The sequence below is a fragment of the Phascolarctos cinereus genome, unplaced genomic scaffold (assembly GCF_003287225.1).
Source record: "Phascolarctos cinereus isolate Bilbo 61053 unplaced genomic scaffold, phaCin_HiC Scaffold_1;HRSCAF=81, whole genome shotgun sequence".
Classification (NCBI taxonomy): Eukaryota; Metazoa; Chordata; class Mammalia; order Diprotodontia; family Phascolarctidae; genus Phascolarctos; species Phascolarctos cinereus.
In genome coordinates this window covers 44,013-115,916 of record NW_027555514.1, presented here as the reverse complement: position 1 = coordinate 115,916, position 71,904 = coordinate 44,013, and the positions used below count along the sequence as shown (strand labels likewise).

At 42.4% G+C, this 71,904-nt stretch overlaps 2 protein-coding genes across 2 annotated transcripts in view; both read right to left on the bottom strand.

Annotated features, from left to right (window-relative positions):
* Window positions 1-2,857, bottom strand: part of LOC110217637 (uncharacterized) — a 3,236-nt gene extending 379 nt beyond the window's left edge. The window contains exons 1-8 of the mRNA XM_021000117.2: window positions 2,710-2,857; window positions 2,175-2,410; window positions 2,029-2,092; window positions 1,705-1,850; window positions 1,226-1,344; window positions 974-1,121; window positions 796-892; window positions 1-703 (exon numbers count right to left, since the gene is read on the bottom strand). The exon at window positions 1-703 is cut by the window's left edge and continues 379 nt beyond it. Coding sequence (XP_020855776.1) covers window positions 657-703; window positions 796-892; window positions 974-1,121; window positions 1,226-1,344; window positions 1,705-1,850; window positions 2,029-2,092; window positions 2,175-2,410; window positions 2,710-2,812 — 960 coding nt within the window. The 5' untranslated portion in view covers window positions 2,813-2,857 and the 3' untranslated portion in view covers window positions 1-656. The remainder of the gene's footprint in view (window positions 704-795; window positions 893-973; window positions 1,122-1,225; window positions 1,345-1,704; window positions 1,851-2,028; window positions 2,093-2,174; window positions 2,411-2,709) is intronic.
* Window positions 2,858-24,164: 21,307 nt separating this feature from the next.
* LOC110217615 (uncharacterized) lies at window positions 24,165-48,235 on the bottom strand. Its single transcript, XM_021000080.2, has 5 exons — window positions 47,994-48,235; window positions 46,630-46,785; window positions 31,323-31,449; window positions 29,723-29,818; window positions 24,165-26,669 (listed from the first exon to the last, which is right to left on the bottom strand). The coding sequence occupies exons 2-5, from the start codon at window positions 46,660-46,662 to the stop codon at window positions 24,745-24,747; spliced, it is 2,181 nt and encodes a 726-aa protein (XP_020855739.1). The 5' UTR covers window positions 46,663-46,785; window positions 47,994-48,235; the 3' UTR covers window positions 24,165-24,744.
* Window positions 48,236-71,904: the final 23,669 nt, after the last annotated feature.

Genomic DNA, 71,904 nt, shown 5'->3' with positions numbered 1-71,904 from the left:
TGACCCTTTCATTAACTTGACCCTTTCAGGGTAAAGGCAAAGGGGGAAAGGTTGAAAGAAGGATGTCTGTGACTCTCTTTCTGTACCTGTGGGCTCAAACCCCTCACTTCATCATCTTTTGGAGGCTGTAGTTAAGAAAGTTCCAGTCTCTGCCCTGGGAGAAAAATCACTGCGTCTTGCTGTACCCATGTCCCAAATCTTCCTTTCCTTCCAGGCCTCATCACTGGGGGCCAAAGGCTGCAAGCATCCACCTCCTTCTGTGGATTCCTCTTTTTTTGTTTGTTTGGTGAGGCAATGGGGTAAAGTGACTTGCCCAGGGTCACACAGCTAGTTAAGCATCAAGTGTCTGAGGTCAGATTTGAACTCGGGTCTTCCTGAATCCAGGGCTGGTGCTCTATCCACTGCGCCATCCAGCTGCCCCCCTTCTTTGGATTCCTGTATGTCCAAGGGCAGACACCTGGATCTGGGAGGACCCTTCTGAGCCCAGTTCTGCCTTGACTCTCTCATGCCTTTCATTGGGAAGCTGCCATCCTTGCCTTCTGCAGGAGGGCAGAAGGTTCCTCAACCCCTTTCTGTAAAACCAGAAGAAGCGCCCCACCTCTGGGCTTTCGTCCCTCTTCCCTGCTCCTGCCAACTGCTGGTGTCCTGGCCATGGCTCACAGGGTCTGGTGCATCACTGCCACGAGCTCTGGGTACAAGGGCTCTGGGAAGGGTGAAGCAGCAACAGAAGAGGTCTGGTCAGGGGCCTACAGCCCGGCTCAGGCCAACGTGTGCCCTCCTGTCCTTCCTCCTTACCCTCGTCTGGATGCAGCAGGCCGTGTCTGAGCAGGAAGTCCACCACCACCAGGGCACAATTGGGCTTGAATCTACCAGAATTCACAGCTTCCCTGACCTGGGGGCAAGAAGTGAACAGGCTTGTGAGCCTCGGACTCCTGCCTGCCCACTGCCACCACACCCCAAGGCTGGCTCTGACCTCATCCAGGGGCCAGAGGTAGAATTCCTGCGCTTCCCCATCTCCCACTTGGGGTGTGAAGTCTTCAGGCATTTCTAGGTCAAAGATAAACAGGCATTCTCGAACCACAGCCCCAAACTCTTCCCCATCCATCTCCTCATAGGTATAGCTGAAGCCGGCCGAGAAAGGAGAGAGAGGAGAGAGGCTGTCAGGCAAGGCTGGGGGCTGGCCACAGTGACCCTCTGCCCACAAGCCTGGTGGTACTGCTCTTACCTGAGACAGCCCACAGGCTGGGCCCTGGATGCCAGCTCGGGGGGCATCCGGGCCTCTTCCCAGCTCTCCTTCACCATGGTTTCCTTGATGCCTAGCCCAGCACTTATGCCTCCTGCTGCCTGACGGGGAGACAGGCGAGGCCCTGAGTCAGGGCACCCTGGAGGTCCTGCCTGCTCTACTTAGAGCCAAGCCTCCTGTTACTTGTCATAATCACCATGAAGTCAGAACTTAAATGGCAAAACAACCCTTAGTGGTTGATTCTATTCTTATTCCCGATTCCAGATGAGGAAATTGAGGCCAGAAAAGTCATGTGAGTCCCCAGGGTCACATAGAGCCAAAGTGACTGGGCTCTGAGATTCCTCCTGCCTCCAAGGCCTGGGCTGGAGAGAGAACCTCAGGACAAGGGGCCTACAGGGAACCAGAGAGCCTGAGGGGCATACAGAATGGAGGGAGGGCAGCGGGCCTTGGTGGGGCTATACCAGGTTGTCCAGCAGGCCTGGGTAGGTGGCCTTGTGAGGGGACCGCCTTGCCAGCCACATGAGCATCTCCTGGGACCCTGCTGCATCACCTTGACGTCGCACGAAGGCATTGAGATGCGCCCCGAACTGGAGGACTCCCAGCAAGGCTGTGAAAAGAGAGGAAGGAGAGAGCCAAGGATTCCTAACCCAGGACCCCAGGGCCAGCACCCCCACCAGCTCCAGGGATCCTGGGCCAGCAGCCTGTTCTTTTCCAACCTCTCCCCACTTTCATTGCCTTTTCATGGCCTGAAGGATAGAGGGGACCTGACGGGGGGAGGCACTCACGGGCTGCTGCTCGCTCTACGTTCAGTAAGGCTGGGGCTCCAAAACTGGGCCGCACCTCATATACCTGCCCCAGAAGAGGGATGGGGGATTAGAGTGAGATAGGCCCGACATGGCACCCCAACTGTCCGCACTTTCAGGGCACTCACCTCATCTCGCCACCTCCCCAGCCTTGCCAGGCGACCCTGGGCCCGCAGCTGTGCCAGGACCCCCGCCACAGCCTCGGTGCGCTCCTCGGGGCAATGACCCCCTCGAAGCTCCAGGCCCCCTGCCACCTCCACGAACACATCAGGAAAGGCTCGCAATTCTCGGGCAACAGCTGGCACCACCAGTCCCACCTGCTGGCCTTCTATCACCAGTGGGAGGCACTGAAACCCCGAGGACCCTGTGGGTGGGCAGGTGGGCCAGTGAGAGGAGGCAGGAGAAAGAGGAGAGGTGGGGGGAGGAGGAGGAAGAGGAGGAGAGGTGGAGGAGGGGGGGAGGAGGAAGAAGGCAAAAGGCTGCTTAAGGGCAGCTAGGGCCCAGGGACCCCCGAACTCAGAGCCAGCGCCAGGCTCGCAGTTGGGAGCCCTGGTCTCTGACCCCAAAGGGCAGCAGACAGTCGCCTGGGACCCACCGACCTCAGCCCAGGTAGCCCTGGGGTCCCCCGGAGTCCCCCCAGTCCCGTCCGGCCCGGCCCCAGACCTGGCCTCTGGGAGGAGCTGAACTGTCGCAGCAGCCGCCGGATCGCGGCCGTCCAGCCCAAGCCAGAGCCCGGGCCCAGGCCGCCCGCCGCCGCCGCCGCCATCCCGCCCCGGCCGGCTCAGGTTCCGGTTCTTGTGCGGTTTGTGTTCACCCTCGATCACGCCTCCTTTTGAACTCGTGACCCGGGACCTGCCCTCGCCTCGCCGGCTCAGCCAATTAGAGCTGCGATCACTCTCCGCGCCACGTCCCGTATTCCTTTGGGGCGGGAATTCGCTTCCATTCTGACCAATGGGAGAGCGAGTGTGGGAGCTCCTAGGAGACTCCGCCCCTCTGTCATTTCAACTTTAAGCGGAGGCATTGGAAGGGCGGGTGGCAGAAAGCCCCGCCTCCCTTTTGGAAAAGGACCAATCAATGTCTGCGGGGAGCTCCCAGGCCTTGGTGAACAAAGATTGGGCACTGGGAGAGGCCGCTGTGGTCAATGGACCCTCACCTACTATGCATTTTTTGGGGGGGAGGCAATTGGGGTCAAGTGACTTGCCCAGAGTCACATAGCTAGTGTTATGTGTCTGAGGCCGAATTTGAACTCTGGTCCTGACTCCAGAGCCAGTGCACTCTCCACTGCGCCGTTTAGCTGTCCCATACTATGCATTTCTTAAGCACGAATCCAATTGCATAAACAATTAGGAAGAGCCTTCTGAGTACCAGGCACTGTGCTGAGTTTTGGGGATACAACTAATAAAAGGGTTTTGGGTTTTTTTTTTTAGGAGGGGAGGGGGGGTATTCGGCTCGGGGCGCCTTGTTCTGAGGTGAAGCGTTTGGAGCTGCACCCTCCAGCCCTCCAATCCGAGGGGGGAGGTGGTGTCAATTAAAGCTTGGTGAGAAGATGAGCTTCACCTGGGAGGTGCATCTTGTTCCGTGGGGAGGAGCAGCTGAGGGTTAGGGTTAGGGTTAGCCTAACTAACATCGGCCCCCCACCCCCACCCCGGAACAGCTAGTGTGAGGTAGCCAGACATTACAAGGGCACCCTTGGGCACCCTTCACTTTGGGAAGACAAAGACAAATGAAAGAGACAGACAGCCCCTGACCTCCAAGGAGCTCCTGTTCTCTCTGAGGAGGGTACTAACAACAGAGAACTGGACCTGGAATCGGGAAGACCTGAGTTCGAATCCAGCCTCAAATACTTCCTAGCTAGCCTTGTGAACTTGGGCAAGTCACTTCACCACTGCCTGCCTCAGTTTCTTCATCTGTAAAATGAGGATAATAATAGCACATACCTCCCAGGCTGGCTGTGCCTGTAGAAGGAGATAACATCATAACGTACTTTGCTAATGTGGCTTTTGTTACTGTTTCTCCTGCTGCTGTTGCTACTGCTACTGTTTCTGCTACTGCTACTGGGCTGCGGCCACCACCACCACCATCAGCGAAAAGAAAGCAGATAAGTGGGTCAGAGAAGGGGAGGACGGTCACTTGGTTTTTATTTCCTTACCTGCCTACCCCTTTGACCTTTGGATTGGAAGAAAAGTGAATATATTTGGGAGGCTTGCATGTCTGTTCGAAAGGAGTGGGGAGGGAAAACCGCCTGTATCTGTCTGTCTACTAAGCTAGAAAACAGAGCAGGTAGAGACACCTCAAAGTTCCCAAATTTTGGAGAAAATTCAAAAAAGGAGTCAGTACTAACAACTCTGTCCTCAGATGTCTGAACAAATGCCCAAATTATGGGCAACAAGCTTGGGGAATGAGAAAGCCTACCACAAGGAGGTCAATCTGACCTCAGCCCTTGGTGCAATGGGCCCAAAGACTGGAATATGGTTCCAGGAGGGAGCTCAATGTGCTGGCACTATGGCTTTGATTTGACCATTGAGACATTTGGCCTAGACGATTTCTGATATGTTCTCAGCTTCAGTGTCCTTTCAAATGAGGGAGAGTATATGAAAGACTTTGCAAGCTGTCAGTCACCCCACTCCAGAACAGTGAGGAAAACAACATACCCACAGTTACTGGCTGTCAGTTTCTTTGTCTCTGGCAATGGTTTCTAGCTTCCTTCAGATATCATTCTATTTGGAGAACCTGCTCTTCAACTATGTAGAAACCTGAGAATGAACTGTACTCAGAGACTTCTCAGGGCAAACTTTGTGAGGGACATAATGAGATAAAGAGAGAATGATAACCATCCTCATCCAATACCCTGCCCCCTCCCCCACACCCAGGAAAAGATCATATCAGCTTTGGGACTCTCACTCAGCTGCTTCTGCCCCTTGGATTGAAGGGCTGAACAGCTGAGCAACAACAACAAACAATAACTAAAAACAAAAACCAGTCACCAAAACCCCCTCCTGCCAGCAGCTGGCGTGGTGCAGGACAGAAGGGTGAGGAAACGGGGAAGGGAAATGGAGAAAGAAAAGTCCGGCTAGCTGAGTCTTAGAGGTTAATGCTCAACACTAGTTTATTTCAGGAGTTTTCTGATTATATACCCATAGAAAAACAGCTTTGTACCATGAGAAATGATCCACAAGCACTAATTAATAACATACACAAACTAAGCTAAAGATCCTCATTTTCTCACGAGAAAGTAGTTTTAATGCCAAAATTCATATCTATTGTTTCCCTGCCCAGTTCTTAGCATTACCTGCCTGAGTCATCCACCTGGCCTCAAGGCTGATCAGGAGTGAGAACTTAGAATGAAGAAACTATAACAAATGGAATTGGGGCAAGAGTCAAGGGAGTGTTTATCCCGAGGCAAGCCTCTATAATACTGACCCCTTAAGTCTATAAGGACTTAGAGATTTTCCATGAGGACTTGGCTTCCAACATCTCCCCCTTTTTTGTTTGTTGATTTAAGTTCGAGTAACAGACTTATGATTGGTTTAATGGCTGCTGATATGAATCTAAAAAGAAATGGGAAACAAAAATAAAAACAAATTAGGCCAATTCCATAGGGGAGCATATGCAAAAGCAAGGATATACTTGAAAAGGGTGAAAGTTGGTGTGACGCAGACAGGATAATATAAGCTATTTTATTGGGGTAAATCCCAAGACAGGGACACTTTTCAAATGTTGGAAGTAATACCATGAAGGGTATTAATATTGAGGGTAATATTAGAATCGTGCCAGGCCCCCAATAGGTGGGCACATATCTTTTCTCATGAGATATTAGGATCTGAAGCATTATAGGATAGCGGGGTAACATAAATATATGAATATCTATAATCACATTGCAATAGCAACCTTGTTTTCAAGGTTTCTAACTCATCTCCTGAATACAATACTGATTGCTCTAATAAATTGACTTCATACAATGTATCTCTATCAATAGCTTCTTGTGCTTTAAGTGCTAAACATATTTTTTGCTAAGTCACTTACAAATCATGCAGTTTGAATTTCAGATTGTAGCACGATAGAGAAACAGTAGTGGATACACTTAGAGAAACAACAGTGGTTAGTCCTGTAATAAGGGGATCAATAAATTGTTTTGAACGGGCTAAAGGGGAAGGAATAATTTGAAGACCATGTTCTCCAGAGTTTTGAAACCATTCATGTGAAATATTAGTAGGGAAAATAGCAAATGATGGTTGTTCTACCAAGAGTACAATATAGTCATTATTATCAATACGTTGTCTGAGAGTACAATTGGCACAAGTAACATTCTATTCAAAAGTAGTGTTAGATTGAGTAAAATTTACATATCCATTAGATGAACTGCTGTTAAAAGATGATGCAGCAAGAGAAAGACAGAGCTCAGTATTGTTGCTAAATTTTGAAAAAATGTATAGGCGTCCTGGATGCTAGAGATCTGAGGGTAGTTGTAACGTTGGTTCTGTCCTGGAGGAAGGGGTATTCTTGGCCTCTGAATATGCGGGTGTTATTAGTATATGTAGTCCCCAATTTGTCCCTATATGTGAGGGGTTGCAACCAGGGTGGAAAAGGAATATAAGTCCAGTGCTGAGCACTCTGTACATTACACACTTGAACAGAAAGTAAAGCTACCCTTGGTTTTCCCTGTTCCTTTACTAAGTCCATGGCTCGATGAGAGAGCTTTCACTTGACCCCATGTGGGAAGGCGACTCGTCCCTGGAGATTGGCTCCTTCTGTGCTTTCCCGAATCCTCATACTCTGCATTCGAGCTGTGAGTTGTGCTACACGCTCAGACAGTTGGATATTTCCTGGCACATAGTAGGCACTTAAATATTTACTGAATAACTCAATACTCCCATTCCCTCCATGTCAAAATCCCTTCATGTCATCTTCTAGTAGCTTCTTTCCTCCAGGCTCTCACAAAGAGGTAGCCCTTGTCTTTGTCAAGCCCAACCATCTACATGGGCATTTGATCCCATTGTTTCCATGACACCATCTATCCATATCATCCTCTGGCATCCCCTTGTCCTTTTACCTTCGATCTTTCCCAACATCAAAGTGTTTTCCAATGAATCCTGTCTTCTCATTATGTGGCCAAAATGTCTTTTCCAACAGTTTGTACCCTCAGTCATCTCCCCATTCTCTCAAATTTTCAACCTTTATCAGATGATTCATTTCCTGCTGCCTTCAAATACATCTGTCTCCTCCATCCATAACGGACCCTCACCAGCCCTTGAACTATCACTCTCTCTCGCCTCCTTTTCTTAGCCAAATTCCTTGAAAAATCTGTCTGAACTCACTGCACTCTCCCTCACTCAGAAATCCCTCACGAGCTACCTCTTCTGTTCTGGGATGGACCTGATTCAAGGTGGTATCTGGGAGTTTAGGTTCTGGCTTGGAAATGCCCTCCCAGGGCATTCAACCATTAAGAGCAGATTTGCTTCAGCAGAAGAAGAGAAAAATATTCTATAAGAATCAACACTGAGGACTCTGATAATTGATTCAGCTCAGGCAACTCCATTAGGCTCCATCACTTCAACCAAGTATCTGGGCACATGTGGAGCTCCTCATGGCTACTGGTGCTCATGAGAACAGGTAATTAATATCCTGAGCCTTTAGACCCCTGAGACAACTAGAGGATGGCCTCAATACCTTTTCAAGGGAAAACTACCCTATTCCTGGTATTAGATGTTAAGATAGAGGCAGCTAGGTGGCCAAGTGAATAGAGCCACACTGGGGCTGGAGCGAGTTCAAATCCAGCCTCAGAAATTCACTAGCTATATGCCATCTGTAAGTCACTAAACTCTGTTTGCCTGAGTTTCCTTGTAAAATGGGGATAATAACCATGTCTACATCCCCGGGTTGTTGGGAAGATCAAATGAGCAATATAAATGCTTGTCCTCCTCTCTTCTCTCCCTTTCCTACTCCACGTTCCTAATTGGTTGCCTGTCTCAGGTCTCTCGCCTCTCCAGGCCATCCTCCATGCTACTGCCAAACTCATTTTTCTCAAGCATAGCTTTGACCATGTGACTACTACTCTACTCAACCAATCTCAATGGCTCTTTCTTGCCTCCAGGATCAAATGCCAACTCCTCTCCTAAGATTTCAAAGCCCAATTCTACCTGGCCCCAGTGTTTCCAGCCATATGGGACACTACTTAACTTCCAATTCTTTGAGATACAGCCACATGGGCCTTCTGTTTCTCCCATAGGGGATTCTACCTCCCATTTCTGTTGCTGTGCACTGCTTGACCCCCTTGCCTGGAACTCCATCCCTCTCTTCCTGTAAGACACAGTTCCTTCTTTATCTTTGCCTTGAAATCATACCTGCAACCCCATCTTCTGGTGACAGGATGTGAGACCTGAACCTCTAACAAGGGTCTTTAAACTTTCCCACAAATTTCAGTAGTCCAGATCCCTGGCATTTGCCTGAGGCATCGCTTATCCCACTATAGTCCTTTCAACTGTCCTTTCATTGTGCCCCTCTCTCCACCAGCCCAGCCCTTCATTCTCTGTTACCTCTGGACCACCCCAGGCTACTTGTCACTCTTAGATCACATCTAGATCTTCCCATTGTCTTTTTCCCTATAAAGGGATCAGTCTTGTCCTTATCAAATGCATAGACTTACCAGAAATCTTGCCCACCCCAACTGGTGTCTTAATAAACTTGCTACTTAGACTAAAAGAAGGCTTGCATTGTCAAATTCTTTCAAGGTAGACCCCCACCCTGTACCCTTGCATTTTGGGGTTCCTAGCACCCATAGATTGAAACACATTTTAGTTTCCTGACTGGGAATAGAATTCAGGCCACAGTGGTGAAAGCACAAAATCCTAACCACAACACTGGTGCGTGACTCCTAAGTCACCCTGTAATATGCCCCTTTGTATTATTTTAATTAATTCACTCATATTTATGTGGTTTCTATATTTACCTGCACTTGTTTCTCCTACATTAGTATGTAAACTTGTTTGAATAGAGATTACTTCATTCTTTGTAGCCTTGTTCCTCAGACTATGTAGAGGGCCTAGTGCATAGTAGACCCTTCAAAAACACTTGTTGATTGATTGGGTCTTTCCCTCATTTTTCATTCTTTATTATTTTCACAAGTTGAGGGTATCTTGACCTCTGGGCCTAGATTTATTTGTAGCCATTTTCTCTTAGCCATTCTTAGCTTTTGCTCCTTCTATCTTTTATTTTAGATAGTGGGGTAATCAGTACCCAACCCCAATTTCTTCTACCCCACTACCTCCTATTTCCTCCTGTCCTGAACAAAAAGGATTGGTGGTTTTGCTGATATCTTCATATGATGGGGGAAGGGGTTTCATTGGGACCCCTATAGCATACAAACCTAAAAGAGGAGGGAGCCAGATAAGGGTGTGCCAGTAAACCTTTAACAATGTGCTTTCTGAAAAGAAAAATGTCAGCACAACCCACATTTATGTTTTCTGTCCATTCTTATGTTTGGACAATCAATAAAACCATCAAGCCCTGACTTGTAGCTTTTGCAGATTTCCTTGAACCAGATGTTTGAACGAAACCAGCCCTCCCCAGCTGGTCAAACTGATTCCAGCACACACCAGGAGTGTTGAAATAAAGAACAGGAGTGACTCCATTTTGTTGTGGATGACCCTGCATAAACCACAGCTGGTTCACTTCAGTGTCTACTCTCTTCTAATTAGTGAGAAAAGGACTTCAACAGTCTTTGGAATGTCCTTTCTCTCTTATCTAAGATGACAAGTAGTTCCCTTGGATTTAGGCATGGTGGATACTGGGTCTGGAGTCAGGAAGATTCATCTCCTGAGTTCAAATCCAGCCTCAGACACTTACTAGAGGTGTGACTCTGGGCAAGTCACTTAACCCAGTCTGCCTCAGTTTCCTCATCTGTAAAATGAATTGGAGAAAGGAATGGCAAACCACTTCAGTATCTTTACCAAGAAAACCCCAAATGGAGTCATGAAGAGTCAGACATGGCTGAACAGCAACAGGATTGCAAAGGGGAACCTGGCAGTCACTTGTCTCAAAGATACAAAGAGCACGATTTATACATTGTATCCTATATTAACCAAAATTCACACTCTAGCTGCAATATGTGAGAAGCTCACCCTAATTGTGGCTTGTCTGGGTTCAGATTGAGCAATATGTCAGTTCCAGATCCCATCCAGACCTGCCCAGCTTCAGAGCAGCAGGACAACCAGAGGGGCTCATCACCTGGGGATGATTTGACTGTGTCCATGAACTAGCCCCAAGAGGGCTGCCGCCCCCCCCAAAAAAGAAAAAACTATAGCAGACCTCAAATTCCTCCCCACCCCCAGACCTCTACCCCTTACCCCTAATGAGGTCCAACTGCCTAGTGCTTCCAGCTGTATCTCCTGGGGATGGGGTGATGCCCTCTCCCTCCTCTTATCCTCTCCCTTCACCACCCCATCCCTGTTAGAGAATCACACCCTCTGCCTCCATACCCCTCCCCTTTTGCAGTTTGTCTCAGGACATTGTTAAAGAGTGATTGGCTTCCTGTTTCCCTCTGCCAGTTGGGGTCTTCCCCAGTGAGGAACCAAAGAAGCAGGCACACTTGATCCCTTTCCATTATTTCATGAATTAATTATTCATTCACTAGGTTTTGTGAACAGGATACTCAGTTGTAGAGGGCCGATCTTAAGAGTCTGATATGGGTTTAAGATCCAGGACAGAGTTTGACCTTTGCCCAGGCTTTCACCCAAACGGCTCAATAATTAAGAAGCATGGCTCTCCAATCTCTCCCTGTTAGGAGGTTCCTGAGACATTCCTTCTCACTCTTTGAACCTTAGATTTACAACTCTATCTAGGAACTCTGATAAGGAGGAAATGTATGTTATCACATCCTTAGCAGATGTTTCAGGAGTGTCTCACAGGGAGGACTCTTTGAAGTTAGGGTGGATTTTCTTTACATATCCTGTACCCTCAGAAAAATAAACGGAGTCAGTTTTTCTGCTCTGCCTGGCCCACTTCACGTCTTATTTCACGCCTTTCGGTTCAGTGTACTATCTGGTTGCGGGCAACACTCAGTGGGAAACAGCATCAGCCGGCTGATGAGCTACGCCAATCTGTGGGAAGGGGGCAGAGTTGGGGGGAGCTGACTCTCCATCCTCTCAGCCCCACCCCTCCTGTCTCCCTTCCTAGTCTTTCTAGGAAGTGGGAACTTCCCACTTCCCAGACTGAGCATGACCCCAGCCTGGCTCATAACCTTTCTTCTTCTCCCTCCCCTCCTCCTTGGGAGGTTAAAAGGAAATACTAGTTGAAGGTGAGCAGTGTCTGTGCTCTCCTAGTCGAGGTGGGGGGCTCCTATCTTATGGTTTTGAGATGAAATAAAAGTCTGGGAGGACTCATATGTCCCAAGTTCTAAGCTGTTTTTTTTGGCTATAAAACAGTTTTGTGGAAGGAAAAATATTCTCTTCTGCTCTCTCTCCCCCAGAAACTGCAGAAATGGTGTGGGGGAAAAATAATCTGGGCCAGGCTCTGGCAGGGTCTCAAAAGCTGGACCCAAGTAGTGACCCAGTTAGGGTAGGGAAAAAAGCTACAGGCAGAAGGAAGAAGAAAGTCCCGTTTCCCGTCCTCCCCGCCTTCAGCTTAGGGTATCTCTAGCCCCACCCCTCTTGCTCAGGTGTCTCTAGCCCCACCTCTCTTGGTCAGATATCTTGAGCTAGTCCCTGGTATTTATGTCTGCCGTAGTTACTACACCAGCAAGAAATAGATTCTAGCCACTGTGGAATCTTTGGAATATCCTAGCCCTAGTTTTGCTCAGAAAATCGAGCAAGGAATGAATCTCTTAGTCCCTTGCCTATTCACAACTCTAGAGAAAGTACTGCAGTTTTAGACACTTGAAAAGTACAAGGGAAATGTGCCAGCATCATCTGGCCTCTGCTTGTCACAGAGATCAGTGTCAGTCAGCACAAGGCCCCCTCTACTAGAGAACAAGGAATCTAGGCATCCCTTACTGGGCAGTCTCAGGCCGTAGTCCCCAAGAAGTTCAGGCCTTTTTAGCTAAAGAGCAAGGGAAAAGGACGGGGCAGTTCTGACACCCATGCCACCAAGGCCCCAGACCTCTTTGTCTGACCTGGCAGTCCTACAGACACTGGGTCCCCTTGGGACAATCTCCCCTTCACAGCACTCACAGTGTTACAAGAGCCAAGAAGCCAGCAGCATTGGGTCTCAGGTCACCCTAATTCCAGTGTTCTGATGTACATCAGGGCCCCACCAACCTCATACAGGGAGTGGGAGATGCAACTGTTAAAGGCACCCAGACCCATGAGGACCTCATTGTGGGAGCAATCAGAGTCCCCTGAGTCCCAATACTTACAGCTCCTGAGTGCTCCATCCCCTTCCTCATAATTGGCAAGGATGTTCTAGGGCATCAAGTGGTTGACCTAAACTGAACCCAAGGTAAGCGAGCTGACCACGACTAAGGCCATGTGGGAGCCAGTGTGATTACCCTTCCCCAGCAGGATTGCTAAGACCCCACAGTATAATTGTAGGCAGGGGACAGAATGCCTGCATCCATCCCATTATAAAAGACTTACTGAAGGTGGGATTATCCCCACAGTCTCCCCATTCAGCTCACCCATCTGGCCTATCCAGAAAGCAGACAAGGATGAATGAAGAGTAACTGTGGACCCTAGGAATCTGAATGAGGTAGTTTCTCCAATTGAGACCCCATGACCCAATACTGTAGAGGTGCCAGAGGGCATTCAATCCCCTGGCTGCTTTTGGTTTGCAGTACTTGATTTGGCTAATATGCTTTGTTCTGTGCCCATACCCTCAGACTCCCAACCCCAATTTGCTTGTACATTTGATGGGGCACAATATACTTCCCAAGGCTACCCATGGGATATGCTCATGGGCTGTGCCACCAGCACAGGACTTCTGGGTACCAGAGGGATTCCCCAGATGGCACTTGGTAGATGACATTATAATTGGAGACTCTGCCCCCCATACCTGTGCAAGCCAGCCCAACAGCTACAGTTGGACATCTGATCCATCATAGTTGGGCAATAGCCACCCCTCCCCCAAAATACAAGCCCCTGCAGTGTGTGAAATTCTTAGGATACACATGGACCCATAAAGCCAGAGGCATCCCTGCCCCAATCCCAGATAAGTTATTCACTCTCAAGTCTCCTGCTGATGTGAAGAGAGCTTGCCATCTAGTGACCATATTTGGGTTTTGGAGACTGCCTATTCCCCACCTCACAGCTCTACTTGCCCCCAACTATGTGGTCACTTAGAAATCCTCCACCAGTACATTTCATGTCTTATCTGAAAACTGCCCTCACACTGATCAGTTATTATTTCCATGTTCCTTTGACTGTTTATAGACACTCTGGGGGGAGGCGGATGTAGCTTTTTCTGATTTCAGGAATTGCACCTGTTTGCTCCCTCTCTCCTAACTTGGAAAATCCCTAATCTTTCTTCCAATTAGAAATTAGATTACTAACGTTGTATCCCGTTTGTTTCCTTTTAATTAATCGGTCTTATTTGATTAACTGAGGCAGCCAGTGGCTCAGTGGATAGAGTACTGGGCCTGAAGCCAAGAAGACTTGAGTTCAAATTTAGCCTTTACTGTTGTGAGAGAACTTCTTGCATCAGCCTTTGTATCTGACCATGTTTCTGGTCAGTATAACTGAGGCTCTTAGTTAAGGGTCTCTAAGCATCAGGGAGCGGTGGTCCAGATTCCCAGCCACGACAAGCTAGGTTCAAACAATGACATAAAGTTTTCTCGTAGTCCCTACAAATGAATCAAGTTTTCTTACAAGACAGACATTGCCTCAGATAGCCTCAGATACCTCTTAGCTATGTGACCCTGGGCAAGTCACTTAACCTTTCATTGCCTGACAAAAATGAATCCACTGGATTTACTGGAGAAGGAAATGGCCAACCACTCCAGTATCATTGCACAGACAACCCAAATGGGGTCATGAAGGGTTCATGACTGAACAACAAATGTGGTTATTTTTAATGTATAAAAATCTGTCTCCCCCTGGATTCTGGGTCCCATGCTAAAGCTGAAGAAGGCTATTAGTCCCAATTTGTTGGGCAATTTACATTGTTATGAATGAAAAACCCTGAAAGACAGAGTCTCTGGGTAATTAATTTATTAGTTAGGCTAGCCAGCAATCAATAAATTGATGGTCAATGGTTTCTTCTGGTAACCAAAGACAAAAACCATGGACAGCGTGAAAGCCTTGAATACTTGTGTAAAAGGGAATGTCCCTAACAAGTGAAAATCAACCCTGATTGGTGGATATTTAAAGAGGTAGGCTAGAAGTCTTCAGAGTGAGACTCAGCTGCCTCCAGCAGTCTGCACAATGGAATCCATCTCCATACAGACCACTCTGAGGTTTCTTCTCTTTCACGAGCTCGATCACCTTAAACTCTAACGGGTTAGAGCACAATTAGGGTTACCAGGTAAGAACTTGCCTGGTCTGGATTCTGTTTACACTCTAAACAGAAGTAAGGTCTCCAGTCTTGGGTCTGGCCCAAGATTGAAGAGCTTGTTCTCTGAGGGCTGAGGGTAATCTCAATTAGTCACATCCTTTAGAGGCTGACCTTCCACTGCAGCTGGGTCTCAATAAAGAAACAGAGGAAAGCCTGGACCCCAATGTAACCATTGGTTACTGTGAAATAATAATTTCCCTCAGCATGCATTGCTTAATAAACCAATATGCTTATAGTCTTGAACCTTTGTTTCCTCAGTCATTTCACCTTTCACCTGCCACAGCTCTCACTGACCAGGTCACCATGGAATGCTAGATATGTTCTGCATTCTGCCCCCAGAAACATGGATTTCAGGGCAGCATCAAGGGGCAGTCCCCTCACACAACACTGAGGTGACAGTCTCGGCTCCAAGTAGGAGCACTGAGCCTGTGTCAGAAGGAAATTTAAGCATGTACACTATCATGGAGAAGGCAAGCACCATGGAGAGCACCTTGGTATCTACTCACCACTCTGGTCCCATTATATCCCTTGCAACACAAGACTTCCTCTCCACCATCCTAGAGTTTACTACCTACCACTGGAGTCATATCAGGAGGGACAATGGCTCCTGATAACGTACCCCTCACACCACTGGCTGTAGACAATAAGGTACTCCCGGTATCTCCTTTGCCTTCTTAGAGGCCCTTGCTACCTCTATACTGGACTCCTCCACAGTGCTCCTGCCCATCACTTCTTTACCTGCCTCCTGGCTTTTAGCACCAGCTGAAGAGGCACCTGGAGTCATACCCAACCTGGGCTACTCCCTGTGACCACCTGTCAGACCTTCACCATGCCTCCTGTAGTGGCATGACCAGCACTCCTAGTGGATGGAGGAAGCTCCTTAAATGAGATCACACTTAAAAAAATTTTTTTTATCTTAAATTCTTTTATTCTGAACTTAAGAAATAAAATAAGCATTTCCATAATGTAGTAGAATAGAAAAAAGATGATTGCACATGAAACTGCAAATCTATTATATATAACTTGTTGTTCACCTTAAATATATAATAAAGTCATCATGTAACTTTCTCCTTTTTTCCTTTTTATTCTTCTCTGTCCCATCCTAGAGATGGTTATCACATAAAAATGAAAAAAATGAAAAATCATTCTTGATTAGAGATGCAAATTAACACAACCTTGAGGTATTATTTTTACATCAGATTGGTTAACATAATTTAAGGGGAAAGTGACAAATGTTGGAGGGGATGTAGAAAATTTGGGACATTAATTCACTGTTGGTGGAATTGTGAACTGATCCAACCATTTTGGAGAACAATCTGGAATTATGCCCAAAGAGTTATTAAATGCCTATACCCTTTGACCCAGAAATACCACTACTAGGTCTGTTTCCAAAGATAATTAGGCAAAAAGGAAAAGAATTTATGTGTTCTAGAATGTTTATAGCAGCTCTCCTTTTGGTGGCAAAGAACTCAAAAGTAGAAACCATCTAGGTGCTGCTTGTCAAACAACTGATTTCCTCCCTTCACCAAACATTCTTCCCCAGTTGACATAATACTGACACAAGTCATTTGCCTTATTTTGAAGACATTCTATTTTCAAGAACATTCAGATGGCTCCTTTTATGCAATCCTGCCATTTAGGAGCAACTCATCATCTCCTTTTACTCTTTTGCAACCTAGAGGGGCAGCATAAATTATTTTCCCTTATTTTACCATTCAGACAGTCATACAGTCAGACACAACATTTACCTTTCACCAGTGATCTCCATCTTCCAGAGAAAGGCATGTTCCCACTGAACACATTCTTAAGACTTCTTTCTAGTGTGAATCCTTTGATGAGAGGATGAGATGATTTCTGGCTGAAGGCCTTTCCAAAAGGAGTCCATAATATGGTTTGTACCCAGAGTGAATTCTCTGTTGTCCAACAGCTTAAGCTCTGTACTCCATTTGAATGACTTTCCTTGTCCATTACAGTGATAAGATTTCTATCTAGTATGATTGTCTGATGGGAAATAAGGCTGACTTTTGCCTGAAGGATTTACCATATTGATTATTCGTAAGTTTTCTCTCCAGTGTGGATTCTCTAATGCATAGTAAGACTGGAGCTATATCTGAAAGTCTTCATGTATAGATTGCATTTGTAAGGTTTCTCTCCAGTGTGGTTTCTCTGAGGTACAATAAAACTGCTCCTCTTGTTAAAATGTTTCCATGTTGATTACATTCACAAACTTTCTCTCCAGTGTGGATTCTCTTACATAAAGCAAGACTGGCCCATAGTGTGAAAGATTTTCACAGTGATTACATTCATAAAGTTTCTTTACAATGTGGAGTCTCTGATACATAGTAAGACCACCTCTCCATGTAAAAGCCTTTTCACATTGATTATATTCATAAGATTTCTTTCTAGTGTGAATTTTCTGGTGTATCATAAGGTATGAGCGTTCACTAAAAGCTTTGCCACAGTCATGACACTCATGTGGTTTCTCTCCAGTCTGAATTTTTTGATGGTAAATAAAAGTTGACTGTTGACTGAAGGCTTTACCACACTGATTACATTCATGAGGTTTCTCCCCAGTATGGATTCTCTGGTGTACAGCACAGATTTCTCATAAAATGAAGTCACAAGGACTGTCACTCCTGAATCTTTGCTCGTGGGTTTCATCCATGGAAAGGCTTAGCAGGCATCTCATTTCCAGTCTGATCTCTCTTTCTGAAACAAACAATAAAACCATACATACACAGTCACATATGCACACACACACACACACACACACACACACACACACACACACACATAATTATATCCTCTTCCCTCCATTGGCAGAATGTAAACTGATCTAGATTCTATTTCCCTGTGCAAAGAGAAGTCTTCAAACCTAAATGGGCAGAATCAATCATTTGAAATGCCATTGGCTCACATCTGAAGGCTGGTTTAATTTACAAAGAGCTTCATACTGGATCCTCAAACAAACCTATAACACAGGCAGGGCCAGCATTCTCATCACATGAGCTCAGAATGGCTGAGTGACTTGACTCCAATCCTAGCAGCTGAGAGTAGAACTCAAATCTTGTGACTGGGCATGCTCTGTCCACAGTACTAGAAATATTGTCTCTACTTTCAATCTTGCCTCTTTACTTTCAGTGTCTGTACTATCAATTCTTCCTTCATAAGCATTATACCATTTGGTGTACCTATGCTAAGTATTCATATTATTTCATGATCTATCATGTGTAGTTTTCCTAGTGATCATTTTCACTTTTTATTTTTTTGCTACAGTATCTGGGATCACCTGGTGAATGCCAACACTGTTTTTTTTCTTTTTCTTTCTTTTTTTTTTTTTTGAGGCAATTGGGGGTTAAGTGACTTGCCCAGAGTCACACAGCTAGTGAGGGTTATGTGACTGAGGTCACATTTGAACTCAGGTCCTCCTGACTCCAGGGCCAGTGCTCTATCCACTGCGCCACCTAGCTGCCCCACTAACACTCTTTTTCATATTTACCTGAGGCACAAAAAATTTTGTTCTGGCTCAGTGCTTTTTTGGGATAGGCATTACATGATTTCTTTTGGAAAATTTACCTTTAAATGCCTTTGCTCAGTAAAATAAGAATAAATTCCTTGTACTAAACACAACTTTAAAAATGCATGGCATTTCCCATGTCTGAAAATGTGTGTCTCATACAAGACCTTGAATCATTATCCTTCCGTAAGAAAATACACAGCAGGCTGCCCTCTGAATCTTCTAGTAGCCCTCCCATTTAGTGGCTCACACAGCCCTTGTAGGTTTTGGACGGTGGTCCACTTGATTTGGCACATAAGCAGGAAATCACAGCCCAATTTTGTCTCCACCAGAGTAGTTCTCTCATCCCTAGGTTACCTTCTAAACACATTGCACAGCAAAGCTGTAATCACCAGATCAAGATCTTATTTCGGTTTGCATTCTTAGAGCAGAGATGGTAGACTCTTTGAGAACCATGGTTGCTAAACATGTACAGTAGAGGCCATAATGAAACCATCATGGACCACCATGACCTTTCCACAAAAACAGACCTTAAATTGCCCCTCATTGCAATGCCAAGGCATTTTCTGATTTGAACCTATCCTCCACTTGTGTAGCTATTTGTCTCCCTGACAGCTTCTCTAAAGAATTGGTTGACAACACATTAGTCATTCAGTGGAGTTTGTAGCCAGTTTGCCAGTGATAGAAAAAAGGAAGTTATGTCTGAAGAAATTCTACCTTTGGAAAGTTGGTTTCAAATATGAAACTTGTTAAAAAAAAACAAACCAAACCAACAAAATAATGCACCAATTGACCTTCAAGTACATTTATCATTTAATATACTCCTTGTCACAAGCCAATAAAAAATCATTTATATTGTTAACCAGCAATTCATTTTATTGACTGGTTAGGGAGCTCAATACAAAAAATGAATTTCCATCCCTGAACAGGAGGGTGCGTCCAATTCTCCTCCCATTTTCTACCTCACACATGTGTGAGCCTTTTCACACACATATATCATATATATTATTCTGTTTAAAAATAAGAAAATAACTGGTGGTACAGTGGATAGAATACTGGGCCTCAAGTCATGGAGACCTGACTTTTAATCCCACCTCAGAAATTTGCTAGTACTATGATCCCAGCCAAGTCACAGGACCTCTGTTTACCTCAGTTTCTACATTTGTAAAATGGGCATAGTAATGGCACCTAACTTGTAGAGTTCTTATGAGGATCAAATGAGATATTTAGAAAGTGTATGGCATGATTGTTGTCCTTTCCTCTTGAAGAGGACCAAAATGACATCACTTTGTTGAAGTTAAAGTAGAGGGTGCCTGACTGTGGTTGATTAGACCAATGTGAGGTTGGAAGGCTCTCCCACAGCTCAGGCACAAATAGTCCATGTAAACATTGGGGGTGGAGATGTCTCTGAATTTGTGGATCTCTGGTTTCTTTTCAGTTACTGAAATTCCATTTCACTCACAAAGCACAGTGCATGGCACATAGAAGGTGCTATGTAAATGTCAGCTATTATTTTGATTTTTATTATTTCCTGCTCCTGCCAATTCTGCTCTATTTCTTAAACTGTTATTATTATCCTCACTACTTGTATTCCCTTATTTCTCTGCTGAACTAACTATATTTCCATTCTAAAACAGTCTTTTTTTTAGTAGATCAGCTAATACACAAACATGTGTACACACATCTGCACATGCACACACAAATACACACATGCTGATACACATTTACACATCTGCTTTTGAAGTTGCCGTTTGTTTGTCCTTCATCCTTGAAGAGAACCATGACATCAGGGAGAAGGTTTTGGAAAGAGGTTTATTAAGTCCTCTGGCAGAGGTGAGAGCCAAAATAGGGGGTTGCTCCCTGACCCTCCATAAGTTTTACATTCTATAGAGTTCAGACCCAGAAACAAGCATAGGACAGCTAAGCGGCCAGCTCCAAGGCAGCTTCCAAGTATGGCATACAGTTTAAAAGTTAAGCTTAAAAGTTCTTAAAAGTTAAAAGTTCTACCGCAGAAAATCCCTTGGCTCCATCTCAGGACCCCCTGAAAGGTTTCTGGGCTCAGCACGACCTGCACATCCCCATTAGGCAGCAAATCTGGTCTCAAAGCCACAAACAAGTCCAGTCTCTGAGCTACACAGGCAAGGTTCAAACGCTGCAATCAAGTGCACCCACAGGTTGTAAACATTCATCCAGGGGAGAATGTCCACCAAGGCGTCTACCACACTGAGAGCCTCCTTCTAGAGGTGGGCTGGCTTGGTCACCCTCTCCCAATTTCACAGGTGGTGTTTTCCTCCAACATTCCAGAAATGAGGCAGATCTAGAGTGGGGGCTTCCTAGGTGCCAGAAAGGGCTCAAGCCTAAAGCCTTCCTGCAGTGATCACATTCACAAGGCCCTTCTCTACCCAGACTTGTCTGATGGTGAAAACAAAACTAAAGGTTGGTTAAACCCTTTCCCACATCAATTAAAGTTATTGGGAATACCATCAACTATAAATTGCCTCACATAAAGCAATGTTTTAACTCTGAGCCTCCTCATCTTCCTTCCCTTTGATACTTTATTGATGTATTTTGTCTTTATACCAGAGGGGAGAGAAACTTTCTCCTTCCAGATGAATTCTCTCCGGTGACAAAGAAAAATAACTGAGACAGAGAATTCAATCCCACAGGCACATTTGCTAGTGGAGAAAACTTCTACCCTGGTAGTGAGTCCCCTGGGCCTCTTGATGGGGCCCATCTTTTGCTCTCAGAGACATCCATTATTTGATACAGTTACTCAGAGGTCTACTAGACTTAGTCTTTCCATTTACATTACTGCATCATTGGGTTTGTATAATATACACTGTATATGGTTATCATAGTTCTACTGATTAGTCTCTGCATCAGTTCTTACAAGATGAAAGGGTACAAACTAGGTAAAAAAAAAAACCAAAGCAATTGAATGCAGTGGCCTGGCATTTGACAAATTTAAGAACATAAATGGGCCGGGAAAGGATTCCCCTTTTTCACAAGCTCTGTGTAGAAAACTGGAAAGCAGTTTGGTAGAAATCAGGTTTGAACTCCCAGCTTCTATGCATTACCTTGAACTCAAAACAGAGACTTGACCTGACCATAAAAGTCACCACTTAAAACTTTTAAGAAGGAAGATGGAGAAGGAAACAGAACAAGTCCAGCATTCCCACAACTCCTGAAAAGAGATGGAGAACATGGTCCTGCCTGAATCCTGAGTGGGAAATCCAAGAACCCCAATGAAGCACTGTTCCTGACCAAGGGGGAGTGAGAGAGAGAGAGAGAGAGAGAGATAGAGAGAGAGAGAGAAGAAGAGAGAGAGAGAGAGAGAGAGAGAGAGAGAGAGAGAGAGAGAGAGAGAGAGAGAGAAGAGAAAGGGGCCCAGCCAGGAGGGGCATTGTTGAGCATTGCAGCTCAGGAAAAGCTGTTCATCAGGCCAAGAAGGGGTCCCAGATCCAGCATAAGGGTCTTCACCTTGTGCAAGTGCAGGAACAGATGCACCTGAAAGCCCTGTCACTTACTGCCCAGTTCTAGGTGAGACATCCAGGGTAGACTGAGGGGACCTGCTATTTTACTTTTGAACAATTAAGTAATTTATTGGTCATTTCCACTTTTTAAGATTCCCAACAATTTATCAATCTTTCCTTTCCATTGGCATCGAGTCACAATTCTTCATTGCATACCACTGATTCATAGTGTGGGCTCTCATTATAGGAATATAGTCTTTTTAGTGATTGATAATGGATCTCTAATTGCTTCCCTTACTCACTCCCAACAGAAACTATTCCAGTTCTCTTTCCCTCTTAACCCTCCCACATCCATCCTTAATCACCATGAGCTCCAGTCCTCTGCTGAGGTCTCAGACATCTCATTCTTCCCCAGGCTTCATTCTTTGGGATTTCTCTGACTCATCTCTCTACTGTGCCCCTGAATCGGGCACCTTCTCTTCAGCTACCTCCCTTTCCAGCTTCCTTTTTAGTACTGTCTTCCTCTATTAGATTGTCTGTAGCTGCAGGCTAGGCACTGTTGATGGTTTTTATATGTGTATCTGTGAAGACCGAAAGGAACATTACCTTTGATTTCCACTGTATTGATTTTACAATGTAATTGATCTTAAGCTGTATTGATTTTGTAATTTGCCTGAACTAAAAAAAAATGCAGTCAGCTCTACTTTGAATTGGTTGAAAAGTATAATTAAAAGGGAAAGATGTAATCACTTATATCCCCTGGGACATTTCCTTACTAACCAATTTAACCTGAGAACCTTTAACCAATGAACCTTGTTCATTGTCTGTCAACAATTGACCAGCTCAAGCTGGATCCCTGGATCCCTACCTCCCAAAGACAATTAGGGATGGCTTGATCTCCCCCAAGGCCCTGGTGCCTCCTAGGTGCAGTGGGTGACACAGGAATAACAAAGTATCAAACTTATCTGGGGGGGGTTTGTTGACTTTGCTAAAAAGTGAGTTTGCTGCACTATGGAAGTAATGAGAGGACAAAGCATAGAGATACTTCAACCAAAGGAAGGGGGAAGGCTCCAGGCAAAAGGGAATTTGGAGAGGAAGTTGCAAGAGCTCCTGAGTCGCCAGGATACCCTCCCCTGAATGGCTCCGGAAATCAGGGAGTCTGTGAAGTCTCTGAAGAGTTTTACCCAGGGCATTCTTGTGAAGGGGTCATTGGGGTGGGGAGTGTGGTAAGGAGGTCCTTTAATTGGTGAGCTAATACAAGATGGAAGGAGTTGTGCTCAGTTTGTGATCCACAATGCTTAATAAAAGTTTATTGACTTCCCCCCAATCACTCTCCTCCAGGTTTTTGTTGTTCAGACATTTAAGTCCTGTCTGACTCTTCGTGACCCCATTTGGGGGTTTTCTTGGCAAGGATTTGCCATTTCCTTCTCCAGCTCATTTTACAAATGAGGAAACTGAAACAAACAGGATTAAGTGACTTCTCCAAGATCACACAGGGTCCCAGGAAATGTCTGAGGACACACTTGAACTCAGGAAGATGAGGCTTCCTAACTCCAGGCCTAGCACTCCGTGCACTATGGTGACGACTGGCTGCCCTCTTCTTCAGGTACCTTGTCTCTTCTTTCATTTTAAAACTCCCAAACTTTGTTTCAGATACCTTGAATTGGATGTCCTGGTGGGTTGCTCTGCCTTGAAACTCTCCCCACTCCCACACATCCTCCATTTGGCCAAGAAAATGATTTTCCTAAATTGCAGATCTGACCATGTCACTCCCCTATTCCAGTGGTTCCCTTCCACCTCCAGGATCAAATACAAAATCCTCTTTCATTTGAAGCCCTTCACAATCTAGACATAACCTACTTTTCCAGTCTTCTTACACCTTCCTTCCTGCCCTCCATCCACTGATCTGATGACACTGACCTCCTTGCTCTTCAAGGAAGACACTCATCTCTCAGCTCAGAGCATTCTCTGGCTGTCCTCTATGGTTGGAATTCTCTCTCTCCTCTGTCCACTGCTTTCCTCCAAGTCCCAACTAAAATGCCACCTGCTACAAGAAGCCTTTTCCAGTTCTACTTAATTCAGGTGCCTCTACCACTGCGCTTCCCCCCCCCCCCCTTAATCATATCTTATGTATTCCACCTATAGTTTGTTCACACACATTTATTTGCTTGTTGTCCACTGCTTCCCCCCCCCCCCCACTGGGAGCTCCCAGAGGGCAGAGATTGTTGTTTGCCTCTTTTTGTACTAGCCTAAGCACAATGCCCAGCATATTATAGGCACTTATTAAATGTTAACTGTTCGCCTTCTATTCATCTCAAAAACAATTCCTGTTTCCTTTATTCTCTCACAAATACCCTCCCTTCTGCCCATTCCACATTTGGTACCATCAACCATCCCACCCCACCCCCCTAAATGTTCAACCTTTCCCCACTAACAGATTCCTTTCCAACATGACAGTCTCCCCCATCCCTGAAGACTTTTTTACTAGACCCTAAATGCTACCCTCAAGTTATCACTCATTCTCAACAACACTGAACAATTGTGAATGACTTAGCTCTTCACAGCCATACCATGATCCAAGACAGTTCCAAGGGACTCATGATGGAACGTGATGTCCACCTCCAGAGAAAGAACTCATGGATTCTGAATGCAGACGGAAGCAGACTGTTTTCACTTTATTTTTTTCATGGTTTTCTCCTTTGGTCTGTTTCTTCTTTCACAGCATGACTAATATGGAAATATATTTCACATGACTGCACATATACAACCTTTCTCAAACTGCTTACCATTTTATGAAGAGGGGAGGGAGAAAAATTTGGAATTCAAAATTTTGTAAAAATGAATGTTGAAAGTTGTCTTTACATATAATTGGAAAAAATAAAATACTATTTAAAAAGAGATTTCTATCACTTATGAATTCTCTGATGGGAAATAAGGGCTGACTTTTTCCTGAAGCCTTGACCACATTGATTACATTCCCAAAATTCTCTCCAGTGTGGATTATCTGATGTATAATAAGACCAGCCCACTGTGTGAAAGCCATTCTACATGGATTACATTCATAAGATTTCTCTCCATTGTGAAATCTCTGATGTACAGGAACACTGGAACTACATCTGAAAGTTTTTCCACATTGACTACATTCCTAAAGTTGTTGTCCAGTGTGGATTCTCTGATGTTCAGCAAGGTTCTTTCTTTCGGATGGTTTTTTCCACATTGATTACATTCCTAAGGTTTTTCTCTAGTGTGGATTCTCTGATGTACAGTAAGACCAGCCCTCTGTGTAAAAGTCTTTCTACATTGATTACATTCATAAGGTTTCTCTCCATTGTGGATTCTCTGATGTACAGGAAGACTGGAACTACATCTAAAAGTTTTTCCACATTGATTACACTTATAAGGTTTCTCTCCAGTGTGGATTCTCTGGTGTACAGTAAGACTGGAGCGGCATGTGAAAGTCTTTCCACATTGATTACATTCATAAGGTTTCTCTCCAGTGTGGATTCTCTGATGATGATCAAGACTGGCCCTCTGAGGGTAAGCCTTTCCACACTGATCACATTTATAAGGTTTTTCCCCAGTGTGGTTTCTCTGATGTACAGCAAGGCCAGATCTGGTTCTGAATGTCTTTCCACATTGAATACATTCAAAAGGTTTCTCTCCAGTGTGGGTTCTCTGATGTACAGTAAAACTGCTCCTCTCTGTAAAAGTCTTTCCACATTGACTGCATTCATAACGTTTCTCTCCAGTGTGGATTCTCTGGTGTACAGTAAGACTGGAGCTGTATCTGAAAGTCTTTTCACATTGATTGCATTCATATGGTTTCTCTCCAGTGTGGATTCTCTGATGATGATCAAGACTGGCCCTCTGCGTGAAAGCCTTTCCACATTGATTACATTTATAAGGTTTCTCTTTAGTGTGGGTTCTCTGATGTACAGTATAACTGCTCCTTTCGGTAAAAGTCTTTCCACAATGATTACATTGATAAGGTTTCTCTCCAGTGTGGATTCTATGGTGTACAGCAAGATTGGTGCTGGATCTGAAACCCTTTCCACATTGATAACATTTATAAGGTTTCTCCCCTGTATGGATTCTCTCATGTAAAGCAAGACTGGCCCTCTGTGTAAAAGCCTTTCCACACTGATTACATTCATAAGGCTTCTCTCCAGTGTGGATTCTCTCATGTAGAGCAAGCCTGGTACTGCATCCAAAAGTCTTGCCGCATTGATTGCATTCATAAGGTTTCTCCCCAGTGTGGATTCTGCAATGCAAAGTAAGACTGGCCCTCTTTATGAAAGTCTTTCCACACTGATTACATTCATATGGTTTCTCTCCAGTGTGGATTCTCCAATGCTGAGTAAGACTGGAGCTGGATCTGAAACCCTTTCCACATTGATTACATTCATAAGGTTTCTCTCCAGTGTGGACTCTCTGATGTACAGGAAGACTAGAGCTGTATCTGAAAGTCTTTCCACATTGATTGCATTCATAACGTTTCTCTCCAGTGTGAGTTCTCTGATGTACAGTAAGACCACCTTTCTGTGTAAAAGTCTTTCCACATAGATTACATTCATAAAGTTTCTCTCCAGTGTGGGTTCTCTGATGTACAGGAAGACTGGAGCTACATCTGAAAGTCTTTCCACATTGATTACATTCATAACGTTTCTCTCCCGTGTGGGTTCTCTGATGTACAGTAAGACCGCCTCTTTGTGTAAAAGCCTTTCCACATTGATTACATTCATAAGGTTTCTCTCCAGTGTGGATTCTCTCATGTACAGCAATATTGTTCCTAAATCTGAAAGTCTTTCCACATTGATTACATTCATAAGATTTCTTTCTGGTGCGAATTCTCTGCTGTATTATAAGGGATGAGTGTTCACTAAAAGCTTGGTCACATTCATGACACTCATGTGGTTTCTCTCCAGTCTGAATTTTTTGATGGTAAATAAGGAATGACTGCTGACTGAAGGCTTTATCACACTGAATACATTCATAAGGTTTCTCCCCAGTATAGATTCTCTGATGTACAGCACAGATTTCTCTCCAAGTGAAGTCACAGGGACCATCACTCCTGAATCTTTGCTTGTGAGTTCCTTCCACAGAAAGGCTTAACTTTGCAGGCATCTCTTTCATTTCAAGTCTGATCTCTCTTTCTGAAAGAAACAATAAAAACATATATACACAGTCACATATACAATAATATCCCCTTCCCTCCATTGGCAGAATGTAAACTGACTTACATTCTAATTTCCCTGGGCAAAGAGAAGTCTTCAAACCTAAATGGGCAGAATCAATCATTTGAAATGCCATTGGCTCACATCTGAAGGCTGGTTTAATTTACAAAGAGCTTCATACACAACAACACTGGATCCTCAAACAACCCTGTTACACAGGCAGGGCAAGCATTCTCATCACATTCATAACTCAGGCCACGAGCTCAGAATGGCTGAGTGACTTGACGCCAATCCTAGCAGCTGAGAGTAGAACTCAAACCTTATGACTGGGCATGTTCTGTTCATAGTTCTAGAAAGATTGTCTTCACTTTCGATCTTGCTTCTTCACTTTCACTGTCTGCACTGTCTAATTCTTCCTTCATAAGTATTATGCCATTTGGTGTACATATGCTAAATCTTCATATTATTTCATCATCTATCATGTCTGTAAGCATAATGGAGTTTTCCTGATGATTGCTTTCATTTTCTTTCTTTCTTTCTTTTTTTTGCTACAGTATCTGGGATCACCTGATGAATGCCAACACTGGTTTTTGTATTTACCTGAGGCACAAGAGATCTTGTTTTGGCTCAGTTTTTTTTGGGATAGGCATTAAATTATTTCTTTTGACAAATTCATCTTTAAATGCCTTTGCTCAGTAAAATAAGAATAAATTTTTTGTACTAAACACAACTTTAAAAATGCATGGCATTTCCCATGTCTGAGAATGTGTGTCTCATACAGGACCTTGTGTCATTGTCCTTCTGTAAGAAAGTACACAGCAGGCTGCCCTCTGAATCTTCTAGTAGCCCTCCCATTTAGTGGCTCACACAGCCCTTGGAGGTTCTGGACGGCGGTCCACGGGATTTGGCACATAAGCAGGAAATCACAGCCCAATTGTGTTACAAAGACAGTTTCCTCTGGGACAACAAGCAGGTGCATGTTTCAACCACAACAGGCTTCTTTCTGCAGTGATTCTGAACTGGCATGATCAGGCATATGATGCTTCTGGGGATCAAGCAGTAATTATATTAAACTCTGACTGCTTCTAAGTGCGACACACACTTTCAGTTCCTTCCCTTGACGTCAAATTCTCTCCAGAAGGATTGAACATTCATGTGCAAATGGTCACAGGCATGCAAATACTCTGAGTGTCTGTCTCTCCACCAGAGTAGTTCTCTCATCCCTAGGTTACCTTCTAAACACATTGCACAGCAAAGCTGTAATCGCCAGATCAAGATCTTATTTGGGTTTGCATTCTTAGAGCAGAGATGGCAGACTCTTTGAGAACCATGGTTGCTGAACACGCACAGTAGAGGCCATAAGGAAACCATCATGGACCACCACGACCTTTCTACAAAAACAGACCTTAAATTGCCCCTCATTGCAATGCCAAGGCATTTTCCGATTTGAACCTATCCTCCACTTGTGTAGCTATTTGTCTCCCCTGGCAGCTTCTCTAAGGAATTGGTTGATAACACATTAGTCATTCAGTGGAGTTTGTAGCCAGTTTGCCAGTGATAGAAAAGAGGAAGTTATGTCTGAAGAAATTCTACCTTTACAAAGTTGGTTTTCAATATGAAATTTGTTCAAAAAAAATATACAAAACAAAGTAATAGGTGGAATTGTCCTTTCAGCATTTATCATTTAATTTATTACTTGTCATAAGCCAGTAGAAGAATAAATCTTTTATATAATAACCAGTTCTTCATTTTATTGACTGCTTAGGGAGCTAAAAACAACAAAAAAATGAATTTCTGTCCCAGAGCAGGAGACCCTGTCCAATTCCCCTCCCATTTTCCACTTCATACATGTGTGAGCCTTTTCAGTTTTCTGTTTAAATCATCTATGAGTGAGGTTCATGCTTCTTCTCAAAACATCTCCATGTACACAAACATATCCAAAGTGAGCCCATTCTCCTTTGAATAACCTTCCCTTCCTCTTATGTTCCTAATACTATCTGAGGCATCCTTCCAATAGGCCAGGCTCATAAATGAAGTGTCTTGCATTCCTCATGACTCTCACAGATTCATACTCCCTACATCCATATTCAATCTGTTGCAAAGTTACACACATCTCTTACATGTACGCTTTTCTGTCTCAACACTGTCACTGTCTTGGTTCTGACCCCAGTCACCTCATACCTGGGGTATTTCAGAGCCTGCTGGTTGGTCCAGCTGCCTCATCTCCCCCGAGTCCAATCACTCCTCCACCCAGCTGTGAAGTTCATCTTCCTGAAGCTCTCACCTGACCATGTCCACCCACTCAACAACCTCCTATAGCTCCCCAGTAAAAGGACCCAATATAGAATCCTCCCTAGGCTGCTAGAACACTTTATCATCTCCCCTCTCCCACTCTGCCAGTCTTCTTTCACCCTGTTTCCCCTCCTATATGCTATAATCCAGTAGTGTGGACCTCCTTTCTGTTCTGTGAACAGGACACTCCACCTCCTGACTCCATGGTTTTTTTTCTCACCATCCCTTTTGCCAATTTAGCCTGTCTATAGTGGGTTTCTACATAGTTGTTGGAGTGTCATCTGCCCCACCAAACTGTGAGCTGCATGAGAGCCAGGGATGTCCCTTGTGTCTCTTTATGTCCCTGGTGTTTAGGACAGGGCTTGGTATGCAGGTTACACTTAATAAATGTTTGTTGACTTGAAGAAAGTCTAAGAAAGAGCTCATATTGGAGAGTCTAGCCGCTTTAGCATTTCCAGGAAAATTCCATGCCCCCAAATTCCAAATAATGACTTCTTTACACAATCAGAGATTTATCCCTAGAAGGTAGCTGAAAGGCCATGGAGTCCAACCCCCTCATTTTACAGATGGGGAAACTGAGGTGCCATGGTTCAGTAACTGGCCAAAGAAGCCACTGCTAAAAAACATCTGAAAAAGAATTGCAAGGCAGGTTTTCCAGCACCCAAATCTAGCATTTTATCACAATACCTAGAAGTCTCTTGTAATCACAGCTCTCATATACCTGCCTTCACTGCACTCACCTGGACAGCAGCTCTTCAGGCCTTCTTGCTCCAGCATCCACGGTGCTTCCCTTTGCTCAAAATAAGAGACCACATCTTCTCTGGGAACTGGAAGCCCTGGGCATGGGGAATAAGAACAAGCATGGAGAGAAACTTCTAATTTAGTTCTCCTTAGGGAAAGAGTGTGGATACAGAGCTGCTCCCTTTTGAGAATCACTTTAATATACTCACACATAGGACTCTGTACTCACTCATCAGTGCTTGTGATACAAGTAACCCAAAATAGGATGCGTTGTACAGCAGTGTTTCCCTGAGAAACAGCCAAACCCTCTGCCCCTCATCATGTTATGCCTCATTCTGGCAGAAATTCCTAACCCCTAAAACTGGGTGAAAACATTATTATGCCAGACCAGCCTCTAGTCCCAGCAACAGGGAACTTAATAAATCATATTTTATCCTGCCCCCCTACCTGGCTCCTCACTCCCTGAAACCTATGTAAACCTTGTGTACTGTTCATTTGGGGAGTCTTTGCCTTTTCAGGTGACATTCTCCTGCTGGTGAACTCCAGAAACTCTATTGGCCCTAATTTTTTTTTCTCCTCCAGTCTGTTAGTCCTGCCAATGACGGACATGCCAGCAAAGAGCCCAGGATGATTCCCAGGACTCCTGCAGGATAGTTTCCATAGCATTTATTTTGGTGAGTGTTGGGGAGAAGATCATGGGGCCAATTTGGAGTCAGAGAATTTGGTCTTGGTGCACCTTCTTCATAGAAGGATGGACTCATTGAATAGTTTCCATTGTCTAGAAATCAGAGGCAGCTGATGGTGCAATGGAGAGAGCCCTGGGTCTGCAGTCAGGAATTCCTGAATTCAAATCTGGCCTCAGACAGTTACCAGCTATGTGCTCCTGGACAAGTCACTTAACCTCTGTTTACCTCAGTTTTTTCCACTCTCAAAAGAGGACAATAATATCACCCAACATAGAAGGTTATGGTAAGGACAAAGTGACACAATATTGTAAAGAAAGCACTTGGCCCAGCTCCTGGCAAATAGTAGGTACATATAAATGCTTATTCCCTTCCCTTCCCTTCCCACCATCTGCACTGGAATTTTAGGGCAACATGAAGGAAGACTAAGGTTGAGCCTACTATGCTGGGCATATCTAGGAGTTGGGAGCTACAAATTGATACTCATTAAAAAGAAGAATATCTACAAAACTGGATCCACCCCTGGGAGGAAGAGGCTGCAAGGAAAAGTTGATTCAGTTTTCAGAGATTTGGCAGCAAAATTCATGTCCAGGTAGAGGTTGGACTAAATGACCTCTGAGATCAGTTTCATGTCTAAGATGCTTCCACAATGAACTGGACCTTTGACCTGAAGCTACCTAGAAGTGGTAATAAGAGACAGCATCAGAAGCAACAAAGGAAACCCTCAGGTTCCTACCACGCAATTCAAAGCCCTTTTATAGGAAAACCAGACAGGAGGAGGACCCTGTATCTTGGACACAGGAGACTAGCACTTTTCCTTTCCAGTAACTGATAAATGCTCCAAATCCTTCATAGTAGGAAATGAAGATATTCCATTTGATTGCTGACTCAGAGTTACCATGGCAAGTGTCCTTACCCAGGGAGAGCAGGTTCTGGGCATTCTCCAGCATGACCTCCTTGTACAGCAACTTCTGAGGATGGTCCAAGAGGCGCCACTCCTCCTGGGTGAAGTCCACAGCTACATCCTTGAATGTCACCGACTCCTAAATCATCAAAAATCACAGGACAAAGACCTGAATGACACTTCAGAATAAACAGCCCAACCTTCATCAATTTACAGCAGGAAACTGAAGCACAGAGAAGGGAATTGGCCAAAGGTCATTCCCTTTATGAGTTCCAGAGTCAACTCTTGAAACCACAGTCACTAAGAGCCTGATGGAATTTTAAGAAAAGCATTTTATATCATCTTCTTACTACAAAATGTGTCTCCCTGTGGAATCGAGGAAAGTTTGTGTGTGGATCTGCAGAGGAGCAAGAGAGAGGACGATGGGAAATTCCTGCCTTCTCTGAACTGATCTAAGTGATATATTCTTTTTTTTTTGAGTTTTATAATTCTATGCATTTTATTTGAAACACTTAAAAATATTATTCTGAGAAGGGGTCCATAGGCTTCCCAAGACTGATAAATGTGTCCAGGATAGAATAAAGTTTAAGAATCCCTGTCATACAGGGAATTTTTTTCAGATCAGGCTTCATGGACTTTGTTAGTCTGAGGTCGCTCCTATTTCCAAATATACAATTTAGAAACCCAAATATGTAATTCCAAATCCAAATATATAATTTAGAAATAAGCTGGAAAGCATTTGGAAGAGGGCAACTAGGAAGGAAAAGAACTACAGATCCTGCCACATAAGGATCAGTTCATTTCATCTCGACAAAAAAGAATTATGGTGGATAGAACAGTTGTCTTCATGTACTGAATCACGTGAACCAGGAATTAGACTTTTTCTTCTTGGACTCATGGGCAGAACTGGGGGCCACAGGTCTAAGTTGTAGAGAGGCAGGGGTTATCAATATGTGAAGAACAATATCATAATTCAACCAAAATTTTTTTTTAGGTTATACATGTGTAGTTATGCAAAACAATCCCATAGTAGACATGTTGTGAAAAACTAACTCTATTTCCCTTAATCCTATCCTGCCCCCCCATTTATTCTATTCTTTCTTTTGACCCTGTTCTCCTCAGAAGTATTTGCTTCTGATTAGCCCCTTTCCCAATCTGCCCTCTTCTCTATCATCCCCTTGCTCTCTTGTCCCCTTCTCCCCCTATTTTCCTGTAAGGTAAGACAGATTTCCATACCCAACTGAATGTGTATGTTATTTCCTCCTTAAGCCAAATCCTATAAGAATAAGATTCACTCATTCCCTCTCACCTTCCCCAGTTTCCCCTCCACTGTAAGAGCCTTTTCTTTTCTCTGTTGGTTTTTTTGTGAGATAATTTACCCCATTCTACCTCTCCCTTTCTTCTTCTCCTAGTATAATCCTCTCTCATCCCTTAATTTTATCTCCAGATATGACCCCTTTATCTTCAACTCACCCTGTGCCCTCTATCTATCTTATCTATTTATCCATCTATCTACATACATATATATAATCCCCCCCCCAATCTAATACTGACAAAGGTCTCATGACTTAAAAATATCATCTTTCCATGCAGGAATGTAAACAGTTCAACCTTAATAAGTCTCTTATGATTTCTCTTTCCTGTTTACCTCTTCATGTTCCACTTGAGTCTTGTATTTGAAAGTCAAATTTTCTCTTTAGCTCTGGTCTTTTCATCAAGAATGCTTGAAAATCCTCTATTTCACTGAATGACCATTTTTTCCCCTGAAGGATTATACTCAGTTTTGCTGGGTAGGTGATTCTTGGTTGTAATCCTATCTCCTTTGCTCTCTGGAATATTATATTCCATGCCCTGCAGTCCTTTAATGTAGAAGCTGCTAAATCTTGTGTTATCCTGATTGTATTTCCACATTACTTGAATTATTTCTTTCTGGCAGCTTGTAATATTTTCTCCTTAACCTGGGAACTCTGGAATTTGGCTACAATATTCCTAGGAGTTTTCCTTTGGGGATCTCTTTCAGGAGGAGATAGGTGGATTCTTTTAATTTCTATTTTGCCTACTGGTTCTAAAATATGAGGGCAGTTTTCCTTGATAATTTCTTGAAAGATGATGTCTAGGCTCTTTTTTTGATCATGGCTTTCAGATAGTCCAATAGTTTTAAAATTCTCTCTCCTGGATCTATTTTCCAGGTCAATGTTTTTCCAATGAGATATTTCACATTGTTTTCTAATTTTTCATTCTTCTGAATTTGTTTTTTTACAGTGTCTTGATTTCTCATAAAGTCACTAGCTTCCAATTGCTCTATTCTAATTTTTAAGGAAGTATTTTCTTCAGTAGTCTTTTGGACTTCCTTTTCCATTTGACCAATTTTGCTTTTTAGGGTATTCTTCTCCTCATTGGCTTTTTTGGACCTCTTTTGCCATTTGGGTTAGGCTATTTTTTAAGGTGTTATTTTCTTCAGTAATTTTTTGGGTCTCCTTTAGCAAACTGTTGACTTGTTTTTCATGATTTTCTTGCATCACTCTCATTTCTCTTCCCAGTTTTTCCTCTACTTCTCTTACTTGCTTCTCAAAATCCCTTTTGAGCTCTTCATAGGCCTGGGACTGATTCATATTTTTTTGGAGGCTTTGGATGTAGGAGCTTTGACTTTGTTGTTTTCTTCTGGTTGTATGTTTTGATCTTCTTTGTTACCAAAGTAAGATAATATAGTCTGACTCTTTTTGAGCTGCTTGCTCATGATCCTGGCCAATTACTTGAGTTTTAAACTCTATGTTAAGGTGAGAATCTGCTTCCAATGTGGAGAATGTACTGTCCCAAGCTTTGGGGGTTTATACAGCTGTTTTCAGAGATACTTGTACGGACCTGTAAATTTTCAGTTCTTACAAGGTAATATGATAAGGGACGAGGTGTTTACTCCTTTCCTGGCTTGTGTTCTGGTCTACAAGTGATCACAAGCACTCCTTTCTGTCCTGGAACTGTGAGGAAGGTTTCCTCTCCACAGCCACTACAAGCTCCACTGCACCAGGGCTCCTTCTCACCCCAGGACCGCCCCCTCAGAACTGTGACCCAAATCTAAGCACAGGCAAAGCAAGAGATTCCTGCCTCAGCACTGGCAAAGAGATCCCTGCAATCCCCCTCTGATCAGCCACCTGATTCCCCCTCAGTCTGTGGGCTGGAAGCTCAGGATGTAGCCACTGCCCTGGTGCCTGTGCTTTGGAACTGGCTCGGAGACCAAGCTCCTCTCTCACTGCAAAAACAGACTTTTCCCACTGACCTTCTAAGCTGTCTTTGGCGTTCCTGGGTTGAGAAGTCTGGCAGGCGCCACAGCTGCCTGTGATTCAGTCCTCTGAGGCCTTCTCTAGGCCCCATGCTGCCTGCGTGCCCATGTTGCACTGCACTCCGCTCCCAGCCTGGCGTGATATATACCTTTCTGATCAACCATCCACGTTGTCTTGGGCTAGAGATTTGTTTCACTCTTTTTGTGGGTTCTGCTGCTTTAGAATTTGTTTAGAGTCATTTTTTATAGGTATTTGGAGGGGTTTGGGGGAGAGCTCAAGCAAGTCACTGCTTTCACTCCGCCATCTCGGCTCCACCCCCCTAAGTGATATATTCTAAAGAAAACTCTGTAAAGAGTTTGTGAGAAGCTGGTGAGCACAGAGTACACTGGGCAAAAAAAGTTTTATGTGACCACTTAAAAGAATTAAGTTAAACAAAAGATCTAGTTTGTTTCCTGAGAGGCTGGAATAAAGTGTTATCTGGATGAAAACATGAGGAGGAATCTAATGCGACCTTCATCAGAGTCTGGACTGCACTGAGTGGTATGAGATGGTTTCCATGGAAGTGAAGAAAAGTTATCTGTTGTTACACTGAGGGCTTGGAGGTCTCTGGGGATGATGTGTGATAGCCAAAACAGCTTCTGCCTTTGTCTATAGCATATATTCCTTAGTTAAAACATTTGATTACAGTAAACAAGAGTAAGTGATGAAGAAAAAAAACTTCCTTCATTGATTAAAAAAGCAATATTTCATTAACTTGCATTTTGTTTGAGCTAAGTCATCTTGATGAGAAATAAATGCTCTAAACACACTCCTAGAACTGTAGAAACTTGGGATAACAAGAACTAAGAGAATGAGTACATATACATGGCAGGCTGGCCAGATCCGAGAAGAACCTGATGAGAAGGTCATCTCTGCTTGAGAAGGGTCATCTAGATTTCCAACTTGCTACAGGCACAACATGGGCTTGCATTTTGGTGGTCTTCTATTTCATCTTCTTGCATTTTCATCACATGCAGATGATTCACTTTATCAGAGATTATGATATTTTTAAAAAAAATTTATTCATTGTAAACAAATACAAAATGAGAAAGTGAAAAAAAAAACCATTTACACAGCAGAACATGAGGATTCAATATAAAACAATAAAACAAAAAAAATACAAAATAATAAAACAATAAATTTCCATTTTCCCCAAACCTATGTAATAAATCCTGCACTAGGGGTGGGGAACCTGTAGCCTTGTAGGTCCTAGGTTCAAATTTTACAGAAAAAATCCTTTGTGGATTCAGTCAAAAGGAAACAGCTTCCCCACCCTTGTCCTATACATTGTTTTCAAAGCAACCCAGGTTTTCTGTGCTTCCTTCTAGGTTTTCTTTCATTCTCTGCTATGTACTTTTTATTTTTTTCTCCCTCCTTCTTCCCGCCTCCAGCCCTAGAATGGTTACAATTAAACATGAATATATACACACATACATTTATATATGACCCTACTATACATATTTCTTTTTATCGGTTCTTTCTCTGGAGGTAGATAGCATCCACCTTCATACGTCCAAGTCTTTCCATGTTTTTTTAAATCAACCAGCTCATCATTTCCTATACCACAGCTGTATTCCATCACAATCATATCCTATCTGAGAGACTGTCTATGAAAGTTTTTCCCCCAATTTTCTGCTTTTTTAATAAATCTTGGCTACATTGATTTTATTCATATGAAGTTTTTAATGTAAAATACATTCATCCTTTCCACATTACGACTTTCCCCATCGCAGTTCCAATATACCGTGGGTTGGCATGAGAAATTAAATGCAATTTTTGGGTGTTTCATAGAAACCAAAGATGATATATGAAGGCCAGCAGATGACACAGAAAAAGTTTAGAAACTCAGAAATACATAAAATATGTGTATAGCATTGTGTAACATCCACATAGTTTATCTTTTAATGCCATAATAATTCAGACTTCTTTTCTGGTCCAAAGGGAGGGCCAAAAAATTTTATGCGGATTTTCAAGATTGAAAGGGCACTGTGTGATGTGGAAATGGTCACTGGAATAGAAGTTATTGATTTTACACTTCAACAAAGCTCTTGCCTCATAAAATAATTTACTGTCTGGTACTGCTGAATTTTCTTCTTTTACATTTTCCTCCTTAGTTTCTTTCAAATTCTTCGTCTTTTCCTTTTCCAAATGACTTTTGCTATTATTTTTCTAACTCAGTAAAACAATATATTTTTTTAGTAATTTAAATGGAATGGCATTGAATAAGTGAATTAGTTAAGTAAATTGACATTTTTTTTTATTATATTGGCTTTATCTACCCATGAACAATGAAGAGTTCTCCAATTATTTAAATCTGTCTTTATTTGTATAAAGAGTGTTTTATGTTTATGTTCATGTTGTTCCTATGTCTGTTTTGGCAGGTATATGGTCAGGTATTTTATATTCTCTAGATATTTTAAATGGTCTAAGATGATATTGAATAATATTGGTGACATATAGTGTAGTTTCCCTATTTTTCTCTTTTAATCAAATCTATTTTAGCTTTAACTGATTTAGATCAGGATTACTACCCCTGCTTTTTTTATATAATGAATTCTACTCCAGCCCTTTACTGCATCTCTGTATCTCTCATTCTTATTGTGTTTCCTGAAAGCAACATATTGTTGAATTCAGATTTTTAATCCATTTCCATTTTAATGGTAAATTCTTACCATTCACATTCAAAATTATAATTACTTGTTGTGTATTTCTCTCCATCCTATTTTTCTTCACTATCTTCTCAGCGTATTTACTCTATCCCTCCTCACTGGTCTAATTTACTCATACCCAATACCTTGCCCTCCTATTCCTTAATCTACTCACCCCTCTAAGAGTCCCTCCCTTATCTTCTCCCTCACCTTCCCCCTTACTCTACCACTCTTTCTAAGAGTTTCTCCCTTATGCTTATAATGCTCATAATTCTTAATCTACACACCCTTCTAAAAGTCCCTCCCTTATCCCTTCCCTTCGCCCTCTTATTTCTTTCTGAATCTAGAAGTATTTTATACCCTTCTAGATATATATGTTGCTCCCTCTTTAACCGATTCCAGATGACAGTAAGATTTCAGCACTACTCACCCACCTCCTCTTGCTTCTTCTGTGTAAATTCTTTCTTTCATGCCTCATATATGAGAAGTATGTACATGTATGTACTCCTTTCTATCTCTCCCTACAGTTTTATTTTTCAGAATCATCCCATCATCCACAGCTCAGCCTAAGCCTTTCTTTCAAACTACGCAAACAATGATGACCGCTTATAAGAGTATCGACAACATTTTCACATATAAGAAGTAAACAACTTGACCTTCTTCAGTCTATTATAATTGGTCTTTAATGTTTACCTTATATTTCTCTTGGATCTTATATGTTAAATCTTCCATTTAGTTCAGCTCTTTTTGTCACAAATTCCTGAAAGTCTTTCAATTCATCAAATATCTTTTTTTTTCATTCATGATTATACTTAACTTTATTGGGTAAGTTACCCTTGGCCAAAGCCCCAAGTCTTTTGCTATAAGAAATACAGTGTTCCAAGATGTATGGTCCTTCAACTTAGAAGCTGCTAGGTCTTGAGTAATCCTGATTATAGCTCTAAGATTTTGAAATTTTTTTTTCTGTTGCTTGTGACATTTTTTCCTTAATCTGGGAGCTTTGAAACTTGGCTATGTTATTACTGGAAGTTTTCCTTCTGGGATCTCTTTCAGGTAGTGATCAGTGGATTTCCCCCCTCTATTTCTTCTTTACCTTCTCGTTCTAGAAGTTCAGGGCAATTTTCCTCAATAATTTCTTGTTACATTTTATCGAGATTCTTTTTTAATTGTAATTTTCAAGTAATCTGTCTATTTTCATATTGTGTTTCTTCAACCTGTTCTCCAAGTCAGTTGTTATTCTGATGTTTCAAATTCTCTGTTTGTTCATACTTTTGATGTTGAGAGAACTTAAAAGGATGTTAAAAAACAAATAAGACAGACTGAGGAAAAATTAGGGAAGAAATAAGAGCAATAAAAAAGAAATCAAGCACATCTTATGAAAAGAAAATCAACCCACTGGAAATAGAGAATCAGTGGCAGAAAGCACCTAGAGGGCAGAGGTTAGAATGGATACCTTGGAGGCTTTGACTACATGAAGTATACAGAGAAAAAAAAAAGGGGACCAGATGATTAGAGGGGCCATGAATCAGAGAATGAGGGTCTAGGCAAAACAGAAAACAGCAAGAGAAGATGGACAATGAAGAAAGTGAGATAAATCCTTGTTGGAAAGGGGCAGACAAATTGATAAAATTAAAAAAAAAACTAATGAAAAGGGCTAGTTGAAGGGGAAAAGAGGAAGGGGAATCTACGTGAGTAACTGAGAGGAAAAAGGAGGGGTAAGAAATGTAGAATTTCTGAAGAAACTAGAATTAAAAGACATAACATCTTCTAAATGGGACAATCAAGGAATATGCATATTTCTTTGCAACAGGTGAAACTTCTACAAAAATTAACCACTAGGACACTGCAAACTACTGTGAAAAGGCAGAAATAATCAATACATCCTTTCACCCCATAATGAAATAAGAATAGGAATTGGTTCAGGGGACCACAAACAAAAGATACAAACCCAAATGGAGTCTTAACAATGACATATTAAATAATGACTGAGTCAAAGAACAAATCACAGAAAGGATAACTTTGTAAAAGAAAATGATAGTGATGTAACAATACACCAAAATTTCTGGGATTCAGCTAAAGCAGTCCTCAGGGAGAGAACATATCCTTACAATCATACATTAAGAATACGGAAGAGGGGTTAGAGACTGGCTCAGTAAAATCTTATTAACAAACCTTTTTCAACATCATAAAAACATCTACCTAAAACCAACACCAAGTATCACAAGAAATAGAAATATATTAGAACCTTTATATAATTTATATATAATATATATAATAATGACAAAATATAAGAAGGAATAATTGAAAGAAAAATCCCATTCCAAATAAGTAAGATGTTTATACACTATTTGGGAATCAACCTCCCAAAGCACACAAAAGAGTTTCATTGATTCAATTACAAAGCAGTCCTTAAAAAAACGAAGGATGACAACCTGAATAGCTGGGAGAATATTCAGTGCTCATGGCTAGGTTATGCCAATATAATACAAATGACAATACTATCCAAAACATTTACTTTTAAATACTGTACTAATGTCAGGGGTGAAATTTTACAAAAGGGTCAACTGAGGCAGTTCTCCAAGAAAGTTATCATTTATTAACAGGGGTAGGCAGCCTGATAATAAAGGATGGGTCAAATGACCCTACCTCTGGCCAAAAGACTCCTAATTGAAGAAGCAACTCTTTTTATAAGCATAAAAGAAAGAACAAAAATTCTATCATTGGTTAGCATCACAGGGATAAAGGATAACTGTTGGTTACACCAAAGAAAGTAGACATAGCCCCCACATCCCATGAGGACCAACTCCCTCTATCTCTAAGGAATGCTTTGGTTAATTTATGGGTCCTAGCTGCACTCTAAGGTAGCTGATGAGTACCCCAGGTGTGGGAAACTTACTGGCTATGGGGGAAGGGGGATTAGATATCTAAATTGTTAAAGATGGGACAAGGTCTTCTCAAGGATCCACACCTTGCAGGAAATGCTGAGATAATGTTTTCTGAGAGTATTGGGAAGAGATTTTCTTTGACTAATGAATTTAAGCCTTGAGAATGTGAGAAAGGATTCATTTAAAGATCCCTACTCCATTCTAATCAGTATTAATAGGTTCAATATGATGCCTAAGAGGTGATAATAGTTGTTATTAAGTGATATACTAATTTAACATTTAGATTGAGTCACTTCCTAACCAAGAATAAACATGTACTAATACATATTTTATGTAAAATCACATAGAGATAACTTGATATGATAAATTCTTATAGTAAGCCTCATAAACTTTCATCTAAAATTCACCACTTGGTTACCAGTTATGAAGCTCACTTGCTCAACCACAAGAATGCTGAGAAAGATATCTCTATCCTGTTTTGCTCAGATTCCATGTCCAAGCCTAGCCTGGGTGGCTGTGTGATATGGAAAGTCCCCCACTTTGCCTGGTATCTTTGTAATACCCGTCTCATCTCTTCTTGCCCAACATGAGAGGAACCTATTTATGATCAGTTAGCCATTGGAGATAGCCCATGCTTCACCCAACTTGTGACTCCCTGCTCGTATGTCTTTTATTTTTTGGAAGGGGAGGGAGAGTGCAGCATCATTTTTGGTGCTTAAAAACAAGGTCTACTGACTGATGGGATTTTGTATTTTACTTTGCCTCTCTAGAAGTTTCTGATATCAAACCTTATAAAAACTAGGTTCAGGGGACCAGAGGCATCTTAGATCATGAATAATATCTGACGTCTAATTCATAACCCTTTAATAAAGTGCTATTGGCAGAAAGCTCTGCCTCAGTCTCTTTTATCGTAGGCTGGGCAATTTTGAACCCCACAAGAGAGACAGAGACTGAACTTTTGCCCACATGAACTTCTCTCAGAGACAAAGAGAAAGCTTTTTGGTTTGTCACAGAGAATATAGAACATGGTTCTTGAATAAAATCAAATATAAAATACAGGATTGAGAATGAATTCCCTAGCTAATCAAATTATGAAGGGATATTTTAAAGAGCTAAGTAAAATCATAACAATATTCATTTGGAAAAACCCAAGATCTACAACATCAAGGGAAATGATGAAAAGAAGTGAGAACATGGGGGAAGCAGCTCTAGCAGACCTCAAACTACATTATTAAGCAGCAGTCACCAAAACCATCTGGTATTGGTAAATAGATAAATCAATGGGAAAGGAAATAGATAAATTGGAAACCAAAAAATCATAGAAATGACAAAATTAAGAGCTTGTTCTTTGAGAAGACTACCGTCAGCTAATCCCATTACAAAGAAGAGAGCAGAAAATCAATCAAAATACCAAATGAGAAAGGTAAAAATCACAGAAAAGTCAGAAGAACTAAAAAGGATAATCAGAATGCTCTGCACAATTTTATGCTAAAGAAACTGAGAACACAAAAGAAATACAGGAATTTCTCCAAAAACACGACATGCTCCAACTATCAGAAGATCAGAGAGATGCTGAGTAAGCTTATCTCAGAAAAGGAAATAGACTGGGATGTAAAAGAAGCAAAGGGGAAAATCTCCAGGTCCTGAGAGATTCCCAGAAGAATTTAATCAGATTTGGAAAGAACAGTTATTTCAAATAATTTCAAATTTTTCATATTTCAAATAATTGTCCCAAATAAGAAAACATCCCACTAAGACAAACACAGACCTAAGATCTAAACCTGGGAAAGTCAAAACACAGAAAGAAAACTCCAAGCCAACCTCATCAATGAACACCACCCCCAATTTTTAAACTAGATCCTATCAAAATCTGTGGAGACTTTCTAGGGCCAAGATGGTGGAGCAAGGAAGGAACCAGAAGCCCTCCAAATTCCCCTCCAAACAACTAGAAAACTGCCTCTGACTTGGTCTAGGTGCAGGGAAGCTTACCAGCCCAGCAAGAGCGAAAGGTCCAGGAGGAGGAGCAGCAGCAGCCACCAGCCTCACAGCAGGGGGCCTGCCGCAAGGCACCCCCAGGGTAAATGAGCAGTCAGTGCACCACAGTGACCCCATCCCCAGCACAAGGCCCATTGCTGACCAGGAGCAAAGCCTGGTCCAGTGGCTGGTCCACATCAAGATCCCACCCCTGGGACCTACCAGCCAAGGGACCCTGTTTCCACAGCAACCCAGTAGTTGGGCCCCACCCCTCCTGGCAGATCAGCAACAAAATTACTCCTTCAGGCCAGGCTAGAAGAGAGGCCCTGTTTCCATAGTAGCAACCCAGCAGCAAGGCCCCAGCCCTCAGGCAGATCAGCAAGAACATCCCTCTTCCTGGGCATGATAGCAGAGAGTCACTGTTTCCACAGCAACGCAGCAGCAGGGCCCCACTTCTGGGGCAGACAGGCAACAAGATTCTTCCTCCAGGGCCAGCCACTAGAAAGGCTGTTATCATAGTAACCGAACAGTAAGGCCCTCCTCTGGGGCAGCTAAACTCCACACTCATGGGAAGCCAACAGAGAGGCTCCCACCTCCCAGTACAGTGAAAACAGGCTGCTAAGCCCTGAAGCCCAGCGAAAGCCAACAATAAGACCCAAAGACCTAGCACAAAAAGCATGGGACAATACAGGACCAGAGCCCAATTCTCACATAAAAATATCAAGTCACAAAAAAAGGAGAAAAAAACGAGCAAAAAAACAAACAAAAGAATAGACTACATAAAGTTACTATGGTCTTGGAGGATCAGGGCATAAACTCAGAAGAGGATAATAATGTAAAAATGGCTACATGTGAAGCCTCAAAGAAAAACGTAATTTGGTTTCAGGCCCAAAAGGAATTCCAGGAAGAGCTTAAAAAGGACTTTAAAAAGCAAATTAGAGAAGTAGGAAAAAAATTAGGAAAAGAAACGAGAGTAGTGTAAGAGAATCATGGGAAAAAAGTCAATAGCATGGGAAAAGATACAAAAATTTACAAAGAAGCTAACTCTCTAAAAAATAGAATTGGCCAAATGGAAAAGTACAAAAGGTCACTGAAGAAAATAATTCCTTAATAATAAGAATTGAGCAAATGGAAGCTAATGACTCTATGAGGCATCAAGATACAATAAAGCAAAGGTGAAATTTCTCATTGGAAAAACTGATATAGGAAACAAATCCAGGAGAAACAATATAAGAGTTACTGGACTACCTGAAAGTCATGATCAAAAGAAAGGGGAAAAAAAAAGCCTGGACAACATCTTTCAAGAAATTATCTAAGAAAAATGCATTCATGTATTAGAACCAGAGAGCAAAACAGAAATTGAAAGAATCCATTGATCACCACCTGAAAGACATCCCCAAATGAAAACTCCTAGGAACATCATAGCCAAATTTCAGAACTCACAGATCAAGGAGAAAGTATTATAAGCAGCTGAAAAGAAAATTCAAATATCCTGGAACTACAGTCAAGATTACACAGATTTGGCAGCTTCCATGTTAAAGAACCAGAAGGCCTACAATGTGATAAACCAGAAGAAAAAGGAGTTAGGATTACAACCAAGAATCACCAATCCAGCAAAACTGAATTTAATCTTTCAGGGGAAAAAAACGGACATTTAACAAAATGGGGGGGGTGCACTAGGTGGTGCAGTGGATAGAGCACTGGCCCTGAAGTCAGAAGGACCTGAGTTCAAATCCAGCCTCTGGCCAAACACTTGACACTTACTAGCTGTGTGACCCTGGGCAAGGCACTTAACCCCAATTGCCTTAAAAAAAAATAGAAGACTTTCAAGCATTCCTAATTAAAAGACTACAGCTGAAAAAAAATTTGACTTCCAAGCAAGGTAAACATAAAAAGGTAAAAAGGAAACAAGAAAGAGAAAACATAAGAAATTCAATAAGGTTAAACTGTTTATATTTTTTGTACGGCATGATAATATTTGTAACTCTTAAGAACTCTATTACTATAAGAGCAATTAGAAGGAGTACATGTACACAGATGGTGTGGATATAGGTGACTTTGCTGGGATAATATCTCAAAAAAACCCCAAAATACAGGGGTGACAGAAAATTGCACTGGAAGAAAAAAGAAGGGGGAGATTGAATGGGGGTAAATTATCCCACAGAAAAGAGGCATGAAAGAGCTATTGTAATGGAGGGGAAAATGAGAGGATGGCAAGCAAAGCGTAAACTTTGGCTTCAACACTGGCTCAAAGAAAGAATAACGTATACACTCAGTTGGATACAGAAATCTATTTTACCTTATAAGGAAGTAAAAAGGGTTGGGGATAACAGAGAGGGAAGAGTAAACTAGGGAAGGAGGTGATAGAGAAGGAAAACATTTGTGAGGAGGGCAAGGATTGGGGAGCTAAGAAGGAAGGGAACAAGTGAAAAATTGCATGGAGGGAAATACACAGTTAGCATAACTATAAATGTGAATGGGATGAACTCACCCATAAAATGGAAGCAGAGTGGATTAAAAACAAGAATCCTACAACATGTTGTTTATAAGAAATACATTTGAGCAAAGAGATACACACAAGGTAAAGGTATGGAACTGGAGCAGAATCTATTATGCTTCAGCTGAATCGAAGAAAGCAGGGGTAGCAATCATGATCTCAAACAAAGCCAAAGCAAAAATGGATATGATTAAAAGATATAAGGAAGGAAACTGTATCTTGCTGAAAGGTACCATAGACAATGAAGTCATATCAATACTAAACATACATACACCAAATGGTATAGCATCTAAATTTCTGAAGGAGAATTTCAATGAGTTACAGGAGGAAATAGATAATAAAACTATATTGGGGGGACCTCAACTTTCCCCTCTCAGAACTAGATAAATCTAACAAAAAAATAAACAAGAAAGGAGTTAAGGAGGTGAATACAATTCTGGAAAAGCTAGATATGATAGATCTCCGGAGAAAACTGAATGAGAATAGAAGGGAATATACCTTTTTCTCAGCAGTACATGGCACATACACAAAAACTGACTGTGTATTAGGACATAAAAACCTCACAATCAAATGCAGAAAAGCAGAAATAGTAAACACATCCTTTTCAGATCATCACGCAAGAAAAATCACATTCAATAATGGACAACGGAAAAAGAGATTAAAAATTAATTGGAAAATAACCCCAAAAAACAAGTGGGTCAAAGAACAAACCATAGAAACAATCCATGATTTTACTGAAGAAAATGACGAATACTACGACATTTGTGGAACAGAATGTGTGTTGCCCTTTGAGTGAATACAAGAGTGGCAGTGAACCTGCCTGGCTGCATCCTTCAGCATGTCACCAGCAAGGACCTTGACAATTCTTATAACAGGATTAAATGAGTCACAACATCTAAGGTACATAAGATGGCAAATAGTAGGCACATATAACCAGCCTCAACCCCCTTTCCAGTCTTCCAACATTTCACTCCCCCTCCTCCTCTGACCCAGGGATACTAGCCTCTTGACTAAGCCTTGACCAGAACCCCCCCCCCATCTCCTGACTCTGTAGGTTTTCCAAGGGCTGTCTCCCATGTTTGGAAAGTTGTACTTCCTCATCCTGGCCTCTGGACTTCCTTCAAGTCTCAGCTAAAATCTCACCTTCTGAAAAAGTGATTTTTTTCCTTGTTCCTGTAACTGTTAGAGCCTTCCATATGAGATCACATCCCACCTACCCTGTACAGAACTTGTTTGGACTCAGGGGCTTACAGGTTGCCTCCCCTGTTAGACTAGGAGACCCCTGAGGGCAGGAACTGGTTTTTCCTTCCTTTATATCCAGGAAAGTTTTGAACAGTGCCTGGCACAGAGTTGGGCCTTTCTACATGCTTATTGACTGGACTTAACTGGTAAAGGAGAGGGATTTGGAGAGACCTGGGAAGGCCTGTGTGAGCTGAGGCAGGAGGACGTGAGCAGCATCAGGAGCACAATTTCTGCTCTGATGACAGCACAGCAAAGAGTAGAAGCTGGGGGGCCTTCAGGCCTCTGCTCCAGACCTGTCCAGACAAGACTCGGGGTGAAAGGTTTCCTGGACCTTGAGTGGCTACAAGACAGAGCTTGGCCACAAGAAACCGAGAGGAAGGGGAGAAGCTGTGTGCAGGGGGTGGGGTGCTAGGCAAGCACAAAGAGAGCAAAGACATGGTCCCCATGGAAAAGAGAGTAAGGAGTGAAGTGGTCATCCCTGTGAGTCAGGTGTGATGAGGAGAACTTAAAAACAAACAGAGGAGGGCAGCAATTGGGGGGAGGGGGCTAGTGCTCCAGACCCCAAGATGCCAATGAATCAGTCTGAACACAGAAGTAGAGAGCAGGGCAGGGTGGTCACTGCTGTATTGATTTCATACCTATTTTTTTTTATAAAGAAATGATCCACAAGGAAGGCATTGGCAGCTTAAAGGACAATCCTATGGAAATGGCTTGCATTGCTGATGTTGGTCAAGTCTGTGGATGGACTGCACTCACCTGGGGTGAGGGGCTGTGGCTCCCAGGGGCCATTCCCTCTGGCTCCAGGTTCCCTGCTTTGGCCAGTCCTGGGTCCTCTGCAGACTGAGCTGGGGAGGGAGAAGGGTCCTGGATGGGGTGAGGTCTTTGCCTTCTCTTCCTAGGCAGGAGGCTGACCTACAGAGGGTAAGGTCCCACGGCGGTTACAAAGGCCCTGGCTTTTCACAGGAATGACTCTAACCTACAGAGGGAAGGAAGGAGCAGATAGGGGTCAGGCTTGGAAATGAAGATGGTCTGAAGAGGAAGATTACTTCCCTCCCTGTCTTCTGCCCCCTCCCCATTCTCCCACAGAGGCACATGTGGCTTTGGGATCCCAGATGAGATGAGACCAATCAGAGCCTCAATGACCCCTGAGTCAGAGCTCTTCCTCCAACTGGTTCGCTGCCCTCCCTGCATCCCCTCTGCCCAACTAACATACTCGTATTTCCTAGACAACAAACTGACTGCTTGATCTAGGAGGCAGGGAAGCCAAGGAAGACTGAGGATGGGGTGGGGAATGGGAGGACTCTGGAATAGAACCTCCAAGGAATGACCAGGGGAAGCCAAAGACTGGGAGACAAAACCTAGTCTTCTGGGATTCAGCCCTGAGGGCTCCAAAAGAAGTGGGGGCAGGGAAGCAGGAGAAACTCCCCCTAGTAAGAGGAACCGAGATAAGGTCTGGGAGGGAAGACATTCTAATCTAGCTCATGAAAGGGAGGTCAGGGGCACCAGCGACAGAAATGTTGCAGGTGGACAGCTGAGCCTGGGAAAGCAGGAAGACTGTATCCTGAGGTCTAAGTAGGAGCCAGGGAAGACTCCTGGGGACCTTCTTGGAATCTCTATAGACAAAGTGGAGACAGGGAGCCACATGCTGATAGGGAAGCAGCCCAAGAGCTGCAGGTCCAGCTAAGGGGGGGAGGGCAGGCAAGAGCTTTGGTTCTTGCACCAAAGGTGGGGTGCTTGGGACAGGAAGGCAGGACTCATGGATCCTAAGCGGGGGGCAGGGAGAGCGGACACATGGATCCTGATAGGAAGGCTGAAAGCAGGACTTCTGGGTCCCTATGGGTAAAGTCTGAAGTTTGTGACCCAATGGTAAACCTGGGGAGTGGGACCCTGGACGTTTGGGAAGTGACTGGGAGTCTGGAAAAGAGACAGGGGGCAGGGAGCTCTTCCAGTGGTCAGGGAGGGAGGCAGGCATGCTCCGGGCAGACCTACAGGACACTCCCATGAGGTCAGAGGAGGAGGATGAGACCTAAAGACACAGGCAGCCATTAGAAGGCAGGAGGTGTACGGGGGGAGGGGGAAAAAGGGGGGGGAAGAGGGAGGGGGCGCTGGTTCAGACTTACCTAGGACTTGCAGCCACAGAGCGATCTCAGCTCCAGGGAAGGCAGAGTGAGCTTAAGCTACAAGGCAAAAAGGCAAAGAGATCTCAGCTCCCAGAGTTCCTGCTTTGAGCCAGCCCACTCTGGGAGGATCCTCCCAGTCTCAAGAGCCCCTCCATGCCCAGCCCCTGAGGCCCCTAGGATGGGCCTTTTGCTCCAATCACTCTTTGGGCCAGGCTCTCAGGACCCTGCCTACCTCTCCTCCCCAAGCCCTGCCCTTCTTCACGTGGAATGCCTTGGCCACTGGAATAACGCCCTCTTCCGCCCTAGACTCCTCCCAGGCTTTCAAACTCCACCCCAGGGCTCGAATTCCATCCACCTGGCCCACCCCCTACCAGGCTGGTCATCTCTGAGGGCTGCTCCTCCCCCATGCTTCCCTCAGCCAGCTCTGGGACTTGTACCCTCCTCCTTCCGAGCAGAACGATCGGCCAAGATGAAATGTGGGCACCAGGACTAACTGAAAGTAGCGGGGCCTGTACTCTGAGGTGCTGGTAGCAAATGGCCCTCGGGAAAATTGGGATTCTATGTGCTATTTGCAACTGTGAATGCAGATGGGCTGGACTAAGTTTCTCCTAATCTAAATTAGAATGTGGTCTCACTGAAAGTCAGCTGTGTTCATCACTGGGATCTTTGACCTTTAGATCAGACCTCCATGCAAAATAGTCTTAAAATCGGGAATTTAGGTGATAGGCTTAGGAATTGTAAGAATAAAAATTAAATGTAATTGGATCAGAATTACTGTGTTCTACTCTGAATGCAATCTAGTGTCAAATGGATAGATGAATGAAGTGGTTTTTCTACGTAAGCTGATTCAGAAATGCCTTCAACTGAATTGATGTCATTTGACTGGCAATTTTGTTTCATGTTTTAAGTCTAACATTATTTATGTTACTGTTATGCTTTTACTGTTTCTCATATTGGGATTTTGAGGAAACCATTCTCCAGAAGAAAAGTTGTGTTTATCTGATGGATTGTCCAACCAGTGATTATGAAAATTATAAAATCACACCTGGAATAGTACGTATTGAAGTGATAGCTTTGAGGTACCTTAGTCTCCACAGATGCCAGCCTTGATTCAGAATGGGACTCCTTCCTTGATTAGAGTTGATATTATCATATCTTGGAACTCAGAAAGTAAGAAAATCCCTCAAATTCTCTTGAACTGAAGACTCAATCAAGTTAATTCAAGGAGCATTTATTAAGCTACTAATAAGCATTCATTAAGCACCTATTATGTGCCAAGCCTTAGGCTAAGTGCTAAGGATAATAAGATTAAATAGCAGGAAGGACTACTTGGAATTGTGGATGGAGCAGTGGGCTTGGAAACAGGAAGACTCATTGTTATTAGTTCAAATGTGGCCACAGACACTTAGTAGCTGTGTGACCCTGGGCAAGTCATTTACCCTGGTTTGTGTCAGTTTCTTCATTGGTAAAATGAGCCAGAGAAGAAAATGGCTAAAATCATTCCAGTGTCTTTGCCAAGAAAGCCCTAAATGGGGTTAAGGAGAGTCAGGCACAACTGAAAAATTATTTAACCCCTCAAGATGCCCACATTCTAATGGATCAAGTCAACAAGGACTTATGAAGCATCTTGTACTCCAGGAAACATATAGGTGTGATCTGGAAATACCAGGAATGGAGAAAGGAAACGAGACAACTTGCAAACCACTAAATACACAAACACCTGCTTGCTGACTTAGGAAGCTCATTTACGACCTATTTAATTTCGTTTTCTAAAATTGGTCTATTCAGATATTCTATTTCCTCTTCTGATAATCTAGGCAATTTATATTTTTGCAAACATTCTTCCATTTCACTTAAATTATTAAATTTATTGGCATATAATTGGGTAAAATAATTGTTAATGGTATAGTCACCCTTTTCATTTCTGATACTAGTGATTTGGTTTTGTTCTCTTTTTAAAAAATCAAATTAAGCAATGTTTATTTTATTTGTTTTTTCACAAAACCAACTCCTAGTTTTATTTATTAATTCAATGGTTTTTTACTCTCAGTTTTATTAATCTCACCTTTAAGTTTTAGGATTTCCAATTTAGTGTTTCATTCCTTCCATCTTATTTTTTACTCACTATTTTTTCTTCTCAGTCTCTCTTTTTGCCCTATCCCAGTCACCTTATTCATTTATTTATTTATTGCTTTTTGGTGAGGCAATTGGGGTTAAGTGACTTGCCCAGGGTCACACAGCTAGTAAATGTCAAGTGCCTGAGGCCAAATTTGAACTCAGGTCCTCCTGACTCCAAGGCCAGAGCTCTATCTACTGCACCACTTAGCTGCTCCTACATTATCTTTTCCCCTTACTCTTTTATTCTTTATTTTACCCATGCCTCTAAAATTCCCTCCCTTATCTTCTCCCCCCACCCTTTTAATCTTATTCTATATACTCTTTTTACAATCCCTCTTTCAACTTATCCCCAAGTTTTCTCACCTCTCTAGAAAGTTCAGTCTATTTGAGAACTTCTTCAGAAGCATACGTTTCTTCTTCAATCCAGATGACAGTAAGGTTCCAACACTACCAGGCCTTCACCCCTACCTGTTTCCTCTGTATTAGTTCTTCCTTTTATACTCTCTTTTTAAAAAATAAGATAATTGCTACTTTATACCTTTTTCCACCCAATTCTTTTTAGAATCATCCCATCATACACAATTCATCCTCAACCTTTCTTTCAAACTACCTTGGAAATGATAACAATTTTAAGAATACTAATATTTTCATATATCATAAGTAAACAGTATAAATTTTATCAGTGCCATATAATTGGTCTTTAATGGTTTCTTTATATATCTTCTGGATCTTTTATATTGAATTTTCAATTGAGTTCTAGTCTTTCTGTTACAAATACCTGAAAGTCTTTCAGTTCATCAAATATCCATTTTTTTTCATTCAGGATTATACTCTGTTTTGCTCAATGAGTTATTTATGTATGAAACCCCAAGTCCTTTGATCTTCAAAATATAATGTTCCAAGAGCTACAGTCTTTTTGTGTAGACACTGCTAGGTCTTTCGAAACCTGACTGATTTTCTGCAGCATTAAAATTTTTTTTCCTTGTTGCTTGCAATATTTTCTTTGTAGCCTAGGAATTTTGAAACTTGGCTATGACATTCCTATAAGTTTTCTTCCTAGGATCTCTTTCAAACAGTGATCAGTGGATTCTATCTATTTCTACTTTACCCACTTGTTCTAGAAATTCTGGGCATTTTCCTTAGTAATTTCTTATAATATTGCATCCAGATTTTTTTTTTATCATAACTTTCAGGCACTCTGAAAGTTCTTATATTGTCTCTCCTTGATCTATTCTCCAGATCAGTTATTTTTCTAATGTTTCAGATTCTCTTCTATTTTTTCTAATTTTATTATATCTTGGTGTCTCACAATGTCATTTGATTTCATGTGTCCAATTCTATTTTTCAAGGAGTAGTTTTCTTCCTTAAGATTTTTATCTCCTTTTCTAACTGGTTAACTTTCTTTTTATAATTTTCTTGGATTGCTTTTATTTTTTCTTCTATTTTTTCTTTGTTCTCTCTTTTTTTCTTCTAATTTTTCCTCTTTCTCTTTTGTTTGATTTTTGAATTCCTTTTTAAGTTCTTCCAAGATTTCTTTTTGGGCTTGTGACCATTTGATGTTACTCTTTAGACTAAGAGTACCCCCCCCTTTTTTTTAACCTCACTATCTTCCTTTGAATATGAATTCAGATCTTCTTTTACACCAACGTAGCTATGCTGAGGTTCTTTTTCCTTTGCTCACTCACTTTTGTTTTTAATTTGTCTTACTTCATTTTAGCAGCCTAATATTATTATTACAAGTTGTAAATAATGGTACCCTAGGCTTTGGGTCCTTCTCACTGTTGTTTTCTGAATTCCTTCCAGGCGCACAACCTCAGGGACTCCTCTCTTTCTCCCCTAAGCCCCAGCCTGCTTGTCTCAAAAACATTCTTGCTCCCTGCAGTACTGCACAAACTGGGCATGTGATTGCTCCTCCCAGCCCACAGTCACAGCCAGGTATCAGGTCTGGTCAGCACCACTTGGCCTGGCTTCTGGAAATAGCAGGGGGTCCTTTGGTCTTGTTCTTCAGATGAAAGTTTGTGAGGTCAAAGTTCCTGAGGTAGAGTTTCTTGAGGCCTTGCCTGCTTCCCTCAGGACCTCTTGTTTGTTGATTCACACACATGTACATATCTACTTTTGAGGTAACAGGTTTTAGAAAGAGGTTTTTTAGATTCTGTTCCAAAGGCCAGAGGGAAGAAGAGAAATAGGGGACCCACTCCCTAAGCCTCTGTAAGTTTCATTCTGTGGAGCCCAAACCCAGGATTGAGGAAATGATGGCCAAGTGGCCAGCTCCGAGGCAGTTTCTAAATACAGCAGATAGGGGTTTAAAAGTTCTACCACAGAAAATCCCTTGGCTCCATCTCAGGACCCCCTGAAAGGTTTCTGGGCTCAGCACGACCTGCACATCCCCATTAGGCAGCAATCTGGTCTCAAAGCCACAAACAAGTCCAGTCTCTGAGCTACACAGGCAAGGTTCAAACGCTGCAATCAAGTGCACCCACAGGTTGTAAACATTCATCCAGGGGAGAATGTCCACCAAGGCGTCTACCACACTGAGAGCCTCCTTCTAGAGGTGGGCTGGCTTGGTCACCCTCTCCCAATTTCACAGGTGGTGTTTTCCTCCAACATCCCAGAAATGAGGCAGATCTAGAGTGGGGGCTTCCTAGGTGCCAGAAAGGGCTCAAGCCTAAAGCCTTCCTGCAGTGATCACATTCACAAGGCCCTTCTCTACCCAGACTTGTCTGATGGTGAAAACAAAACTAAAGGTTGGTTAAACCCTTTCCCACATCAATTAAAGTTATTGGGAATACCATCAACTATAAATTGCCTCACATAAAGCAATATTTTAACTCTGAGCCTCCTCATCTTCCTTCCCTTTGATACTTTATTGATGTATTTTGTCTTTATACCAGAGGGGAGAAAAACTTTCTCCTTCCAGATGAATTCTCTCCGGTGACAAAGAAAAATAACTGAGACAGAGAATTCAGTCCCACAGGCACATTTGCTAGTGGAGAAAACTTCTACCCTGGTAGTGAGTCCCCTGGGCCTCTTGATGGGGCCCATCTTTTGCTCTCAGAGACATCCATTATTTGATACAGTTACTCAGAGGTCTACTAGACTTAGTCTTTCCATTTACATTACCGTATCATTTGGTTTGCATAATACACTCATTGTATGTAGTTTATGGTTTGTGGGGAAGGGGTCCAGCCAGGAGGGGTATTACTGAGCATTGCAGCTCAGGAGAGGCTGTTCATCAGGCCAAGAAGGGGTCCCAGATCCAGCATAATGGGGCTTTACCTTGTGCAGGTGCAGGAACAGGTGTACCTGAAAGCCCTATCACTTACTGCCCAGTTCTGGGTGAAACACCCAGGCAGACTGAGGGTACCTGCTATTTTACTTCTGAACAATTAAGTGATTTTTGGTCATTTCCATTTTTTTGAGATTCCCAACAATTTACAAATCTTTCCCTTTCATTTGGATCTCACAATGCTTCATTGCATAGTATTGATTCATAGTGTGGGCTCATATTACAGGAAGGCAGTCCTTTTATGGATTGATAATTGATCTTTAATTGTTTCCCTCACTCCCAACAGAAACTATTCCAGTCCTCTTTCCCTCTCAATCTTCCCACATCCATCTTTAACCACCATGAATTCCAAACCTTCACTGAGGAGAAAGCTCATCTCAGACATCTCATTTTTCATCTGGCTTCACTTCTTTGGGACTTCTCTGACTCATTTCTAGGGTATTGACTTAACAATGTAATTGATTTTATGCTGTATTGATTTTTATAATGATTTGCACCTGCCTGAACTAAAAAATGCCTGAACTCGCCCACTTTGAACTGGCTGAGAGATGTAGTTGAAAGATCATTCTAGCCCCTGGGACACTTCCATACTAACCAATTTAACCTGGAATTTGTTCATTGTCTGTGAACAACTAACTAGCTTAAGCTGGATCCCCACCTCCCAAAGCTAATTGGGGTGGTTTGATCTCCCTCAGGCACATGGTAGGTGCTGTGGGTGACACAAGAATGACAAAATGTCAGACTTGTCTTGGGGTTTGTTGAGTTTACCAGCAAGGAAGTTTGCTGCACTGATGAAAACTCAGAAGGATTGAGAGGACAAAGCATAGAGATGCTTAAACCAAAGGGAGGGGGAAGGCTTCAGGCAAATGGGGATTTGGAGAAGATGTTGCAAGAGCTGCTGAGTCACTAGGATATTGTTGTTTGTCTTTCATTCTCAAAGAGGACCCTGGTATCAGGGAGGGGATGCCATGGCATGTAAGTGAATTGGATTTAAGTGAGGCAGGGCTGTGCAAAGCCACCAGCCTCACTTTGTCCTCCAGAGCTAGTGGGCTCCAGTGGCCAGATATAGATCAGTACGACTGGAGGAGGCCCTGGATGCAGTGGCCTTTTCTAAGGTAAGCTCTTTAACAGGTCTCACTTTCACTGAAGCAACACCCAGTCTGTGGCATAAATTCATTGGAAGTGATTAGATTGCTAAATGAAATAGTATATAGAGAGAAGAGAATTGGGCCCAGGATGGAGCCCTGTGGGACACTAATGGCGAGATGGCATGGCCCTGATAAAGATCCAGCAAAGAAAAGGAGAACTGGGACAGAATAGTATCACGATAACCTAAAGAGAAGAATCAAGGAAAAGAAAGTGATTGATGGTGTCCAAGACTGCCGAGAGGTCAAGAAGGAGGAAGATTGACAGAAACATTAGATCTGGAAATGAACAGATCATTAGCCATTTTGGAGAGAGCACTTTCAGTTTAATGATGAGAGTAGAAGCCAGCCTGTAGAAAGTCAAAAGAGTCCTAGGAAATGAAATGGAAGTGCCTATGATAGAGAACACTCTCAAGGATTCAGAAAAAGGAGAAGTGATAGGGGCACTACAGGAGATGGATGGATCAAGGGAGAAATTTTTGAGGAAAGGAGAGTAGGAAGTTTTGTAGGAAGTAGGGAAGCAATCAGTAAACAGGGAGAGACTGAAAATAAGTAAGTGAGAGGGTGATGATAAAGGGAGAAATCTGCTGAAAACTACAGAATGGAATAGGACCACTTGTTTATGCAGAGAGGCTTTCCTTAGTAGAAGGTTCACCTCATCATATGAAATGGGGTAAAGGAGGAAACAGTGGCAGAAAGCACCTGTGTGATATGAGATGAGGAGGGGAGAAGAAGAGAACAGGGAGCTCTTGGTGAATGGTCTTGATTTTTTTAGTAAAATATGAGGCAAAGTTCTGAGCTGAGATGGGAGAGAGGGTTACTTTCTAGTCTTGTGCCCATGAGTAAGTCATTAAACTTCTCTGAGTTTCAACATCAGTAAACTGGAGAAACTATTATCTCAGCTATATAAAGGCAGAGTCTAGCCAACATAATCTTTCAAGAGTTCTCCAAACTTAAAGAGAGTGGACCTTCCATCCATCTTCCACATCTTTCAAGCATATTTCTTGGAAAGGTTTACTTAGTAACTATTCCTGTACATAGCAAACTCTTAAGGTTGCAGGCTCTAAGGAAAATCACTGAAGCCCATAAAACACTGACTTTACACAAACCATCATCTAGTTTAGCTAACTTCATTCAATTTCTAGGACTGAGAATCTTCTGCACAGTTTTCTAGCTGTTGCCAGTTAAATAAGGAATAGCAATGTTAGATAGAAAGGTGGTTCAACATCAGGGAAACGACAAAAACATAACTAATCATATATAGCTATATTTTAAATTCAGAACTGCATAATTATTTCAATAGATGCAGAAAAAGCCTTTGACAAAGTACAACTTCTATTTATGCTAAAAACCAGATACAATGGAGGAACTTTTCTTAGTATCAGAAGTGTCCTATCTAAAAACCAAGCACAATTAGAAAATGAGAATATACTAGAAGTGTTGCAATAATATTCATTTAGGAAAATAAAAGACCTAGATTTTCAAGAGGAATAATGAAAAGTTACAACAAGGGGGAAATAACACTTCTATAATTAGTTTAAATATAGAGGAGTTGAGGGCAGCCAGGTGGCACAGAGCTCCAGCCTTGAAGTCAGGAGTACCTGAGTTCAATTCTGGCCTCAGACACTTAACAGTTACTAGCTATGTGGTCCTGGGCAAGTTACTTAATCCTAATTGCCTCATCAAAAAGCAAAAAATAAAAAAAAAATAGAGGAGTTGAATGAAACAGACTAGACAGGGAAGAATCAGAAACAATGAAACTCAATAACCTTGTATTCAATAAACCAGAAAATAAAAATTACTTAGGAAAGAATCCAATATTTGATAACACATTGTTGGAAAAACTATAAAGAAGTTGATAACTATAAAGAAATTACTTAGACTAACAACTTAGCAGCATGATAAAGTGCCAAATGCTGGAAATACAAAAAAAGGCCAAAAAAAAAAGATTCTCTTTTCACAGAGTTTACATACTGATGGGATGACTGGGTGTAAATAACTAGGTATATAGAAAATATACACCATTTAGAGGGAAAACATTTTCATAAGGGAAATAAGGCATTAACAGCAATGCGACCAGGAAAGGTCTCCTGCAAAAAGTGGTTTTTGAGCCAAGTCTTAAAGGTGGCCAGGGGAAGCTGGGAGGTAGAGGTGAAGAGAAAGATTTCCAGGCAGCCAATAAAATGGCACTGACCAAGATGGTGGCCTGAAGGGGATGTTGACTGTCTAGCACTCACATATTTAATCTAGAAAAAACCCTGGAGTTTTTTAACCAGATGGGGTTATAAAACCATAGTAAGTGACTTTTTTCCATTCCAGAACTGCAAAAGAGTCAGTGAAAGCCTGAGTGTGATATGAAAGAGAACTGTCAGATAAGGCAATGGGAACAGAGAATGGCCAAGGACATATGCTATCCTGAAAGGTTCTGTAATCCAGAGTCAGCAATGGTGGAGGGTCCCCTAAGAAAGCTCCACTGTAGTCAGAAAGCTCCAAGGTGAGGGACCTAAGAGGTTAGAAACAGGCAGAGACCAGTGGTACTGAGATAGAGAAACCCCAGGCCCAAGGGGTTTGAGGCCCTAGGACTCTAAATTAAGATGTCAGAGAGGGCCCTGAAAATCCAGCACTCTGAACCTCTCAGCTCTAAAGATCCACAGGGTTGAAACTATACACAAAGACTTGAAGGAAAAAAAAATGGTTTTTCTACAAGGACTATATACCTTGAAGAGATAAAGAAGGAGACAAAAAAATTAAAACAAAAACTCTTAAGAAAATGTATGGGACAGCTAGGTGGCACAATGGATAGAGCACCAGCCCTGGATTCAGGAGGACCTGAGTTTAAATCTGGCCTCAGACACATAATACTTACTAGCTGTGTGACTCTGGGCAAGTCACTTAACCCCATTGCCTAGCCAAAAAAAAGAAAAAAGAAGAAAAAAATGTAAATGTAAAGGAGAATAAGTAAATTGGAGGAAAAAGGGGGGAGGAGGGTGAAACCTTACCCAAGAAATGAATTATGATTCCATTAGATAGCAAGAAATATTAGAAGAAAATTAAATGATCAAAAAAAGGAAGAAAATAAAAGATAACTGATATCAAAAATATAAGAACTGGAACAGGTCCAGGATACAACTTAGGAATCACTGTTATACCAGAAAACCCTGACTTTTCAAAAAGAGGTTGGACACACTATTTCTTCTTCTTCTTCTTCTTCTTCTTCTTCTTCTTCTTCTTCTTCTTCTTCTTCTTCTTCTTCTTCTTCTTCTTCTTCTTCTTCTTCTTCTTCTTCTTTTTTTAATTTTTGGACACACTATTTCAAGAAAGTACAAATGAAAACCAATGAGAGCTATTAGAACCACAGGACAAAGTAAAGAAAGAAAACAATCTACTCATGGTGCTCCTGAAAGGAACTCCAAAAGGAAAAGCTCAAGAAATAGCAAAACTGCAGAGCTTTCATGACAAGAACAGTCTGCATTCATCCAGAAAGAAGGAGGTGGGGGCAGCTAGGTAGCACAGTGGATATAACACCTGTACTGGAGTCAGGAGGAGCTGAGTTCAAATCTGGCCTCAGACACATAGCACTCACTAGCTGTGTGACTCTGGGCAAGTCATTTAACCTCAACTGCTTCAACAAAAAAAAAAGAAAGAAAGAAAAGAAAAAGCAGGTCAAGCACCAAGGAAACACAGTGAGGATCACAGAAGACCTGGCAGGTTTTGTTAAAATCCAAGGAGATCTTGGAACACAAAAGGCAAAAGAGATCAGCTTACAACCAAGCAGAACTCAACCTGAAAAATTGAGTATAATCCTATGGGGGTGGGGGTGGGGGCCCTATGGAAAATGGACATTTAATGGAATAGAGGACTTTCAAGTATTTTTGATAAAAAAGAGTATAACTAACTGAGTAGGGACTTTGAAATACAAACACAAAGATCCAGAGAAGCTGAGAAAGGTAAATTTATTTGAGCATTTGGAAGGAGCTCAGGGTAGCTATATATAGTGCTAACATTCTCACTGGAGAAGAAAAGTGTTCCTTCAGAGCCTAATATATTCAGAGTTAATTGAAGATCAAAAAGAAAAACAGAGGTGTTAGAGCATGAATTGGTTCTGTTCTGAGAAGTTGAAGAAGAAAGAGAAAGGAGGGTAAAAAGCAGGAATACACTAATGTAGAAAGGCTATTTCTCATAAATTTGGTGTACAAGCAAAAGAGAATGAACATGGAAGAAGGGGTAGGAAGCACAGGAATCAGATGAACCTCACTGTTATCTGAAAACTATAAAGGAGGATTAAAAGTACACACACACACACACACACACACACACACACACACACATACACACACACAGAGGCTGGTGTAGAAATACAGCAAACTTGATAGGAATACAAGCAGGGATGGAAATAGGGCAGAAGAAAGGAATAGTCGTACGAGTGTATCAAACATTCTGCTTCTGAAGGGGGGATGAAAAGGGGAAAGAAAAGGAAAAGAACTAGAATCTATGACCATGTCTAAGATTACCTTCTAGACAACTAGGAGATGTCTGAACCCACTGTGGTCTGTGAATGTAATGGATTGGTATTGTATTGTAAGAAATGATCAAAGAGACAATTTCAGAGAATTGTGGAGAGTATGAACTAATGCAGAGCAAAATGAGTGGAACCCAGAGAACAATTTATACAAAGGTAACACTGTAAAAGAAAAAAAAACAACTTTAAAAGACTTATAAACTCTGATTAAAGCAGTGATTAACCATGCCTCCAGAGAACCTATGATAAAAACCTATTATACAGAAAGAGACAGGATGGTTAGGTGCAGAAACACTTTTGTTGACATGGCTGATGTGTGGATTCATTTTGCTTAGTTATGCTTACTTATTTATTTATTTGGTTACTTAAATATTTATTTTTAGTTTTCAACATTCACTTGCAGAAGATTTTGAATTCCAAATTTTCTCCCCATCTCTCCTGTCCCCTACCTCAAGACTACATGCATTCTGAATACCCCTTCCCCTAATCTGCCCTCTTTTCTATCACTCCCCCCTTCTCTTATCCCCTTCTCCTCCTATTTTAATGTAGGGCAGGATAGATTTCTATGTCCTATTGACTGTATATCATTTCCCAGTTGCATGTAAAAACAATTTTAAACATTTGTTTTTAATACTTTGGGTTCCAAATTTTCTCCCTCCCTCCCTCCCCACCCACCTTCATTGAAAAGGCAAGCATCTCAATACAGGCTATACATGTGTAGTCATGTAAAACACTTCCATAGTAGTCATGTTGTGAAAAACTAACTCTATTTCCCTTAATCCTATTCTGCCCCATCATTTATTCTATTCTTTCTTTTGACTCTGTCCCTCCTCAGAAGTGTTTGCTTCTGACTACCCCCCTCCCCCAACCTACCCTCCCCTCTATCATCACCCTGCTCTCTTGTCCCCCTTCCTCCCTATTTTCCTGTAGGGTAAGATAGATTTCCATACCCAATTGAGTGTGTATGGTATTCCATCCTTGAGCCAAATCTGATGAGAATAAGATTCACTCAATCCTTCTCACCTTCTCCCACTTCCCCTCCACTGTAAAAGCTTTTTCTTGTCTGTTTTATGTGAGATAATTTACCCCATCCTACATCTTGCTTTTCTCCTTCTCCCTCTATAATCCTCTCTCACATCTTAATTTTATTCTCTAGATATCACCTCTTCATCTTCTGAGTCTTGTATTTGAAAGTCAAATTTTCTATTCAGCTCTGCTCTTTTCATCAAGAATGCTTGAAAAACTTCTATTTCACTGAATTCCCATTTTTTCCCCCCTGAAGGATTATACAGTTTTGCTGGGTAGGTGATTCTTGGTTGTAATCCTATCTCCTTTGACCTCCAGAATATCATATTCCAAGCCCTGTGGTCCCTTAGTGTAGAAGTTGCTAAATCTTGTGTTATCCTGATTGTGTTTCTACGATACTTGAATTGTTTCTTTCTGGCTGCTTGTAATATTTTCTCCTTGACCTGGGAACTCTGGAATTAGGCTGTAATATTTCTGGGAGTTTTTTTTGGTGGGGGGGATCTCTTTCAGGAGGTGATTGGTGGATTCTTTCAATTTCTATTTTGCCCTCTGGTTCTAGAATATCAGGGCAGTTTTCCTTGATAATTTCTTGAAAGATAATGCCAAGGCTCTTTTTTGATCATGGCTTTCAGGTAGTCCAATAATTTTTAAATTCTCTCTCCTGGATCTATGTTCCAGGTCAGTTGTTTCTCCAATGAGATATTTCACATTGTCTTCTATTTTTTTTATTCTTTTTTTTAAAAACAATTTCTTGATTTCTCATAAAGTCATTAGCTTCCATTTGCTCCATTCTAATTTTTAAGGAAGTATTTTCTTCAGTGAGCTTTTGGACTTCTTTTTCCATTTGACCAGTTCTGCTTTTTAAGGCATTCTTCTCCTCATTGGCTTTTTGGACCTCTTTTGCCATTTGGGTTAGTCTATTTTTTAAGATGTTATTTTCTTTAGTATTTTTTTTGGTGCCTTTAGCAAGCTGTTGACTTGTTTTTCATGATTTTCTTGCATCATTCTCATTTCTCTTCTCAGTTTTTCCTCTACTTCTCTTACTTGCTTCTCAAAATCCTTTTTGAGCTCTTCAATAGCCTGGGACCAATTCATATTTTTCTTGGAGGCTTTGGATGTAGGAGCTTTAAATTTGTTGTCTTCTTCTGGTTGTATGTTTTTGATCTTCTTTGTCACCAAAGTAAGATTCTATGGTCTGATTATTTTTTGCACAGTTTGCTCATGATCCCAGCCAATTACTTGAGTTTTAAACTCTGTTAAGGTAGGGGTCTACTTTCAGTGTGGAGAATGTACTGTCCCAGGCTTCAGGGGTTTTGTGCAGCTGTTTTCAGAGATACTTTTAGGGACCTGTAAATTTTCAGTTGTTCCAAGGTGGTATTATAAGAGGCAAGTTGTTTACTCCTTTCCTGGCCTGTGCTCTGGTCTATGAGTGACCACAAGTACTCTTTTCTGCCTTGGAACTGTGAGGAGGGTTTTATCTTCACTGCCACCACAAGCTCTACTATGCCAACGCTCCTCCTTTCCCCAAGACTGCCACCCAGAGCTGCAACCCAGATCCACACATACGCAGAGCAAGAGAATCCTGCTTCAGCACCAGCTAAGAGATCCCTGCAATCTCCCTCTTATTAGCCCCTCGATTCCCCCTCTGTCTGTGGGCAGAGAGCTCCAAAAGCAGCCGCCACCCCAGGGCTGCACCAGGACTGGGGCTGGACTGAGCTCCTCTCTACTGTGGTTGACAGACCTTTCCTTCTCTTTGGCCTTTGTGGGTAGAGAAGTCTGGAAACTGCCATAGCTTCCAGTGATTCAGTCACCTGAGGCCTGCTTCAGGATTGCTGAGGTCTTTGCCTATGTGGCCCACACTGAACTTTACTTCTCTCCCAGCCTGGTGCAACAGACCTTTTCTGCTGACCTTCCAGGTTGTCTTGGGCTGGAAATTTGTTTCACTCTGTCTTTTTGTGGGTTCTGCTGCTCTAGAATTTGTTTAGAGCCATTTTTTACAGGTATTTGGAGGGATTTGGGGGAGAGCTCAAGTAAGTCACTGCTTTTACTCTGACATCTTGTCTCTGCCCTTCAGTTATGCTTATTTATTACAAGGGTTTGCATCCCTCTCCCCACTTTTCTTTCTTTAGCTTGGGAGAAAAGGAGTTATGGGGGGAGGGGAAGAAAGGGTTAGCCATGGTAATGCCAACAAAAAGAGTCATTGTAATACTTTTTAAATGCACAGAAGAGAACATGAGGAAGTTCAGAAGGAAGTACAGATAAGTAGGACTACTTTAAAAGCCACAAATACAATTTATTATACTCTTAAACAGAGAACTATGAAATGGAGATTCATAATTTCATAGAAAATACTTTGTGTTCTGCTGCGTGCAAGGACATTCCTTTTTATTTGCCATTTGAATCCTGAATTTTGAAAAAAAGGTTCCAGATTCAAATAAAGATGACTTTTGAGTATTGCAATTTGTTTTGCATAATGTACATCATGCGTCAGTTCTTCTCAGCAGCAGGAATAATCAAGAGCTGATAACAGGCCCAAACAGTAGTTTTAAAAAAAAGAAAGAAATGACAAGATGTCAGCAGTTTTGGTCTCCTGCCTGGTTTTAGTACTGAGTTAAATCAGCAGGGAGAAGATATTCTTCTTTCACCAGGATGTTACTATCCAAGTTGGGGAACATCGTGAACTCCGTGTATGTGTGTGTGTACAATGGAGTATCAAGCAAGTGGGGCAGAGGCCGTCTTGGCCTCATCACACCAAGAGACATTATTGCCAGTTTGGGAGTAAGAGTTAAAACCGTTTTGCTATAAAACAAATACCTTCTCCCCCAAAGAAGCAAGCGCAGAGAATGCCATCTTTTCTCTCTTCTCCATCACCTTTATGGTTTTTAAGTTGGATCAATACAGCAGAGTGTATGTAGATCTGCCTGGGAAGACCCACCAGAGGCGGTGGCTGAGACAGACAGAGGTTACTTAAGCAACAATGACGCAAATTACAGAGAATACACTAAGGCTAAGCCACTACTCATCTGTATGCAATGACTACTGATTTGCAGGTTATACTACTTATAGTTTATACAAGCTATGATTTAGAAAGCCCTAAACTGTCTGGGCACTTCAGAAATTAACTCTCTCAACATAAAAATTAAACTCAACCATGCTATTCTTGCTAACAATTCCCAAAATCAATCTGTAGAGGAGCCAGGTCTGGATGGAGTCACTTTTCTTTGGAGGGTCTGAACTTAGGTGTCTTCCTCCTTGACTTAGCCTGACTTTTCACATTGCAGAAACTATCTTTTAAAACCATCTTTTTCATGTAAAGTCATCAGATCAAGACAGCAGGGGAGGTGGAGAGTACTTGTACTTTCACCCTGAAATGATTTTTACCACAAGTCTTCATTTCACAGGTATATGATAAATGTTGCTGTCATCTTGGTTACTTAGGGTGGCATTATATAGATTGAGGTTGTCTCAAGGAGGTGAAGAATCACTCTATACTCAGTCCACAAGTACTTAGTGAGAGCCTAGTATGAACCAGGCACTGTGGTAGGCATCAAGGGATACAAGGGATGGTTCTAGCTCCCACAGAACTTGTAGTCCAGTGGGGAGCTAAGACATATTTACAAATGACTGTAACTAATAATGCAAAGAAGAATGGGAAAGTACAATGAGAAAAGTAGATACTGTTTTGAAAGTTAAGAGAAAGCAGCAATTATTTCTGGCTGAGGGAATGAGAAAAGGTTTGATGAAGGAGTTGTCTCTGAGTTGGGCCTTGAAAAATGGGAAGAAATTGAGTAAGAAAGGGAAAAGTAGTGAGAAGCACAAAATCACAGGACACATTCAAGGAGTAGCAAGTTTGGGTGGAACATGGGGTGTGTGAAAGGGATGTATGGGAGACAAGACTGGAAGCCACATCAGGGAAGGCTGAAAATGGTAGGCAAGGAGTGGAGACCTTAGAAGATATTGGCCTTAATTTAGAAGGCTGTACTGTGTAGCTAAGTATCTGGCCTATTACCTGGAGATTTCAATACCAAGAATAGATAATCTTCTTGACTACCAAAGGCCTAGTTTAGTTACTTTAAGATGACATTTACCTAAGCAATAATTCAATTAAACAAACTCTTGCTAGGTAGCTTTCTGCAAAGCTATATGCTAAGTAGGTGGGTTGAAAAGGGTGGGGCCTCTGGGGGACACAGTTCAAGTCCCTGCCCTCAGCAGAGCTTACAGTTTAAGAAAGGGAGAAAACACAGATTTAAACAGTTCTAATACAAAAGAAGAGATGCAAAACAAACTTCTTTGTGAGGTCAAGGGGGAAAAATGTCTATACTGACAGAGTGCATGGTTCAAGGAAGAAAGTATATAATAGAGGAAAGTATATAATAGAGGAAAACTTGTCTTTTCATAGATGATAAAGATAAATGATGACTAGTGGAACACCTGGACATATGAGGAGGTATCTGCTGCCTTGATGGTTTATTATGGATCACACCAACAAAATAATAGTGTTACTGATATATTAAAAGCTTATGATAGATAATACAAAAACATACCCTGACCCGAATGACTAAGCTGATTCTTGAAATCAGGGAACCTGTGACATCCCTTTGAGGAGAAGTTCTACCTGGACATTCTTGTGAAGGGGTCATTGGGGTGGGGAGCAAGGTAAAGAGGTCCTTTAATTGGTGAGCTAATGCTTAATATAAGATGGCGGGAGTTGTGCTTAGTTTGTGATCCACAGAGCTTGATAAATATTTGTTGACTGTTCCTCCCAATCACACTCCTCCAGGTTTTTGTCGTTCAGTCACTTCAGTCCTTTGTGACCCCATTTGGGGTTTTCTGGACATTTCCTGATGGAATCCTCTCCCCTCCCCTCCCCTTCCTTCCCCTCCCCTGTCCTCTTCTTCCTCTCCTTTCTTCTCTTCTCTCAGCTTCCTGAAGTCCTAACCCCAATCCCACCTGCTACAGGAAGCCTTTCTCAGTCCTACTTAATTTTGGTGCCTTTCCTCTTTTAATCATATCTTATTTATCCCACCTATAGCTTGTTTGTATATATTTGTTTGTTTGTTGTCTCTCCTTCCTCCCCGCCCCCCCCCCCTTTAGACTGTGAGCTCCTTGATGGCAGGGATTGTTGTTTGCCTCTTTTCGTACCAACACAAAGCACAATGCTCAGTGTATTATAGGAATATGTTTATTTACTGACTGCCCTCATTTGATTCATTGTAAAAACAATTCATGTAATCTTCCAGTAATTTCTTTCCATCAGTCTTTCACAAAGTAGCCCTTGTCTTGCCAAGGCCTTGTTACCCTCTGTAGGTGAATGATTGATCCCACTCCCCTCTGCCTATTCCAACATTTTGCACCCTCAATCATCTCTCTCATCTCTCAAAATTTCAATCTTTCTCTATTCACTGTTTTCTTTCAAACGTGCCAATTTTCCCCATTCTTAAAGATACTTTTACTAGACCCTTGCCCCCTCTTGAGCTATCACTCATTCTCACCTCCTGAAAAATCTGCCTGAATTCTCTGCTTTTCTCTCTAAATCATTCCACAACCCCTTGAAAACTATCATCTTCACTGTCCTGAAACTGCCCTCTCCAAAGTTATTAATGAACTTTAATTGCCAAATCTGATGACCTTGTCTCAGTCCTAAATCTTATTGACCTAGCTGCTGCATTTGAAACTGTTGGCCACCCTCTTCTCCTGGATCCTCACTTCTTTCAGGGTTTCCTCTCCTCCTTTACCTTCTACCTGTCTCAGCACACTTTCCCAGTCTTCTTTAACGGCCCATCAACCACATCCCAAGGCCAAATTGTGGCTGTTCCCCAAGGCTCTGTGCTGGGCTTTCTGCTCCTCTCCCTCTCTGCTCTCTCTCTTGGACTGATCTAATGATCATCTCTATGCAGATGACTCATGGTCTCTTCAGCCAGCCTGAAAACCTCCTCTGTGCTTCAGTCCCATCACCAAGGCCCTTTAGGAAAATTCCAACAATGTCTCAAAGACAACTTAAATTCAACATGTCTACCCCTGAACTTCTAATTTTTCATTGTACACCTTCCCTGTCTTCCAGACTTCCTTCCCTCTATAGAGTGTAGGGGTTCAGAATTGTCTACTCCACAATAAAAGAAACCAAAGCAGAGCTCCAAGCCAAGAGCACTTTGTTAAAGGGTCCTTATTAACAACAAGACCATTCCAATGACAAAAGCCTCCCAAGGAGAAAGGGTGGCCTTAGGAGAAAGAGGGTTCCATTCATTGTTCATCTTCAAGGAAAAGCTTCAGGATCTTTTTAGAGATTTTTTCCTGACCCAATTCATGTCCAAGTAGAATTTAAATTTGATACTGCTTGAAATTCATGCCAAATCTGGTTTGATCCTTATCCTGAAGCTGCCTGGAATCAGAGACAGCTTCAGCAGAAACAGAGGGAAGTCCAAGCTCCCTGTCATACAATGCAAAGATCTCTCATAGCAAAACCAGGTATCAGGAGGACCTTGTATCTTAGACATAGGAGACCAGCATTTTGGCCTTCTTGAAATGATAAGTATCTGGAACTCTGCACACCAGAGATAAGATAAAGATACTCCTTTTGATGGCAGATTCTGAGTTATCAAGGGAAGTGGTCCTTATCCAGGGAGAGCAAGTTCTGGCCATTCTCCACCATGATGTTCTTGTACAGTTCCTTCTGAGTATGCTCCAACAGACCTGATTCATCTGTGGTGAAGTCCACAGCCACATCCCTGAGCATCACCAATTCCTAATACATCAAAATTCATAGGACTTAGGGTTGAAATATGCTTCAAAATTGATCTGATCCAATGTCATCAATTCGCAGGAGGAAACTGAAGCATAGAGAAGGGATTTGTCAGAGTCAACACTTGAAATTAGAGTTATGAGAAGCCCAATGGAATGTTAAGAAAAGCATTTTATATTTGTGGGGCAGCTAAAGAGCACTGGCCTTGGTGTCAGGAGGCCTGAGTTCAAATCCAGCCTCAGACACTTGACACTAGCTGTGTGAGCCTAAGCAAGTCAAACAGTTAATCCTAATTGCTTCCCCCCACCAAAATAAGTCATTCACAGGTCTGCATTGTTTCTATGGGGTAATGTTCTCCCAATTCTTTCCACTGCCTTATTCCCAGAAGAGTAAAGACTGGAGAGCTTCCCAGGGATAGCAAAATGCCACCACGTAGCATCCGACCCACTTATTCAGAGGAGTGAGGGAAATGCTCACGGGGGGCCCAGGGTGGAGAGCCAGGGGTAGAGGTGTCAGCTATACTTCCTATCTTATTGGTCCTTTCTGTCCTTGGCTACTGAGCTTAGGAAGATATCACGTGTTCCTCTCTTTCAAGATGGAGAAGGTCTTCAGTGCTTTTGAACTCTATGTATCTCTTTTTCTTAGAAAGCTCAGTCAATATATTTATGTCACCCACATAAAGCCTCCCAGAGTCTCTCTCTTGTACATTCTGGGATTTTTGTGTCACAGAAGGCCATGGTGCACCATCCTTTATGACCTTTTTGTAAATTAGTGATAGATTTTAAGTCTTTTAAAAATTGAATTATATTTTGATTATTTTTAAATTAAAATTAAAAAAAAACATTTCAATTACAAAGAATTTGTTTTTTCTTCATCCCCCCCACCCCTGCTCCTGAATAAAATAGAAAACTAAAATTGTTGTAAAAAAATAGACACGAGTTGGGGCAACTAAGTGGCACAGTGGATAGAGCACCAGCCCTGGAGTCAAGAGGACTTGAGTTCAAATCCAGCCTTAGATAGTCACTAGCTGTGTGACTCTGGGCAAGTCACTTAACCCCTTTGTCTAGCCTCCCCCCCCCAAAATGGACACAAGTAAAGCAAGAAAATTTCCCACATTGGAGATGTCCAAAGATGTGTTTCATTCTGAATATTTAGTCCATCATCTGAGGTGGGTACATTCTCCATCACTGGTCCTCTGGAATCAGGGTTGGTCATCGTGTTCATCAGAATTCATAAGTGTTGAGGGCCAGCTCAACACTGGGTCAAAGATCCAGGACAGAGTTTGACTCTTGCCCAGGCTTAACCCACAGGGCTCAATCATTTAGGAAGCAGGGCTCTCCAAATCTCCCCCTGCAAGGGAGGCTCCTGAGACATTCCTTCTCACTCTTTGAACCTTGGATTTACACATTCACTCCTCTATGCTGGTGGTGCCAAGGTGCCTGGGAAAACCTTGGAAAATACAACCCAATCTAGGAACCCTGATAACGAGGAAATGTGTGTTGTCATGTCCTCAGCAGATGTTTTGGGGAATATCTCACAGGGAGGACTCTTTGAAGTTAGGCTAGATTTTCTCTATATATCCTGTACCCTCAGATGAATAAACTGAGTCAGTCTCTACTACTCTGCCTGGCCCACATCTCACATTTATTTCGCACCTTCCAGTTCGGTGTACTATCTGTTGCTGGTGACGCATAAGGCTTTCAAAATTATTTTTACAAATTGTTCTTCTGCTTCTGCTTATTTCACTCTGCATGAATTCATGCAAGGCTTCCCTGGCTTCTCCGAAACCATCTCTTTCATCATCATTCACACCAAATTTAGCCAGATCTGAAACAGATGTGTACTGCTTTAGTTTCCAGTTCTTTGCCATTACAAAAAAAGGGGTTAATATATACGTATATATTTGTGTGTGTGTGCTTATGTGTATATATGTATATGTAGATATGTGTGTATGTGTATATATATATATATATATATATATATATAAATATAGATATAGATATAATGTTTCTGTTAAACATTTTTCTCTTTCTTTGATCCCTTTGGGGTAGAGACCTAGAAGTGGTCCTGCCGGGTAAAAGGGCATCGTGCATAATAGAAACACTTTGGAGGCACATTCCCCAACTGCTTTCCAGAATGACTGGGCCAATTCACAGCTTCACCTAAAGGGCACCAACAGAGCTTTTCCCTGCAGCCCCTCAATATTGGTCATTTTCTGGACAGCCTAGAATTCTTAACACATTAGCCTGGTTCTTCACTCCCAAACCCTGTAGGTGACACCAGAGAGCAGCCTCTCCTGCTAATACTCAGCAGCTGAGAGTTGGCAGAGTGATTTCTCTAGTCTAAGATGCTTCTTTTAGGTTGCTTTTGACTCTGTCCCTGCCATCTTTTTCCTCAGAGCCAAAGCAATGAACATCCAAGGTTTCCTTCCTTAGGCAGGTTTCACCCCATGTGAAAAAGCTTTGGCGATCTCTCTCTGTCTGTGTTTCTGTCTCTTTCTCTCACCCTCTCCCTCTTCCCGCCCCCTTCTCTCTCCTTTACTCTCCCTCCTTCTATCTCTCTCCCTCCCTCCTCTCTCTCTCTCCCTCCTCTCTTTCCCTGCCTGTCTCTGTCTCTCCTCTCACTGTCTCTCTTCTCTCTCCCTCCATCCCTCTTCTGGCTCTCTCTCTCTCTCTCTCCCTCCCTCCTCTCTTTCTTCCTCCTCTCTTTCTCTCCCTGTCTCTGTCTCTCTCTCCCTCACTGTCTCTCTTTCTCTCTCCCTCCCTCCCTCCCTCTTCTCTCTCTCCCTCCTGTCTTTCATTTTTCATTTTATTTTTTAGATATAAATTTATTTATTTTTAGTTTTCAACATTTACTTCCACAAGATTTTGAGTTCCAAAGTTTCACCCCATCTCGCCCCTCCCCCTGCCCCAAGATGGCATGCATTCTGAATACACCTTCCCCTAGTCTGCTCTCTGTTCTATCACTCCCCCCTTCTCTTATCCCTTTCCCCTTCTATTTTCCTGTAGGGCAGGATAGATTTCTGTAACCCATTTCCTGTATTTCTTATTTCCCAGTTGCACGTGAAAACATTTTTTTAAACATGTGTTTTTAAAACTTTGGGTTCCAAATTTTCTCCCTTCCTCCCTTCCCACCCACCATCATTGAAAAGGCAAGCAACTCAATATAGGTTATAAATGTGCAGTTATGCAAAACACTTTCATAGTAGACATGTTGTGAAAAACTAACTCTATTTGCCTTAATCCTATCCTGCCCCCTCATTTATTCTATTCTTTCTTTTGACCCTGTCCCTCCTCAGAAGTATTTGCTTTTGATTATCCCCTTTCCCAATCTGCCCTCCTCTCTATCATCCCCCTACTGTCTTGTCCCCGTCTCCCCCCATTTTCCTGTAGGGTAAGACAGCTTTCCATACCCAACTGAGTGTGTATGATTTTCCCTCCTTAAACCAAATCCAATGAGAATAAGATTCACTCAGTCCCTCTACCCTTCCCCTATTTCCCCTCCACTGTAAGAGCCTTTTCTTTTCTGTTTTTTTGTGAGATAATTTACCCCATTCCACCTCTCCCTTTCTTCTTCTCCCAGTGTAATCCTCTCTCATCCCTTAATTTTATTCTACAGACATAACCCCTTCATCTTCAACTCACTCTACATACATACATATAATTATTCCCCTCCAACTACCCTAATACTGACAAAGATCTCATGAGTTATAAATATCATCTTTCCATGCAGTAATGTAAACACTTCACCTTTAATAAGTCTCTTATGATTTCTCTTTCCTGTTTACCTCTTCATGCTCCCCTTGAGTCTTGTATTTGAAAGTCAAATTTCCCTGACTGGGTCGTTTCCCTCCTTTGTTTCCAGGCAATGACAGTGCACAGGGGTCAGATGTCTCTCTCATAGCCAAAGGTGAGACTCTGGGGACCTGGAAGGAGAGAGGGGCTGGGGTAAAGGGGGCCAAGCAAAGAGGAGGGTGGGTAAGAGGTTTGGCTGAGGGTTTGATGGGTAGTGAGGCAGGCCCTTCAGAATGAAGAGAGGCTGCAGGCAGAGGGGAATTGGAGGATCTCTGTTTGTCCTTCAGCTTGAGAGAATTACCTGGCATGGACCTGAGAAAGATAACAAGCCTCCAGTCCCTCTGTTGTTCCTGTGTACCTCTGGCTTCTCTCCCCAGCACTGGCCCCTGGGATCCTCCCTGGACTCTTACTGGCCCAAGCCCAGGGAAGCATCATTAGGCCCTCACCCTGTTCTCTAAGGCCTCCCTCCCCAACCTTCTTTCTTTCTGCTTGTCTCACTTTGCAGGGAGACAACCAGCAGTGAGAGCCTGAGTGCTTTGGGAGTGAACCCTCCTTCACACATGATGTTGCAATGACCTCTGGGATTATTTTCTGACTGCACAAACAGCCTAATGATCCCAGATTCTCTTGATGGCAACCACAATCTTTGACTTGTCCAAGTTCACAAAGTCACAGTCATCTTTTCATCTCCACTCTCCTTTACTGCTCCTCCACTTCTAATGAGTTGCCACGTCTTTCCAAGTCTACCTCCATAGCATCTCTAGCATCCATCTCCTGCTCTCCACTCAGAGGACCACCACACAAAGTAAGCTGCCATTACCTCTTGCCTGGGCTAATGTGATAACCTCCCATTTTGTTCTCCCTGCTTCCAAGCTCTGACTCTGTAACCCATCCTGCATACAGCTGCCAAAATATTCTTTATAAAGCAGAAGACTGGATCCTGTCATTTCCCTGATCAAGAATCTTCAATGGTTCCCTATTCATTCTACTATAAAATGCAAAGTCCTACTCTTTTTCAGACATTTCATTTGATTATATCCACTTTACCACCCAGCTGCCCCCAGGAATGGAGTAGAGTTCTAGGCCTAGAGTCAGGAGTATCGGAGTTCAAACCCAGTCTCAGACACTTACTAGCTGTGTGTCACTGGGCAAGTCACTTAACCTCTGTTTGCCTCAGCTTCCTCAACTGTAACGTTGGGACCCAGGAGAAGGAAAGTGCAAGCCACTCTAATCTCTTTGACAAGAAAATCTCATGAAATGGGTTGATGAAGAGTTAGACATGAG

Coding starts and splice junctions, on each gene's coding strand:
- LOC110217615 (XM_021000080.2), bottom strand. CDS start 46,662: ATGGCCCCTGGGAGCCACAGCCCCTCACCCCAG. Junction 29,819..31,322: donor CCAGAACCTGCTCTCCCTGG/GTAAGGACACTT, acceptor CCCCATGCCCAG/GGCTTCCAGTTCCCAGAGAA. Junction 26,670..29,722: donor CCTGAAGAGCTGCTGTCCAG/GTGAGTGCAGTG, acceptor TGTTTCTTTCAG/AAAGAGAGATCAGACTTGAA.